Raw genomic sequence first — 72,089 nt, 5'->3', positions numbered from 1 at the left:
TGGTATAGGTGATGTTTCCGCTAGTCAGAAAGATCCGTTAGGCTTGAACCCCGAAAGTCCTGTTTTCAAACCCTGTTCTGAGCTCAAGTTTAACTCACGGCCTGTTGACTATGTTCCTTTCAGTTCTGAACCTTGCATCGAACAAGCAAACGTGAAGCCTGTGCAACCTGCACAGCAACCCATTGCTAACCATAGCCTTTCTGTGTCACAACCTGTAGTAAAACCCCCTTGTAGTACGTGTCCTAGATCAGGTACACCCTCCAATTATGTTGATATCACTAAGTTCCTCATGCGGAAGGAATTATTTCTTAGCAGACTGTCTAAGTTTGATGATACGGCTAAGAATTATGCTGTCTGGTGAGAGTGTTTCGGTGAAGTGCAAGAGTTAGATATCTCACGCAAGGAGGAAATAGATCTGTTAATTAAGCACCTAGGTCATGAATCTAAAAAATGGACCCTTACGATCAGATCCTCCAATGCTAATGATCCAAACATAGCGTGCAGTAGAATCTGGGAACGCTTGAATGACAGGTTTGCTGCCCCTGAGATCGTTGAGACTTCGATTAAAAGGAAGTTAGATAGTTTTCCAAGGTTAACACCTAAAGATACATTGAAGCTATTTGACCTGTGTGACATCCTGTCCCAGATAGAAGCTTTGAAAGCTAACCCTGTCTACAGTACTCTCTTTGCCTATTATGACGCCTCTTCAGGTATCAATCCTATTGTCGCTAAACTTCCATTCTATGTACAGGAAAAGTGGATTGGCAAGGCCATGAACTACAAGACCACCTACGGTGTACCGTATCCACCTTTTTCCTTCTTTGTACAGTTTGTGAAGGAGATGGCATTCATAACCTCGGTGCTGACAGGTTTATGAAACCAGAGAAGCCACCTCCCTCCAAGCTTCCTCAAGTACGTGTGAAGAAGACTGACACCAAGTTGTCCGGTGGTAGTAAGACAACCACGGTTGCTGACATATCTGTTAACGCTGCTAGTTCCACTGATCAAGGTAAAGCAGGAAAAGTTTTTTTTTTTTTTTTTATCACAACTCTGATGTGCATTGTTTAAATTTCTGCAAGGCTTTCCGTACCTTGTCTGTAAGCGAAAGGAAGGATTTCCTAAGTGATAAAGGTATGTGTCATAAGTGTTGCCAAGATGACCATCCTTCTTCCAGCTGCAAAGAAAAAATGTTTTGTAAGCTCTGTAAGGCCTCCACTCATGTGGCTGCCTTACACTACGATGAACCCAGGGCAAAAAGAAGTCCTACTCAAGCTGTAACACAGCATGGAAGGGAGGTTGCTCAAGACAAGACACCCCACTTCCCTGTAGCCGACCAAGTGTCACTTCCTAACGTTCTTATTCCTGTAGTCAAGACTCATGGAGGGGAGGGTGCTGCGGTCAATTCAAAATGCACCTTGATCTGCAGTAATCCCACCTCCATGAGTAAGTCCTGTGCCAAGACCTTCTTGGTGAAAGTCTATCCTGAAAGTAAGCCAGAGCTCGGAGTGTGGTGTTATGCCATCCTAGACGATCAGTGCAATTGCTCTTTAGCAAGATCCGAGATTTTCGACTTGTTCGATAAAGAGAGCAAAAGGGTTTCATACCGTCTAGCTACCTGTGCAGGTGTAACGGGTGCTTCTGGGCGCACCACTAGAAATTACACCATCATGTCTTGGCATAACTCACATGAGGTACATGTCCCTCTGCTAGTAGAATGTGACAGCATTCCCAATGTGAGAGAAGAGATACCCACTCCTGCCATAGCTCGTGGCTATCCTCATCTGTCCGACCTTGCTGAGCATATTCCACCTTTAGTCCCTGAGGCCGAGATTCTACTCATCATTGGTCGAGATGTACCTTCAGCCCATTACATTTTTGACCAGAGAATCGGACCTGTCAACGCCCCCCTAGCTCAACAGACCAGCCTGGGATGGGCAATCATTGGAGAAGTGTGTCTCCACGGCACTTATGTGCCTCCTGTCATTAGCAGTTTTAAGACGTCTTTTGTACATGATAGACGTCCCTCTATAGTTGCACCATGTGATAACCAGATTCATGTCTCCGAAGTAAAGGATGATTTGTTCAAAGTAACCAAAGATGATGACAAGACTGCCCTGTCGATTGAAGACAGGAAGTTCCCAGATGTCATGAACACAGAATTCCGGAAGGATCAAAGTGGCCATTGGGTCACGCCACTGCCTTTCCGCCCTAATGTTGTAGCCACCAGTAATAATAGAGACTTTGTGTGGCACCGTACACTGTCTCTCCATCGTAGTCTCAGCACAAAGCCTGAAAAACGTAAGCATATGATGGCTTTCATGCAAAAGATGTTAGATCGTGGGCATGCTGAAGTTGCACCCCCATTGAAGTCTGATCAGAAGTGTTGGTATCTTCCTTTGTTTGGGGTATACCACCCCAAGAAACCTGACAAGATCAGAGTTGTGTTCGACTCTTCTGCCAAATCCAGAGAGTTCTCCCTAAATGACATGCTAATGTCAGGTCCTGATATGACAAACAGCATTCTTGGGATTCTTCTACGTTTCCGGCAAGATGCTGTAGCAGTAGCAGCTGATGTAGAACAAATGTTCTACAACTTCAAAGTGAAGACTGAGCAAAGAGATTACCTCAGATTCTTCTGGTACAAGGATAACGACCCTGACCAAAAGTTAATTGAGTATAGGATGACTGTACACGTCTTCGGAAATACTCCATCCCCGGCCATTGCCACCTATGGCCTGCGTAAGTCTGTAGAAAATGCCTCTCCTGAAGTTCATTTCATAGAGAACAATTTCTATGTGGATGATGAGTTAGCATCTCTGCCAGATGCGGAGACTGCTTACAAGTTAATCCAAGACTCTAAATCAGCACTCCAAGAAGGAGGACGCTTACGCCTGCACAAGATTACTTCCAACAGTAAGGAAGTACTGTCGAAGTTTACCACCAGTGAGCTGGCTGATAACCTTCAAGAGCTGAACCTAACTTCCGACTCCATGCCTATGCAATCTAGCCTAGGTCTCTTATGGGATATCCAAAAGGATGTTTTTGTGTATAAATTTATTGATTCAGACAAACCTGTAACCAAAAGAGGTATACTGTCTGTTGTAAATAGTCTGTTTGACCCCATGGGCTTCTTAGCTCCAGTAATAATAGTGGGAAAACTACTCCTGAGGGAGATAACTAACCTAAAGTGTGGTTGGGATGAACCCATACCAGCTAAGATCCACAACAAATGGTCCAGGTGGCTAACGTCCTTAAGGAACCTCGAGGACATAAGCGTAAATCGTCAGTTCGCTAGTATTTCTTTGTCTCAAGCTCATAGGATAGAGCTTCATACCTTTTCGGATGCCTCCAGAGTAGCAGTAGGAGCGGTATCATATCTTAAAGTTTTTAATGATACCAAAAGCTACCAAGTGTGTTTTGTGAGGGGACAGGCAAAAGTAGCTCCCAACCATGGTCATACTATCTCCAGGCTAGAGTTATGTGCTGCAGTAATGACAGTTAATCTCAGTAATTCCATCACAGATTCCTTAGACAAAAACGTAGATGCTAAGCATTTCTATTCTGACAGCATGATTGTCTTAGGCTATATTCATAATGAAAGGCGTAGATTTCATGTCTACGTGAGCAACATTGTAGACCACATTAGGTCGTCCACCAAACCTACCCAATGGCATTATGTACCTATGGATTGTAACCCAGCGGACCTGGCTACCCGTGGTCTTGAAATAACCGACCTAAATCAAAGTGATTGGTTGTCAGGTCCCTCATGCCTATTTGAGGATGTTATACCCATCTATGGAAGTTTTACTCTTGTAAGCCCTGAGACAAATAAAGAAGTGAAAGTACCAGACTATACAGCTGAGTCTGAACTTCTTGTCAGTGTAAACAAGAGCAATGTAGAGCCTGCAATTGTGTCATTAGCCCAGAGGTTCTCTAAATTCTCCTGTTGGAGAAGACTTGTAAGAGCGGTAGCTCTCCTTAAGCATATAGCCCGTTCCTTCAAACAAGGTAACAAGTGTTGTTCAGGTTGGCATATGTGCAACAAGCATAAGTCACCCAATCAGCTAGAAGATGCAGCTGATCTCATTGTTAAGATATATCAGAAAGATTATTTCTCATCTGCCATGACTAAGTTGCAAAGTAAAGTTTGTTTATCTCCTACCAGTCCCATTGCACCTCTGTCTCCCTATTTAGACCAGAAAGGCCTACTTCGTGTAGGAGGCAGATTGAGCCAAGGCAGCGATGTACTTGGCATGCTTGCAAGGCCTATTATCATTCCAAAGGAATCCCACTTAGGCTTATTGTTGATCCGCCACTACCATGAGACAGTGCACCACCAAGGTAGGGTGATTATAGAAGGAGCCATCCGTACAGGTGGTTTCTGGATTCTGGGAGGAAAACGTACCATCTCTAAGGTCATTTCTAGATGTGTTACCTGTAAAAGAGTAAGAGGTAGGGTATGTGTTCAGAAGATGGGAGACTTGCCCATTGACAGACTTACTCCCAACCCGCCATTTTCCTATGTAGGAGTTGACCTTTTTGGCCCCTGGCATATAAAAACACGGCGCACTAGAAGTTCCTTCCTCGAAAGCAAAAGATGGGGCGTTCTGTTCACATGTCTTGTATCCAGAGCTATCCATATAGAGACTGTAGAAGAATTGAGTACTTCTTCCTTCATTAACGCCTTAAAGAGATTCATCTCTATTCGTGGCCCAGTTAAACTGATGCGTTCTGACAGAGGTACGAACTTTGTAGGTGCCGTCAAAGCACTGAACTTGCTTGCCATCACCGATGAAGGTGGTGATGTCAATAGTTTCTTGTCAAGTCAAGGTTGTACTTGGTTGTTTAACCCTCCTCATGCTTCCCACATGGGCGGAGCATGGGAGCGTATGGTTGGAATAGTACGCAACATCATGAATGCAATACTGACTAACCACCAACCCAAAACATTGACACATGAGGTGTTAGTAACCTTCTTTGCGGAGGTATGTAAGATCGTGAATTCCAGACCTTTAGTTCCCGTTTCATCGGACCCTAGTAGTCCTTTCGTTTTGTCTCCATCTATCCTTCTCACTCAGAAAATTGATGTTCCTGTAACTCTCCCTAAAGAGATAAATATCAAGGAAATCTACAGGTCACAGTGGAAACATGTACATCACCTTGCTGAGGAATTCTGGAAGAGATGGAAGAAAGAGTATCTTTCCTCTTTGCAACCCAGAAGAAAGTGGGTTAATTCCTCTCCAAATGTAAAGGTGGATGATATAGTGCTTGTAAAAAATCAAGAGAGTCCCCAAGGTCAGAGGCCTTTGGGTATTGTAATTAAAGTATTTCCTAGCAAAGATGATTTAGTCAGGAAAGTCCAAGTAAGAGTTTTTGTAAACAATAAAGCACATGAATATATAAGACCCATTTCTGAGCTCGTGCTGTTGTGCCAATAGACCTTTGTAATTTCCTCCTAGAAAATTAGTAAGGGAGTGTGCCGTTACGAGCAGTAACGGGGCCTTTTTATAATTCTGTGTATCTCCATTTTTACATATATTTTGTCTTAAGCCCGTTTCCCCATGGAAAGGGTATCAGTTTTGTTTTCTGTAATGTTTTGATTTTAAGTGTATTTCGAACAGAGACCACTTCTGTTCGAATCTCTACCTTTGTAAGTTGTCTGCAAGATGTGTTGCAAGATAACATCCCATTATTTGTATGATGTTCGCTTTAAAATTAGGAATAAGCAAATTGTGTAAAGACCTGTTGCCGTTTGTGACGTCATGACTCACGTCTAGGCTTTAGTTTATGTCTGAAACCCAAGGTGCTAACACCCTCTTTTCGCGGCCAACTCAGTAAGTTTTTTGAGCCAAATTTAGTTTTAGAAAATCTGTTATATTACATTATCTGTATGTTCATAATGAATTAGTCTTAAGCTGCTCATATTTTATGTTCAGATTCTTTGTAATTTTTTATATTTTTACGTTTGGCTTGTAGCTGTTAGTAACTAGCGCCGTTCCATGTTTTGCAGTTTTCATCTCCTCCTATGTCCCTTCTGCCCCCAAAAGTTTCAATGGCAGCACCTCTAATGTGAAGAGGAAAATGCCTCTTGTAAAGGGGCAAACCCCCTCTCTTTTCCATCATCAAATAAATGTGGCACCGACCAACAGTGCATTCTTGCTCTCCCGTGTGAACAGTCTTACGTAATTCCTTAACAGGGCAACCTGTGCCACGTTTCCAGTGTATATATATATATAATATATATATATATATATATATATATATATATATATATATGTGTGTGTGTGTGTGTGTGTGTGTGTGTGTGTGTGTGTGTGTGTGTGTGTGTGTGTGTGTGTGTGTGTGATATATATATATATATATATATATATATATATATATATATGTGTGTGTGTGTGTGTGTGTGTGTGTGTGTGTGTGTGTGTGTGTGTGTGTGTGTGTGTGTGTGTGTGTGTGTGTGTGTGTGTGTGTGTGTGTGTGTGTACACAACACTGAATGGGTCCCAGTAATTAGAGATACATTTTAACAACCACAATGCACTTTAATTCTAAGCCATCAACATCGGGAGACCCAATGGAGGCCACATGCAGAAATTGAAATGCGGTACTGCCGAGAACTCGAACTCAGCGATCACATGACAAGTGCCGTAGTAACTTACCAACTACGCTATCATCCATGTTTCTATTTTCTCTGATCTCTGCCTTTTGTTGATAAGCTTGTTTAGTTTTACTCTTTCTATTTCGTCTCTCCTGCTTTTAATCTGCATGACCCTTCTTTTTTTAATTAGCTTATTTGTAGCTTTGGATTATTTCTTTTCTCTAATGTTTTTTGTACTTCCTACTTTCTCTGCCGATTCCCTAAAGATATTCACTAAATTCAAATTAATATCATCGACGGTGTCCTCGTTAGTTCTTGGAGCTTCGAATCTATTTTTAATTTCTAACTGAAGTTTCTTATTGTTATCCTTAACCTTTGCAAGGCTTATTTTCTTGTTTAAAACTAGTTTATTTCTCTCGGCTCTGAAAATGAATTGAGCTGTACCTATGTTGACCTTATTTATCACCTTAACATTGTTAACGCTTTTGCTCTCATCTCCTAACATGAAGTCTATTTCGTTTTTTTGTTGTTCCATTTGGACTTCTCCACGTCCATTTACGACCTACACGCTTTAGGAAGAAAGTGTTCATTACCCTCATATTGTAGTTATCTGCAAGATTTGCTAACATCTCGCCTCTGTCAGTTCTTTCACCTACTTCCCAATGCACGTCTCATCTCCCATCTTCATCCCTACTTTATCATTAAAGTTGCCTATTACCAACGTATACTTGTCTTTTCTCGATCCATTACCTGACTTAAATCATCATAGAACGACTCGATTTCATCGTCTGAACTCTGTGAAGTTGGTGCATAAACCTGAACTATTTTTAGAGAGTATCTTTTGCACAGCCTAATTACAATCCCCAGCTACCCTGTCCGATAAACTACTGAATGTATCTACGTTACCAGCAACCTCTCCGTTTATCAAGAATCCTACTCCACTAGATCTTTCTTTGCCCTTACCTCTATAGTAGAACAAGTGCTGACCATCTTGTAATTGTATCAGCTTTTCTTCAGTTCTTCGGACTTCGCTCAGTCCTACGATGTCCCACTTGATGTTATCTAGTTATTCCATTAAACTCTCCAGTCTGTGGTCTTCTGAGAGACTTCTTACGTTGTAAATATAGATCTTCATTTTCTTCATGTTGTTTAATGTCCAAGACTTGGATCTGCATGGACAGTGCTTACTCACATTAGGTGGCACACTGCCTAAGAACACGAGGCAATGCGGTTGGACTTATAGGAGACGATAATCCAACAGGAACGCCTGGTTTTGTTTTGGTTATATACATACATACATACATACATACATATATATATATGTTTATATATATATATATATATATATATATATATATATATATATATATATATGTACATGTATATATATAGATATATATATATATATATATGAGTGGCAGGGTGGTGAAATAAACACCGAGAACCGTTGAATTTTTATTAACTGACGATTCGATCTTAACAGAGATCTGTTAAGAGCGAAACGTCAGTTAATAAAACTTCAACGGTTATCGGTGTTTATCTCACCACCCTGCCACTCATTTTGTCGTCCATTCCTCAATATATATATATATATATATATATATATATATATATATATATACATATATATATGTATATGTACATGTATATATATACATACACACACACACACACTTTTGTCGGATGGACGGCGAAGATTAGAGTTCTGAAGAAAAAGTGAAATATTCGTGGACCTCAACGCAAAGGAAGTACCTATTGTATTTACAGGGAAGGGGATAACTCGTGGTGTCGTAGGAAAGTGAGGAAAAAGGAGAAGGGGAGTGATTACTGAGGGAAATGGAAGGAAATGAGGAAGGGCAGGACTTGGCCCAAGAGGCCAGACGTCTTGTAAACAAACGAAGGACCGATGATTCTGGTGATGGGATTAACAAAATTGTAAAGATTAGAAATATAGATAAGAGCAGCACAATGGAAGGTGAGGATAATAATTTCCAGGGATTTAATGAGGGTGGGGGGGATACCAACCTCCCCCGATTGACAAGACTAGAGGAGAAACTTGATATGATCGAACACTGGGAAGACAGGTTCGGTAACGTAACCAACATTGCGCAGAGAGTTGAAAGATTGGAAGAACTAGAGAAGGCGAACAAAAAGTTAATGAAATAGAAGAATTAAAAAGACAGTTAAAAGAAGTAAAAGAGGAGAATGAAGAATTAAACAGGAACAATAAAGACAATAAAGAGGCCATAGCAAAAGAAGCACAGGGTTGGAGAAAAATCCAGGAAAACAGTAAAGTTGCATTTACTGATATAATTAAACAACCAATGAAAGAACAAACTGAAGACTCAGTTATCAAAGTGATGAGACAGAAGGAGAATATAGTAAGAGACTTAGCAGATAAAAAGAAATGTATAATTATATTGGGAATGGAAGAGAAACATAATCTAGATAGAACTTCAAGAATCAGTGAGGAAAAAGATTTCCCAACTAAAGTTCCTAATGTCTACTGGAAATCTATTATTCCGTCTGTCCTGTGAAAGCCAGAAATCCACGTTAAGAAGACTTGAAAATCTACTTAAGAAGTTTTGTAGCGCCGAATGCGCAGTTGTTTTTAACAAAACATATATATATATATAAGACAGTGAAGAGACATCACGTTGAGAGTCCCCATGTAGGTGCACTGCTCCGCAAAATTGATAAATGTTACCAATCCTTTAGCGGCATCCTTCCACGTTACTCTTGGCTCTGGGTCATCTTCCTTTTCACTATCGGCCTCTGTTTCCTTACCATGCTTCTCCTCAATCACTGCCTGAATGATTTCGTCGTCAGTTAGTGTGGGGGTGATAGCTTCGTCATTGTCGACCTCCATCCACTCCTGAAGAGCTTCATCAGTGACGCTAAGTTTAGCACTACCACGTATATCCTTCAACTCAGCCATCATTGCAGCGAGTTCCTGGAAGTGCGCTCCTTTGTTTGCTGTCGGTATGTGTTTTTGTGTTGAGAAAGTTGCTAATAGACAGTCGCACGCTTAACATCAGGCGTCTTATTACAGTGGGCACTGGGACTGACGGAGCGGCGGGATTTGTGGGAGATGGCGGGAAAGATGCGCGCTACTTCTGGCGACGGCGGGAGTGGCGCGGGAATTTTAAATTTTATTTTTTCGAATTTTTACATTTTTATACAAAATTGTTATTTCCTCATGAATAATATGGCGGTTGTAAGAAGGAGCCAGATACGAGAATAACGGATAAAAGAGCTTTTACTGTATATATATATACATATATATATATATATATATATATACATATATATATATATATATTACATATATATATATATATATATCCATATACACACACACATATATATATACAATATATATATATATATATACATATATACACACACACACATATATATATATATATATATATATATACATATATATATTTATATATATTTATATATATATATTATGTATATATATATATATATATATATATATATATATATATATACATATACCAAAGGCTTTTTCCCCCTTACACGGGGGTAACCAAAAATAAAAAGGCATAGAAATCACTCCCAACTCATTTCATTTTCCATATATTCCACTCCCCTCCCTCTCTCCTATCTTAGCACCTCCTGGATGACGGGTCATCCCTGCATCCTGCCCACTGCCCTGGCTCAGAAGCAGTGTCTCAAGACACAGCACATCCACAGCAAGGCCACTTCATAAATTCGGCGACCCCCCCCCCCCCCCTCTCCGTCCCCTCATGCAGAAAATGAGAAGACAGAGAGAAATCCCTTCGGGCTGCGTCAAATTTTTTCCCATACATACTTCCTCACCTCCCATCCCCCACCCACTCACCCTCATGCATCACAGCTTCATCTATACACAACCCTTCTCCATTCACCCCTATCTTCTGTCCTCTCCCGTCCTTCCTCAACAGACATTCCTCTCTTTTGTAAAGCCCCTTTCACCCCATCCATCCATCTCATCCTAGGACGCCCCCTTATATTCACTCCTCCCACCTCTGCCTTCCACACTTCTTTTACTAATCTTTCTTCACTCATTCTTTCCATGTGTCCAAACCATCCCAATACTCTTTCATCAACCCTATCTCCCAGCTCCCTTTCCACCCCTGTTCACCTCCTCACCTCCTCATTTCTCACTCTATCTATCCTAGTAACCCCTATCACACTTCTCAGACATTTCATCTCAAACACATTCAAACTCCTTCTCTCTTCCTCTCTCATGTTCCATGTTTCTGCCCCGTACAAAGCTGTTGGCACAATCACTCCTTCATATAACCTCCTCTTAGCATCCATGCCCAGATGTCTATTTCTCATTACACTTTTTAATCCACCAAGGCATTTACTCGCTTCTCTCAATCTACATTCTACCTCCACCTCCACTCCTCCCTTTCCTGTCACATTCACACCCAAGTATCTGAAACTATCCATATCCTCCAGTTTCTCACCCTTAATGTTCACTTCCAGCCTACTGTCACTCTCTCCCCTTGTACATCTCACCACCTTACTTTTACCCACATTTATCTTCAGCTTCCTTCTTTCACACAGCTTCTCAAACTCTGTCACTAACTTCCTCAATCCCTCCTCTGATCCTGCTACAAGCGCAGTGTCGTCAGCAAATAACAGCTAGCTCACCTCCCACTTTTCTCCATTTTCTTTAATCATCTCCAACCCCTGACCCACTACCCTTGCATTCACCTCTCACACCACCCCATCCATGTAAAGATTGAACAGCCAGGGCGACATAACACATCCCTCACGAAGTCACACCTTTACCTCAAATCATTCACTCTCTCCATTTCTAATCCTAACACAAGCTCTACTACTCTCATAAAAACTAATGACTGCTCTTAACAGCTTTCCTCCTATCCCATATATCTGCAGTACCTCCCATAATGCCTTCCTGTCTACCCTGTCGTAAGCCTTTTCCAGATCCATAAATACCCAAAAAACATCCTTACCTTTTCCTATAGCTCTCACACATATCTGTCTTATCACAAAAATCTTATCTACACATCCCCTACCTGCCCTAAAACCACACTGTTCCTCACCAATTACTCCATCTGCTCCTCTCCTAATCCTCTCAATCAAGACCCTCCCATAAGCCTTCCCAGCTACACCCAACAAGCTGATCCCTCTGTAACTACTACACTCACACTTGTCTCTCTTTCCTTTGTAAAGCGGAACTATACAGGCACTCCTCCAGTCCTCCGGCACTCTACCCTCTCTTAAACAAACATTAAATAACCTCACCAGCCAGCCCACCAAAACTGTACCTCCTTTCTTCAGACATTCTTCATGGCATCTATCCAATCCAGGTGCCTTACCTACTCTCATCATCTTAACAGCTGCTTTCACTTCATCCTTCCCTATTTCTCCTCCATTTTCCTCTCATCACTCTCATTTTCTTAGCGCTTCCCACTGCCACTACCTTTCCCTCCCTATCCTCCTTCATATTTAGCAACTCCCTAAAATACTCTGCCCACCTTCCTCTCACAAAGGATTACAAAGGAGGAGCATGCCGACAGGAGACCTTTTGGTCCATAACTAGGCCGGATGCGAAAAATTATAATAATGATAAATAGATAAATAAATAAATAAAATTTATAATAATATAAACAATAATAAGCATGAATAATAATAAATAATAATAAATACAAACAAATAGGTAAATTTAAATAATAAACAAACAGGCAAAGAGTAAATCTCCAAATGTTAAATTATCTTTCCATTATCATCTCTCCATCTGCACCTTTTACCTTATCTTCTCTACTTGATTCGCCTCCTCTTCCTCTTTTAATTTCCTTCCAAAATATCTTTTTACTTTCAAAATTTTCTGTCATACTCTTTCCCCATTTCACATCCGCTCTCCTCTTTGCTTCCTCTATCTTATACTTAACTTCCTTTCTCTTTACTTTGTAACTCTCATACGATTCCCTCGTCCTAATTTGTAGATATAAATGAGTGCAGAGGGATTAGGGAGAAATGTCAATGTAGTTGTATTGGGAGACCTAAATGCTAGGGTAGGAAATGAACCAATTGATGGAGTGATTGGGAAGTATGTAGTTCCAGGTAAAGATCGTAGTGGAGAGTTGATGGTGGAGATGTGTCTTGAGAGTTGATTATAGCAAATACAGTGTTTAGGAAGAAAGTCAAGCATAAGTATACATGGGAGAGGGTGGTGGATGGAAGGTTGGGAGATAGAGCGTTAATGGACTATATAGTGGTGACCAGGAGTATGGTAGGAAGAGTTAAGGATGTACATGTGCTAAGGGGAGAGAGTGGGGGAATATCAGATCATTTTCTGGAGGAAAGTAAGTTGAGAGTGGAGAATTGGTGGAGAAAGAGGAAAAGGGCAGAAGGTAGGGAGGTACTTAGAGTGAACTGCTTAAATGAGGAAAAAAAGGAGAATGAGTATAAGAGGATGAGAGAGGAGTGGGAGGGAGTAAAAGATAGAGTAGAACTAGGAGTGGAGGAGGAATGGGGATGGTTCAAGGAGGGAGTCATAAGGTGTACAAAGATATATATATATACTTATATATATATACAGACGCTCCTCAACTTACGTTTTAGTTACGTTCCGAACGGCCGAACGTAAGTTGAAAATGAACGTAAGTTGTTACTGCACTATACATCCGTAAATTCTATTACCGTATCTTATAAAACACCCCTAAATCATTAATTATACACATAACATTGTAAAATAATAACATTAATTTCAAATAAATTAAATTCAAGCACCATAAATTGAGATGGTGGAGGAGGAGAGGGAGGAGGAGGAGGAGGCAAGGCATGTTCAGTTTGTCGTTTATGCAATGTAAACAATGGACGCAGCGTCATGCGCAAGTATCGTTTGAACTACGGAGAGCGCTCTAAACTAAAAAATTCATTCATTTTTTTTTTTTTTTTTTTTTACAATATTTTTTTTACAGTCAGTTAAAACGTAAAATCGAAAAAACGTAAAACGAATGAACGTAAGTAGAGGAGCGTCTGTATATATACATATACCTGCCCAAAATTAGAATCAGAATAAAATGCACAATACCCGGATGGAGCAGGAGGAACAGAGTTTCCAACAATTGTCTTCTGGAGACAGATGTACACTGGAGAAAAACGTCATAGGAGACTCACTCCTCCTGGGAGGCATGCAGACTGTGACAATTCCATTGAAGGAATCTGAACAGAGTAATTTTGAAGGGGTTTTCAGGGGAGCTCCAGGCAAGCTATTTTGCTCAACTGGTAAGTTGTCTCAAATTGCTTGTAGAGACAACCTAAGATTGGGGACCTGATCCAGTCATAGGAATCTGCACCCAGATTTTAATATCCGGCCCAAGGTCGTCTAATGCTCCTATAGGAATCTTTCTTGGGGGAACATCTGATGAGTCAAGGGACTCCACAGATCCTTGAGAATATTTCTAGTAGGAGATTCTTTTGTTGAAGAATCTGTCAGTTTTGGTTTTAACATCCTTGTTTGGGAATCCTTGGTAGTATGAACTTCGGTATCTGTGATGCTGTTGCTCAAGATACATTGGAGGCCTTTGTTGATGATGATGCAGTAGAGGGCTTTGCTGAAGATGCAGTGGAAGGTTTATCAGTGTAATTCTCAAAAACAGAGATCTTGTTGCAGATGGTAACAGCAGAGGCAGCATTCTCATATGAGTGGGAGGGAACAGTTGGTGGTTGAGAAAGGCAGGAAGGTGCCATAACTGTATTAGATGGAATGGAAGAACTGGAGTGGAATGTGGTACTCGCCTAGGTGACCGAAGCCCCTACTGGGGATAGGTGCCACCTGCGTAGCACCAGGGGCCAGGGATGTTTGCTGCTGTTTGGCCCCCAACTCTTGGGGTTGGGTAGTGGTCCCATGATGAAGACGCTGCAGCTCCAGGACCACAGAAATCCAATCTATCCTAATCCATACAGGCAACAAATCAACACTGACAATAGTTTATATATACATTCCCCCCTCAATCATCTCCCACAGTTCCAAACACCTTCAGGCCTCAACTCAATCAACTGGCCACAATCCCAAACCTTATCATGGGTGGTGACTTCAACGCCAAGTCGTTGGCCTGGTTTGTCAACAACCCAGACACAGACAAAGGGCTTGATATGTAGACTCAAATTGACTCAGTTACCATCATGAACAACACACATAATCTAAACATATCCCACACCAAGCCCTCTACACCCCCTCCTCTCCTGATATAACCTTCTGTTCTTCCTGCCTAACCCCAACAACTTCATGGAGAGTGGTCAGATCCCTTGGATCTGACCACCTTCCAATCATCATCACCACCAAAACAAGATGCACCCCAGTTGGCCACAGACACACATACACCAATTACAAGAGAGCAAACTGGGAAGCTTTTACTGAAGAGACAGAACAACATTTTGAGACACTTAACAGTAAATCAAACATAAACAATGCTGTACACACTTTTAATACAATCATACAAAATGCAGACAAGAGATATACCTACATGCAACAGAAAATCCCAGAACCCCAATTTCATACCAGAAATCCAAGGCCTCATCAGACGAGATAAACTTGAACACAATACCCCCACACCTATCCCCCAAAACATTGCAGACCAAATACAAACACTAAACACAGAGATTACCAATACAATACATAAACAAAAAACACAAAATTGCAAAAGTTTGTCAATACACTTAATCACAAAACAAACACCAGCATTACACTATCCAACAGTAACACAATGCTCTCATGCAGCAATAACCACAACAGATAATTTACCCTCAAACAGACAATAAGCAAACACACTCATAAATCATTTTGCACAGACAAGCCATCTCACTTCTCACCCTGATGACTGATGCTCCATTTGACACAAGAAAGACTTTCCCACAGACTCAGACTATACACCCTTCATAGACAGTCAGACAAAACACATAATACATGACCTCAGCACTCATCCGCCTGTGGCCCTGACAACATAAGTAACATCCACCTAAAACACATTGGACCACAAGGTATACATGCATTCAAAAACATTGCAAACTACAGCTATTCACACAACACTATACCTGACATCTGAAAGCATGGGAAAATAATCACAATCCCAAAACCCAATAAAGACCCACAATCCCAACATCACACTTCTCTGCACACCCTCCAAAGTCATCGAATGCCTCATACTTCAACTCATCACACCACATATTCCCCTAGCTGAATCACAAAATGGTTTGAGGCCACTACACTCTACAAACACTCTTCTAATAAACCTCACACAAAGAATATTAGATGGCATCAATTCAGATAAGCCCCATCACACAAGACTTCTTATAACATTAGATGTTAGTAAAGCTTTTGATGCTATTCACCACCACAAACTAACAAAGAAAATATATAACACAGACATGCACAATAACACCAAAAGATGGCTGGCCAATTATCTGGCAGGCAAAAATGCTTATGTGTCATATAATGGCTAATCATTGCACATCAGAAACATTAAGAATGGAGTACCACAGGGCTCTGTTCTATCCCCCACACTCTTTAATCTATACATGCATGATATACCCACACCAGACACCTCAGAAATACAAATCTCTTCCTACACATACGACATAATCACATGTACACATCATAACACAGACAAACCCGCAGAAATAATAGTCATACCTTGATACATTCAACACATGGTTTATTACAAACAGACTCAAAATAGCCCCAGCCAAATCTACAGCAACACTTCTCACCAACTGGACAAAAGAACACAAATACATTCCTCATCTCTACATCAACAACACTTTAATACCACACACACACACACACACCCCGAAAATTCTTGGTGTAACATACGATACATCCATGTCATTTAAACAACACATTACAAACAAAAAAAATGCACACCAAAACTCAATGCTCTTAAATCGATCACTGGAACAACATTTGGACAAAACAAAGAAACTAATACTACAATATACAAGCAATGCAAATGCTCAGTGATGAATTATGAGAGTTCGGCATGGGTACCTAATCTCAGTAAGACACCCCTCAACACCCTTCAGACCATACAAAACAAAGCATTAAAAACAATTACAGGCTGCACATATACAACACCTGCAGACTACCTACACTATGAAACAAAAGTCCTCAAAGTCAAAGATCACTTTGACATGAGAGGCACACAAACACTTGCTGCAGCCTCCACAAACACAGCGCACCCACTGCACTACATAGCAGAACACCCACACACACCAAGATATATAAAAAACATCTAAATATCTATATCACACACAAATACTCTCTTCTCTTCCTCCAAAGCCACCAAATACCAGCCTCCGGAAACATATTCATAATCACATCACTCACTGCTCCATTAACACACTAAATGACAACACACTACTGCATGCCAGACCCCCTGATATCCATCCCTCTGAATCCTCTCTCCCACGAAAGGACAGAGTCCATCTGGCCAGACTGTGATGTGGCCACCACCCAGCCCTTCTAAGTACCAGAAAAGACTGGATGACCGCATTGTAGACAAATGCCCAGGATGTAACACTTCACCCCATACTATTCAACACACAAACATACACTCCATAAAGGATTTGTGGAAAAACCTGTTTCGTCTGTGGCATTCCTTGGGAAGACAGGACTGCTCGGACAGTCTAGGGAACAAGAACAACAACTGGAGTGGAGGGAGGAGGTGTACGTCTTTGTCCCACCATCCTTCTGTCTAAAATGAGTTTCACACCTGGCACTACCAAACTGCTCAGTTTATTCAACTGAGAATTAGCCAGTCAAGGAATGTCCAATTCAAGATGGTGTCTCCTACATTACTAAAATTTTAATGGGCAAGTTTTCCCGCAGTGAAAGCAATAAGGTTCAAATTCAAATAAAAGAATAAGGTGCGAGTCAAAGGCAGAGCAGTGACTGTATCAGGGACTATTTGTACAGATCTTCCTTATGTGGCCGAACTCATAACAGTAGTAACACTGTAAAGGACAGCCAATAAAAGCCTTTACTGGGAAAGAGAACCAATCTTTAAAGGCTCAGGGTGATAAGAACCATAAAACTTGAGCAAAATCATGTTACTATTTCCTTTAGTTTTTGTTGCTTGTTGAACATTATTTGGGAATAATTGAAGGCTATCACCTTTTGAGAATTCATACAAGTCCTGGTTGCAGTAATTAAATATATGGTGTGGTTTGATGGATAACAAAAATTCATCTCAATGGCATGCTTGGACCAACACATTTTTACCATACTTCTTTAGGTTATCTGTAGGGAGCACTCCACTCACTCTTTCTAGATATTTAAACAGCATGATTAGAGTTATCTCAATGTCAAGCTTGGACCAACACATTATTACCATACTTCTTGTGGTTATCTGTAGGGAGCACTCCACTCACTCTTTCTAGATATTTAAACGGCATGAATAGAGTTACCTCAGTTTTCTCAATATATCAGAAACCAGTAAGGTGTAGGGATGTGGCAAACTTTGGAAGCATATTTTTCAGCACCATTAAAGAGGTTGGGCAATAATCATTCTCGTCATCGGCTACATTGATTGAATGATCTTGGCAATGAAGCTCTTGTCCCCTAGACTTAGATAGAAAACTTATTGCCTTAAGGGCAGTTTTGGCAGCATTATCAGATGTGACTGTCACATTGCATCAATTAGGAAGATGGTCATTGTCATATTTAAGATCATTGTGAAGAATTTTTCCAAAAGGCTTGAAAGCTGAGTGGATGGCATGGAAAGATAGGGATTCATAGACAATGCTTAACTTTACTGTGCTAAAACAGCTCTCAACTGCAGGATTTTTCAGGATAAGAGATAGCAGCAGAGAAGTGAAAGTTCCAGCCTGCACACGTGTAATAGCTTCATTAAGACCTGAGGGTAACATCCAAAGGGCCTGGTCGATCTCCCTCAAGGACTGGGGTTTCTATTAGCACCTACACAGATATGAAAAGTTAAATGGCTCCAGGGGCCAATGGTAACTGCCTACAGCGATTGTAAGGGGAGAGATTGCGGGCCCCCACAGACTGGGTAAATCATCTCTATGGGGGCCAATAGTTTTATAAAGTGGCTCCTCTTTATTTTCGAGAGTTTGTCCATAATAGATCTAAGACCTTCCCCCCCCAACTCATCCCATCCCAGCCCACAACCATCCAACACAGGACAACCTCAAATGGTGCTCCTTCTGGTATGCAGTACCGGTGGCCTGGCTCTGGGAACCTTTTTGTCCAGTCCTTTACAGGTGACCTTGCCAGCATGGGTAGCCCTCAAGTAGGGCAGAGCAGGGGCCAAAGCCACCTCTAGCTTGGCTCCTCTGGTCATGAAGACAAGTGAACCTCCCCACCACAAGGTGGTGGTTCCTACTAGGAGGGTTTTAGGCAATGTGAATCATTGAGATACTGATATTGTATCAACATTGCTCTTTTTGTGAGTCAATATAATTTGTCTTAATTCCACTATCACAGATAAAATTTTACTTGAAAAAAATAATAAACATCAAAATAATGTGATTCTTTTTAATTCTGTCACTACAACCTTTACATGAAAAATGTTACAAAAATTTATTTCAACATCTTTGTGCTTCATTTGTAGACCTGAAAAAGGTGTTCATCTGTGAGAGATTGACAATCTTTTATAATGTAGAAAAATCTTACATCATAGGGGAATTCAGCTTTCACTGAAGAACCCATAATTTACAAAAATTTTAATTATATTAACAATGGGTCACATCATCTGATATTGTGCTCTTCATGGGATGAATAGTCCTGTGAAATGCCTATGTATCTATTTGTCAACCAATCATCCAATCTGATACCCGAAGTCTCTCTTGCAAGAGACCATGGCTCCCAGGTAACCAGCAACATTCACTAAATTGGCCCATAATTCACTCAAAGATATATTGTGTTATCTGAGGCTAAGGAGAAACATAGAATGTGTTTGGAGTCTTGTGTGTGGTGACTGCACCTGAGGTCAATGTGACCAGGCCTATTCTGTGTTGGTATTATTTTAGAGTTGGAAGGTAACATCAATGCAGTCATGTTAATGTGGTTTTCTGCTTGTCATAGGAGGGATTTCTCTGATGGATTAATGTCTGGTGGAGTTTGGTGGAGTAGGGAGTTTGGCAATTGGTCTTATTCTACGAGCTGAATGTGTGTATATTTTCATATGGATGTGGTCAAGGATGCAGGTTGCAGATGTTTGAGTACTATGATGCCAATATGTACCTAGTTGTGTGCGTGGTTAGAGCAATGCTCAAGGGGTCCCAATTAAAGATGGGAGGGCCTGAAGAGGTCGTGGGAGTAAATTAAGAAAAAACACATAATATTTAAAGGATATGAAGAAACACATTTTTCCATATAAATGCAAATTTGAAATAGCTTGGGTGATATAGCCCAAGCTCAAAGAATACACAAGTTTAAATATAAATATGGTAATTGGAAATCAAGTATTTAGATTAAGTTGGAACCACACATGAATTTGAGGCTAGGTATGATAAAAATTTAAAATTAGGAGATGGGACCCAACGTATATTATATTCACCTCCGTGTGATGTATGAGAAAAGAGCTATAATTGTGAGGTTCCATCTCCTGAGCTCCATTTATCATGCTTCAACTATACTTTTAGGCTATTCCATTTGTCTATGCGTCTGTTTGGGAAATTGTATTTCATGACCGGCTTGGGACTTGTATTTTATTTTTTATTTTAGTTTGAAATTAAGACCTTTTGAGCTTCTCCTGCCCCATACCAAGAGAATCTGGCTTGACAACCCCCCCCCCCTGTTTTTTTTTTTTTTTTTTCTCTCTCTCTCTCTAAAAATGGCAACTTTGTTCCTTCTTTTTCTTTGGTCTTCCAGAGTTGGTAGCCCCATTTTTTCTCGTCTTTCAGTGCATGATTTACCTGCCAATTTTGGGACCATGAGGAGGCAAAATGAAAAGGAGGGAGAGGTAGTGGATGGGATTGGAATGGGTGGGGATGAAATAGATGGGAGTGGCATTATGCCCATTGACTTTAGCCCAGGTAAGGGGGAAAGAGCCCGTGGTATATGTCACTATTCCACATATTTAAGCTACTATATAGAAAAATATATTTATTCACATCCTTTAGACATGTAGTCTTAATTTGTTCTCATGACTGAGCCCTCCTACCCCAAATTGTGACCTGAATACTGTAATCATATCAAATGTATCATATGTGTATGTGTGTGTATTTACCTAATCATAGTATACAAGAAAGGAACAACACTTGTTAGATCTCGTCTCCTACTCTTCAATTTATCATACCTATCCTCAAATTCATATACAGTTCCAAATTAATCTATACCCTTGATTTCCAATTATAATGTTGATCTAAATTCATGTATTGTTTGACCTTGGGCTATATCACCTTTTAAGAAATTCCAAATACACATCTATATGGAAAACTATGCTTTTTCATATCCTTTAGACATGTGTATGTGTATATTTACCTAATTGTTGTATAGAGGAAAGAAGCAACGCTCGTTGGGTCCCATCTATTGTGTGTGTGTGTATTTACCTAATCGTAGTATACAAGAAAAGAGCTATGCTTATTGGGTCCTGTCACCTACTTTTCAATTTTTTCATACCTGGCCTCAAATTCATATGCAGTTCCAACTTAAACCTATATCCTTGATTTCCAATTATCGTATTTAGATTTGAATTCATGTATTGAGTTTGGGTGACATCACCGAAGCTATTCCAAGTATTAATGGATCTATATGGAAAACCATATTTCTTCACATCCTTTAGTTACGTGGGCTTTCTAGATTCGTTTCCATGACCTCTTAAAGCCTTCCCGTCCTTAATCACGGAATTTCTTGTCAATGGAATCTATCCTCTTTAGTGACCTGAATACTGTAATCATATCACATGTTTCTTTTCAATCTTTCAAGATTGACACACTAAGGACCAGTCTGGTTACTGACAGACAGGGGACCAGTTTGTATTCTCTTCATCTCGATTATATCCTCCATTCTGAGTGGGGACCATACTACTGACATATAGTCCAGTCTTGGACAAAACAGGGTTTCAATGAGTTTTTTCATCATCTCTTCACCTATATAATGGAATGCCACTTTAATCTTCTGCAGTAGTCCATACGTCTCTCTCAAAATCCTGCTGATATTTCTGTCTGGTCACAGGTTCTCTTTTATTAACACTACTAAGTCTTTTTTCTCTTTTACTTTTATAATGGGTTCACTTCCCAAGAAATAGTTTAAGGATGGCCTTTTGTTGTTATTTCTCATTTCCAGTACTTTTTTTGTTTTTTTTGGTATTGAACTTTTTCCCATCCTTGGTTCCATGCAAAACTAGTCATTCATGCATGCACGTGTGTCTGTGCTTTAGTGTATCTACCTATATGTAAATACAATTTGGTAAATATGTGTGTGTGTGTGTGTGTGTGTTCACCTTGGTCTTTGGATCACGTGTTGGACTCGTGATCGACAGCTATTTCCCTCCCGGAAGAGAGCTCAGAGCTCGTATGACCGATCTATGGGTAATGCTATGACCTTACACGTACATACACCCCCATCTCCCCGCCCACGAGAGTTGGAGTAACGACCCGAAGCGCAGCGATACCGAAATAATTTCGGCCCTGGGCAGGATTCGAACTAGGTGCTGATGCACCTCCGTGCTGACAGTCCAGTACTCTATCAACTGTGCCACCGAGTGTGTGTGTGTTTTTACCTAATTGTAGAACAAGGGAAAGAAGCAATGCTCATTGGGTCTCATCTCCTATAATTTTTTTATCATACCTAGCCTCAAATTCATGTACAGATCCAACTTAATTTATATCCTTGTTTTCCAATTATATCTAAATTTGAACTGGCATACTGTTTGAGCTTCTAAGCTATTCCAAGTACTTATGCATCTATATGGAAAACTATTTCTTCATATCCTTTAGATATGTGGTCTTTCTTAATTTACTCCCATAGAATGAAGAAAATATCAGAGACAAAGCTTTCAAATGGTGTTTGTGAAAATGTACGAGTATTGAGGTCTTTCTAAAAGACAGCAGATGAAATAAAGGAAAAGGTAAAGTTTTCTGATTCTGGACATGACTTAAATATACAATTCTAAGTGATACATCATAATAAGTTCCTCCCTTGTACTCCCAAATGAAAAACTGGAAATAAACTATTTGCTTTCATATTTTTTCAGGCAATTTAGTACAGTTAATTCCTCTGCTATGCAACAATAAGTTTAGTTTTTGAGCACTACAAGCAAAAAGCTTAGCCAGGACCCAGGTGCTTTGGCTCTTGTGACAACTGAGCAGTTATGACATGCTAATTTCATGTACCCAGAATGTTGCCTAATGCAAGAGGAGATGGCTAAACTACATCCATCATGGAATTATTTTGTCTAAAGAGACATGTGAAAGCAGTTTGGGGGAAAAAATATATGTCTATATATACATATATATATATTCTAGTAATGAAAAGCTTTGATAGGATATAATTTGCTAATTATTGTGACAATGGTTATTTACTGCACAAAGAAACTCAAAAAGAAAGTTGCCATGAACATGTCACACCAATGACTTTGAAATGGTTCAAGGAAGTGAGGCAATGTGACCTGGGGATGAAGATGGCACCCATGACTATGTAGAGCACCAATGGACGGCAAAACCTGACTCTGAATCTTGTAACATTCTCTCTATTCTTCAACCTACATGACTGACATTCCTCCTATAGGTATATAACTGCCCTCATTGTTGCTGTCATTTCCAACTTCAGTTGCTTCTTCAGCACTTAAGTTTCAACACATATAAAAGTCATCAATGAATGTCCTCTTCCTGAGAATCCTTGTGCTAGAAGTTGGGATCCGTTCTGCGTTTTGAGTAAGTGGCAGAAGAACCATAGGGACCAGACCAATCTGTTCTCCATGAGTCGTAGATATTGATATTGTATTCAGAGTTGTAGCCTTTGCCACGACTTGAAGGACCCTGTAACATAAAGATAGAGATAGTAAATTTAGAGAGAAAAAAAGTTTACTGTTTGTTACAGCAAATACTTTATAGTTCTGTCTACCTACAAACAGGCTTTTTCCCCCCTTATGGGAGAGGTAGCCAGCCAAGGGTTGCACCCACCCCCATCCATCCCAATCCCATTTCCCTTTTATTTTAGCTCTTTGTGTATGAAGGGTCATCCCTGTCCCCTGACCATTGGCTGAGTCAGAAGCAAGGCAGTAGGACACAGCACATCCATAGCAGGGCCAGGTGCTTCATTTACAGGGTGTTCGGGATAAATTTGACAATTTTTTTTATCATCTGTCATTTTAGAACCAATTGAAGGATTCAATAGCAGTAAAGTGCAACAGATAGCCGATTTTGTGTACTATTGGAGGGTGTGAGAGCTAGAGAGCATGGATGACTGGAAAGTACCAGAATATTGGAAGAGAGTGACCTACATCATGATGATTCACACTGGATTAAGAAATTTGTAAATCTGAGCAGCAGCTCAGTGCTCCTTGAATACAGTGAAGGCTGAGATGTGAGCTGGAGAACTGTGACAGAGATATGGAAGCAGTGGCTAGCAGGATGGATCATAGCAGACGTTCTGACTCTGTCCACACAACAAAATTCGTCAAACTGGGGGTGGGGGAATCCAGGCAAGGCAATGCATTTTCATGGCGGCCTACATAGAAGCGGGTACTGCGCATGAAGATGATGTAGGCCTGGCAGTGGAGGAACAATGAAACCGTTTTTCACTGCGACCTATATATGCTGGTATTACGCATGAAGATACTTAAAGGTCGGCAACGGAGAAGTACGATATCAGGGCCTTTTGCCAGCAGAGGTCAAAGGGCACATAAATCAAATGAGGCAAAGAAGTAGAAACCCCCCCACTTCCTTGCCATACTAACTTTTAGGATAAGATATACAATAGTGACTATATTGTAAGCCCTCTTAACACAAGAATAAAGATACTAGTGAAATGTGTGGAACTGGGTAAATAGAAATAGGACTAATTACCTAGATGTATGTTGACACCTGTGCCATGCCACTGGTGTTGTGCAGCTGTTGCATAAAAAAGGAGGGCAGGTACTTTTTGAGGAGATTACCGTGCCCACACTCTGTTCCCACCAATTAATTAGTAAGATTAACTCGTATAATTATATAGACAGTAAATTTAGTGATTGCACTCCACCGTCTTTCTTTATCCCAGTGAAGTTAAATTGTTCACATGAGGCTAATTGTCAACCTAGGAATCTGGATTGCAGGAACTACTCAAATCCTGGGTTATGATTCGATGTATCAACTCAAATACAGGGCGTAGGATATGACGCATATTTTCCAATTATAGGTAGAAAAGGAAGTTGCATTTTATAACAGTTGAAGACTGTATATACCAAGCATGTAATGACACCCATCTAATCCATGTGCCTTACCAGTTCTCATAATTTTCAAAGTACCTTGTCTTGTTTTACTTATATACATGTCTTTTTCTTCTCCCATCACAGTTATCTTCCTAGCTCCTCCCACTGCCATAATCAATCAATCCTAATCTCTTCACTTCCTTTCAAAATATAAGTTTATTCTTTTCAAAACTGTCACATTCTTGCCTCATTTGACATCTGCTCCTCTTTGCCTTCCTCACCTTACATTTTGTTTCTCCTTTCTTCTTGTATCATGTATGCTTCTCTAGTCCTACCTTGCAACCAATCCAAATATGCTTTCTTCTTCTCTTCTACTACTGTCTTCACCTCTTTATTCCTCCACTCACTACACTTCCTAGTACTCCCTCCCATTCACCTCATCCCACATATAATTTTTGCACATGGTCGTTTCCCCTTTAAAACATACCCAGTCTTTTTCTATTCCTATCTCCCTTCTCTCCCTCATCACCTCGGATAGTGGTATTCCTTTTCATTCAATTTCTTAAATCTGAGCGCCTCTCTACCTCCCACCCTTTTTCTTCTGTACTTTTATCCACTCAATTTTCCTTCTACAAAGAATTATCTGACAGTTCCCCACTCTCTCCTCTCAAAACATGAAAAAACATCCAGAACTTTTTTCTATCTTTACTTTATATACTAATACATCATTAATGCCCTACCACTCACCTTTTCCCATGTATACTTATATTTGGCTCTCTTCTTAAACATTATCATCAACTCCCTTTCTAAACACATCTCCAATATCATCTCTCCCTGCCTCCTAAAGGTCTCTAAACACTCATTTAAATTTATCCAGTCTCCCTTTCCTCTTCATTACCAGGTCCATATGTGCTCACAAAGATCCACATCCCAGTTTTACCTTCACCCACATTAACCTCTAAGATACTTCACTACACCATGCACTTTCCTATCTTTTCAGTTAACAACATGGTAACTCTTTCCATCCCTTGTCCCCTCCTCATTCCTGACACTCTCCCCACCTTATTCCCAAATTCAAAATCATCCCTTTCAATTTAAATATCATCTTATGCATTCACATCTTCCTTATCACGAACATACTGCCAATCTCTACTGTTTTTAGTCTCATCTGTGTCACAACCATGTACATTTGATGACCCAAATATTTGGGTTCTGGATGAAAATCTCCCAGACCCTCTTATGCCTGACTTCTTATTGGATGAGCATACAGGCAGCAGGATGCCTAGTCCTATCACTCTGTCCCACTTTGTTGCCTTCTTGCGAATCGCATGGGAATCATGGTGGCATAATACTTCCCATCACATGAGATACGAAATGGTACTCAACAGTTTCAAGGGAATGACAATGAGGTGGGCTAGTTGTACTAAAAAATAACATCTTTTGTCTAGAAGTTTTTAACTTAGGCAAATAATATGTGGCTCCACTATGTAGGGGTACCCCAAAACAATTCCTAAAACATTTGCTGCATGCTACTCTGCAATCTCTACTGCATGACAGCATGCAGCCAGTACCATAGCATGGGGTACAACTACATATTATTTTGATAAGTCTCTTTAAATTACATAATCTAATATTTTCATTTACTGAGTAACAACTTTGTTGTAAAACAAATAAGTATGCAGAGATCTTTAACCCTAAAAAAAATGCATATTTTCCAGTTACAGATAGAAAAGGAAGTTGCATTTTATAAGAGTTGAAGACTGGACATACCAAGCAAATAATGAAACTCGTTTACCTTTGATGGTTTCCTGCCATACATCTTCTCATTCCAGATGGCATCCATGTCATAGAGGCCATCCATCCCATAGTTGTCCACACCCTGCATCTGTGCCTTGTTCAGCTCATTAAGCATCTCCTCTGTGAGGGCTACATTCTGTCGTTTTTTCATGCGTGTTCGATTAACAGCCTATGTGGGGCAGAGATTTTGAAAACTATAATACAAAGATTAACTTTAACTGAGAAACTAAACAATATATTGTAGCAGTAGAATAACAAATTTATATAATATATATATATATATATTTTTTATATGTGGGGACATGATGAATAACATTATATCATATCCCTGTTATGTTAATAGGTCAAAGCATACTTTCACCACATTATCACATACTTTATTGTCAATGTGACATTGGCATTCCCTACTTTTTTAGTTTCTTTTTTATGAATGGAATAGCTCACACCAATCAGATAGTCATGGATCTTAGTCTTAAACACTCACACACGATGACATATGAAAAATTTTACGAGGTAATGCTTGTGATGTGATGAGCAGTGTGAATTGACCTAAAAATGCAAACCATTCCTTACAATAATGACAATGACTAACCACTGCTATGTCAATACTGACTTTTAAATGCAACCTACTCCTTCCAATAATGATACACAATGACCAACCACTACTATGCCAAGGGTAGTTTTCTTTTTTTTAACCATAACTAAAAAAGTTAACAAATCCGTGAGTTGAACCATTAAAATGAGCAGTTATTTTTGGTCCAGAATTTATTTCTCCACCTAATCAATCAGATCTAATTATCATTTACCATAAAAAAATTTACTGAATGATAGGTGGAATTAAAAATGTCTTTCCTCTCCAGATATTCACACTACACTGAAAACTGAACCTACATTAATGCTAGTATTCACAAGTTGTGTAGAATTTGAAGGACTTGACAATTATTATGATCAATTATTTATATACCTGAAAAGTACATTTACTGATGAGATGTTATAAAATATTCTTTTGGTCCTTATTTAAAAGAACCATGGGTGCTAATGGATTAATGGTGATCTTCTTCGCTGCTGCTGGACTGACTATTCTCTTTCTCACTGCTAATATCTCTCAATTCTATTTCTAGCTCTAGCTATCTTCTAGCTTTTCTCCCTTTTCATTTCTCTCCTTTATACCTTTTACTCCACACTCTCACAAGGCACTGATTCCTGCACCCACACTCCCCTCTGCCAATGCCACACCTGTGTTATTCTATAGGTGACCTTTGCATTGTGCTGGGGAGGCCAACCTTCCAAACATTCACACAACAGTCTCCACCAATCATGATGTACTGATTATTATTAAAGTTACAAAAGGGGCAGAGGCTGAGTGCCTAGTTGTAACAAACAATACAGTGGTACTGGTAGACTTTTGACAACCAATTTGGTGACACAGGTACTTACCACAGCAATACCAAAGATGATGATGAAGACAATGGAGGCCAGGCCAATTACAAAGACAGCAATGAGCCACTGAGGAATGTGGTCTTGATTATCTGCATTTTCGTCAATTTTATTCAGCTCTTGCATCACTGCAAGGGAAGATGAAGATAGTATGGTAGAAAAATAAGCAAGGCCAATCCAATTCTTCACGTATTTGGTGAAAGCTCAGCAATGGCCATGTGTTTTTTGAAGATCAGGAAAAGTTATGCAATATGTTTTTGAAAAAAGGATACTGCAGTTAAATAAGAAATTAAAGTTACATACTTTATAAAAATAAACAATAAAAATAGGTCATGCGAGTACAAAAGGCTTAACATGGTCATGTAAGGCTGATCAAAGTTAACATTTAATTTCATTTCATTCTCTGATGCCCTAACCTTATTATTCAATACTTTCAACATATCACAATTTATAGATTTTTGTTTCACCTAATTCCAAGCAATTCTGGTGACAGGGGGAACAAATGGGAATTTAATTCATCAAGATCTTTTCTGGTCACAAGCCCCACCCTTCAACTGAAAAGTCATCTGACAAGCCAAAACAAAATACTAGCAAGTATAAAGGGAGTTGATTACTACGAACATACTTTCAGCATGGTGATAAAGAGTTAAAATGATTGGGAGTTCCTGTACCTATGAATGACAGAATCAAAATTACTCATACATCTATACTAGGCAAATTAAAAAATTTTGTTCTGCTCATAGAAGACCAGCTATCAAAGCTTTCAGCAAAATGTGTAAAACACAGTGAGATAAGCAAACGATCAAATTTAGATATTCATCTTTACTACTTTATTCCTAATTGTTTCTATACTCACAAATGACAGTCACTTCAGTAAGCAAAGGAAAGAAGAAAAGCATAAAATATATTAAATGATAATATGGAGTCATATCTTACAGCATCTAAATCCAAATAAATTCTTATTTCTCTTTCTCTACAGTTCAAACCTATCCTAATGGTATGGCTTCAACTTCAATGGAGTGAAAAAATGCATGCATATATTTGTGATAAAATAAGATTTGGAAAGTTGATTTCACTGCAGTTCCCACTATTCCTCGTGTTAGCTATGAAACCCCGAAATTACTCTAATAATCCCCATGAGGCAACTCACCTATGAAGTCTGTGCCCTTAGGATCCACAGTGTAATTGCCAAGGGCATGGATGTCATCAATGATCAGATTCTTGTTTAAGATGTCCTTCAGGTCTTCAGTATCTAGGGGGACACTGATAGCATTCAACTGGAGGAAGTAATCAACCAGCACAGATCCAGGGTTGAAAGCTTCGACCTCAACACCTTCATACCATGGGGCTATGTCACTTTGCCGGAACATTTCGTCGAGCTTGACAAAAAATAAAATGGATTTACTATGTGTCACACATGTAATATATGAGAAATGGGAAGAGTGGGAAGCAATGGGCGAAAGAACCAAGATGACTGGTGAGGATACACCAGCAAAACTAGAGTTGATTATTTATTCATTATTATAAAGCCCTCTGTGAGGGGCACCATCCTAGCTTCCCAATTGGGGGGGGGGGTGATGTTAAACAATATCATTATATACATATACATATATATACATATATATATATATATATATATATATATATATATATAGTGTATATATATATATATATATATATATATATATATATATATATATATATATATATATTTTTTTTTTTTTCAATCTGACCTAGTTATGGACCAAAAGGTCTCCTGTTGGTATGCTTCTCCTATATAATCCTCTGAAGGGACTGGTTATGGACTGAGATTATGATGCTTCTATACTTGTGGACAATCTCATACAGATGCCATCTGCCTTTCCACCCTTCAACTTGTAGCTTCTTTGGCCTCTGTCAAAGAGGGCAGAGACTCATCTATCTATGAATCAGGAACTGCCATCTCATCAAGAGGATGTTGTCCACTTAGAGGGTCACCCATGAGCAACTGGTCAAAGTACTTGGTAATGGGGCTACTCCACACCTGACACTAAGCCTGTCATCAGCTGTTCAGATTGTGCTCTCTGGGTCACAGACTTGGAGTGCATTTTTTTCAGGGCTTGGTAAACAGGCCCGAGGGAATCTACATGGCCCTCGATATCCTCAGCTATTCCCCTCATGTACCTCTCCTTATCCAATCTCATGAATGCTCTAGTCCACCATTTATGAGTCCTGTATTGGTCCAGGTCCCCAACAATTTTGATAACATGGCCCAATTCTATAATCTCCACTGTATCCCGTGAAACCACACTTTTCGACCTTGGGTGCTCTCCAACACACTCCATGGCACCTTTCAGAGTTTTGCATTTAAAAGTCTCCCACAGATCTTCAGGGTCCTCAAAAGAACTAAGTACTTCAAATCGATTAGAAATTGCTACAACATAATTCTGGGCACACACATCAGCCCTGAGTTTCTCCAGGTGACATCCAGGTGGGTTACATCTCAAGATTCTCCTGGATTTGACACAGAGTCTGTGTGTTACAACCACAAGTCTATGATTGGTCCCAAAGATTTCAGCACTTCAGTAAACCTTGCAGTTCTGTAGAACCTTCCAACGAGTGCTCACAAGCATGTGGTTGATCTCTTTTGCCACTCCTTTGATATTACTATATCCAGTCCATCAGTGTAAATCGTCTCTGAAACCAAGAACTGCCAATCCTCAGCCTTCTAGAATTTGCAAAGATCAGGAGGAAAGAGTGGAATGAATGGATTGGGCGAGAGTGAAATGGACACGAGTGGGTACATACCTTTTGACTTAGCTACCTCCCATACAAGGGGAAAAGCCCTTGGTATACAGATTCAAGGAAAGAACTGTAGCTGTTCCTGGTTCCAGAACCATGGCAAGCCAATACATACTTCATAGCTGCTTCTGTCGGTGCCAGTAACTGCACTAAAGTTGCTCAAAATAAATGCCTCATGGTGGGCACTGGTCAACTATTGGTTCATGCTTGGCATAGAATATCTCCTTTTCCAGACTCAATAGGAGCATATACTGCAGTAGGAGAAATGAAGCATATTGTGTGTTTCAGCTTCACCAGCATCATACATTCATCAATCAAAATAACTTTTACAATGGCATGCTGTGGTTGGCTAGATATGCCTACAGCTACTCACACAAGCTGGGACCCATCAGTTTGGCTCAACCAGAACTAGGTGTAACCCTCACTAGTGATCTTGCCAAAGCCTGGTCTTCTCACCTCTGAGAAAGCCACTATATCCAATCTAGGCTTCCTGAGCTCCACTGATGACAATGACGAAAAAACACAGGGGGGGTTGATGTTCCAGGCACCCACATGGAGAGCCCACCACTCTTGGCATGGCTCATTGGTTGTGCCTGATTTGTAACACCCCAGCATCCTGCACAATGGGTTTGGTGATTTTGACAAGGATAGACTGCATGCCTGTCCTACCATATGTGTCCAGTATATTTGCCATGAACATATGCCTGTGATTTGCACTCCATGCCCCATCACCAAGTCCAACGAGGGGTGACCAGAATTTGGGTATACATTTTAACCCAATAGTCCCAGGGGTCATGCACCCACCATCTTAACATTAGAGGATGACATCCATGGACCCTGCAATGTCAGCCCGGATGGTAGTTGCTTGACTCAGGCCTGACCCATAGATTCAAGTCAAACAGCCCAGTCGATTTCCCTCTCCAAGCCAAGAGGGGCCACCTGACCTAGCCAAAATTGATGACCGGGCATGTCATGAGGTCATGGAATAAAACTGAAGAAACCAAACATCTAAAGAATGTCAAGAAATAGTTTTCCATACAGGTGCACCAACTTCTGGAATAGCTCAAAAGCGAATATGGTCAAGTGAATTAAAAAAAATAGTTATATGATAGTTGGAGAAAAAGTAACAGGATCTCATGAAAGTAGCTCCTTTTCCTGTATGTTACAAGTACATACAGTTAGCTTACTACACAAACATATCTATAATAACAATTATGCATTAATGCATGCATATACATTCATACATACTGGTCACTATGAGCATAGCTCTCTTCCTATATAATATAACTAGGTACAGTTACATATTGTAAAATGGGGTAAGAGTATGACAGAAAATTTTGAAAGTAATAAAAAGATGTTTTGGAAAGAAATTAAGAGAGGAAGAGGAGGCGAATCAAGTGGGGAAGAAAAGGTAAAAGGTGCAGATGGAGAGATGATAATGGAGGAGAAGGCAGTAAGGGGAAGATGGGCAGAATATTTTAGGGAGTTGCTTAATGTGAAGGAGGATAGGGAGGGAAAGATAGCTGCAGTGGGGAATGCTAAGAAAATGAGAGTGATGAGTGAGGAAAATGGAGGAGAAATAAGGAAGGATGAAGTGAAGGCAGCAGTTAAGATGATGAAAGCAGGTAAGGCACCTGGTCTGGATGGATGCCATGTAGAATGTCTTAAAAAAGGAGGTATAGTGATGGTGGACTGGTTGGTGAGGTTATTTAATGTTTGCTGGAGAGAAGGTAGAGTGCCAGAGGACTGGAGGAGTGCTTGTATAGTTCCACTTTACAAGGGAAAGGGGGACAAGTGTGAATGTAGTAGTTTCAGAGGGATTAGCTTGTTAAGTGTAGTTGGGAAGGCTTATGGGAGGATCTTGATTGAGAGGATTAGGAGAGGAACAGAGGGAGTAATTGGTGAGGAACAGTGTGGGTTTAGGACAGGTAGAGGTTGTGTAGATCAGATTTTTGTGGTAAGACAGATATGTGAGAAAGCTATAGGTAAGGGGAAGGATGTTTTCTGGGCCTTTATGTTTCTGGAAAAGGCTTACGACAGGGTAGACAGAAAGGCACTGTGGGAGGTTTGGAGGATGTACGGGATAGGAGGAAAGCTTCTGGGAGCTGTCAAGAGTTTTTATGAGAGTAGTAGAGCTTGTGTCAGGATTAGAAATGGAGAGAGTGAGTGGTTTGAGGTAAAGGTGGGACTTCGTCAGGGATGCGTTATGTCACCCTGGCTGTTCAACTTATACATGGATGGGGTGGTGCGAGAGGTGAATGCAAGGGTAGTGGGTCAGGGATTGGAGATGGTTAAGGAAAATGGAGAAAAGTGGGAGGTGACCCAGCTGTTGTTTGCGGACGACACTGCGCTTGTGGCAGGATCGGAGGAGGGATTGAGGAAGCTGGTGACAGAGTTTGGGAGAGTGTGTGATAGAAGAAAGCTGAAGATAAATGTGGGTAAAAGTAAGGTGATGAGATGTACAAGGGGTGAAAGTGGCAGTAATCTGGAAGTGAGCATTAAGGGAGAGCAACTGGAGGAAGTGGATAGTTTTAGATATTTGGGTGCAAATGTGGCAGGAAAGGGTGGAGTGAAGGTGGAGGTAGAATGTATATTGAGAGAAGCGAGTAAATGCCTTGGTGGTTTAAAAAGTGTAATGAGGAATAGGAATCTGGGAATGGATGCTGAGAGGAGACTGTATGAAGGAGTGATTGTGCCAACAGCACTGTATGGAGCAGAAACATGGAACATGAGAGAGGAAGAGAGAAGGAACTTGAATGTGTTTGAGATGAAGTGTCTGAGAAGTATGATGGGGGTTACTAGGCTGGATAGAGTGAGAAATGAGGAAGTGAGGAGGAGAACAGGGGTGGAAAGGGAGCTGGGAGATAGGGTGGATGAAAGAGTATTAGGATGGTTTGGACACATGGAAAGAATGAGTGAAGAAAGACTAGTAAAGGAGGTATGGAGGGCAGATGTGGAGGGAGTGAACATGAGGGGACGTCCTAGGATGAGATGGATGGATGGGGTGAAGGGGGCTTTGGGGAAGAGGGGAGTGTCGGTTGAGGAAGGACGGGAGAGGACAGAAGACAGGGGTGAATGGAGAATGGTTGTATATGGAAAATGTTGTGATGCATGAGGTGGATTGGACGGGGGAATGGGGGTGAGGTAGTGTGTGTGTGAGCAAAAAATTTTGATGCAGCCCGAAGGGATTTCTCCCCGTCCTCTCCTTTATATGGGGGGACGGAGAGGGGGGGGGGGTCGCCGATTTAATGAAGTGGCCTTGCTGTGTATGTGCTGTGTCCTGCGACACTGCTTCTGACCCAGGGCAGTGGACAGGGTGCAGGGATGACCCATCATCTAGGAGGTGCTAAGATGGGAGGGAGGGTGGAGGGGTGTGGAGTGTTTTCGGGGATGAAATGGGTGGGAATGTTTTTGTGCCTTGTCCTTTTTGGCTACCCCCCTGGTAAGGGGGAAAAAAGCCTTGGTATATGTATGTATGTATGTATGTACAATTACATAAATATACCAAATGCTTTTTCCTTCTTACAAGGGAGGTAGCCAAAAAAACACTCCCACCCATTCCATCCCCAACATACTCCACTTCCATCCACCCCCTTCCCTCCCTCTTATCTTGGCACCTCCTGGATGACGGGTCATCCCTGCATCTCACCCACTGCCCTGGGTCAGAAGCAGTGTCGCAAGACACAGCACATCCACAACAAGGCCACTTCATTAAATCGGTGACCCCACCCCCTCTGTTCCCTTGTGCAGAAAGGGAGATGGGGAGAAATCCCTTTGGGCTGTGTTAATTCATTTTTCACACATACTCCCTCACCCCCCATTCCCCACCCACTCCCCCTCATGCATCACAGCATCATCCATACACAACCATTCTCCATTCACCCCTATCTCCTTTCCACTCCCATCCTTCTTCAATAGACATTCTCCTCTTTCCCAAAGCCCCTTTTACCCCATCCATCCATCTCATCCTAGGTCACCCCCTACTGCTCACTCCTTCTATCTCTGCCTTCCACACCTCTTTTATTAATCTTTCTTCACTTGTGTCCAAACCATCACAATACTCTTATCAACCCGATCTCCCAACTCCCTTTCCACTTGTTCCCCTCCTCACCTTCTCGTTTCTCACTCTATCCAGCTTAGTAACCCTTATCATACTTCTCAGACACCTCATCTCAAACATATTCAAACTCCTCCTCTTTTCCTCTCTTATGTTCCATGTTTCTGCCCCATACAGTCCTGTTACTTTTTAATCCCCCAAGCATTTACTCACTTCTCTCAATCTACATTTTACCTCCACCTCCACTCCTCCCTTTCCTGCCACATTCACACCCAAATATCTAAAATTATTGACTTCCTCCAATCTCTCTCCCTTAATACTCACTTCCAGTCTGCTGCCACTTTCTCCCCTTGTACATCTCAGCACCTTACTTTTACCCACATTTATCTTCAACTTCTTTCGCACACCTCCCCACACTCTGTCACTAAATTCCTCAATCCTTCCTCTGATCCTCCTACAAGTGCAGAGTCATCACATCACCAAACAACAACTGGCTTATCTCCCACTTTTCTCCATTTTCTTTAACCATCTCCAATCCCCTACCCACTACCCTTGCATCTGCCTCTCGCACCACCCCATCTATGTATAAATTGAACAGCCAGTGCAACATAACACATCCCTGGCGAAGTCTCTCCTTTACCTCAAACCATGCAGTTGGATAAAATGTCATATCTAGCCTTATAAGGGTAACCCACCTCAATCTCCACACTGTTGGCCAGGTTCTGCCATTCCACTGTGTCTTTGTTAGCCAGTTCAGGCCTCCACTTTGTTCCCTCAATAATACGAAGAGTTCCAGCTAACCTGCAATTCATACCACAAGTACCTGGAACAACAAAGGAAAAATAGTAAATAATTGGGGGAGGTTGGCATCCCCTCCCTCATTGAATCCATGGAAATTATTATCTCCACTTTTTATTGTGTTGTTCTTACTTATATTTCTAATTTTTGTGCCTTTACTGATATTTTCGATTTCACCTGTGTCGTCTGCAGCCCTTGTGTTGACATTTCTTCTGACGTCCGGGGGAGCCCGTTCGTCTCCTTCCTCATTTCCTTCCATTTTCCTCAGTAATCCCTCCCTTTCTCCTTTTTCTTCACCTTCCCTCTACACCACAAGCTTTCCCCTTCCCCTACTAATACAGCAAAGGTACTCCCTCGTCATTGAGATCGACGAAACTTGAAGTTTTCCTAGAGTTCCAAACTTCGCTGTCACTTCGACCAACATACATGTGTGTGTGTGCATAAAGTCACAGCCTTACCCATTGATCTGGCCATATATGAACTCTGAGCTCTCATCTGGGAGGGTTATAACTGATGATGACAAGTCCAACACATGATCCAAAACTATAGTGAATCACTTGCATACAAGCATAGCTTGACTTCTTTCTTTCACTACTATGGCTCTGATATGAGCAGTTGATGTATAGCAGGAGTGGGAACCCTTTTTCCAACCTAGGGCCATATGAATGTTTAAATCATTTGCAGGCTGTGCAAAATTATCTATTTAAAAGATGGCCGACAGCTCTTTTATTTTTTAGTTTATCAAATAACTTTTACATAACATAAAGTTTACACATTATTATTATGCAGTTATTACTACATAGATTATATTTTGGGAGAGAGGAAAAAAAACAAAATCCAAGGACATAGATTGAATTTCAAGTCATGCCTGTGTTTGTTTATTAATTTAAAAGACAGCTAACTGTTCTTTTGATTGTTAGTTTCTCATACATTTAACTTACCCTATATGTAAAATTTATGCATTATTATTATGATGCAGTTATTACAATGACAGTTTATAGTTATATAAAACTTCTATGTCCCTGATTTATTGAATTTGGAGTTGATCCTGTACTTGCAATAGTAAGCCTGACCAAACAATTTCATGGGCTGGCTGTTCCCCACCCCTGGTGTACAATATTAAATCTAAACGATATTACAACATTATTAACTTGTTAGAATCATAACCAGGATTAAAATTAGAAGAAAACAAAACTATACCTAGAAATAGTCAGGTTAAGGCACATATTTTCAATTAGTTTCAACATACAAGAAGTTAAGAAAAAATATAGTAATCAGCTTTCAAAATGTTAAACTCATTCAAGCTTACCTGGAGTGGTTGGTCGTGGTCGTGTGGTGGTAGTAGTAGTAGTGGTAGTTGTGGTAGTGGTTGTAGTTGTGGTTGTTGTAGTGGTCTTCTCAGGGCGACCACCAAGCTCCCCTGACTTCTTTTTCTGCACTTGTGGTGGATCAGTAGGTCGTGGCCTGGAAAGAAGTCCAGTTACAGAAAGCAACCAAAGTAAGGATATCAAGACAGTACTTCTAGGTATGACTAACCACAAAAGTGGTGTAATAATGATCCAAATGTAAACATTCAGCCTATCTTATTACCATGAACTAAAGTGATAATTCAGTCGCAAGGTTTTGTGTGTATATATATGATTTATTGGTCACCAAGTATTCCATGACATATTATGTAATTTTCAACATATAGTCAATTCCTGATAATAAAGGATTACAAAGAAAGAGCATGCTAACATGAGACCTTTTGGTCCATAACTAGGTCAGATGGGAAAAAATTTATAATAATAATAATAATAATAATAAATGAATATATAAGTAAATAAATCAATGATTATTAAGATTAATAATAATAGGTTAATAAATAAAATAAAATAAAATAAATGGCTAGCATTACAGCATATTGCTTAGATGTTTATCTAAATGAATCTTAAAACTTGTACTACACTGCACTGCCTCTGCAAGAACTTTATTCCATACATTCACTACACGGTTGGCAAAGTTGATCTACCCACTTCCAAAATAAATCCACTTCCTCACAGTTTGAGACCATCATTTCTTACCTAATTCACATTCTGTGTGAAAATTTCATCAATTTTGATGTTGTCAATTCCCTTTTGAATCTTAAAGACCTGTATCAAATCACCCCCTAGTCTACGCTTTTTTAGGGAAAATAGATTCACATGTGTTGACTTTTGTATGATTTCTTTCTGTTATTTGGAATCAGTTTTGTGGCTCACTGTTGTACTTTTTCCAATATGTTAATGTCATTAATGAGATTTGATGACCATACGGATACAGCATATTCCAAATGTGGACAAAATAAAAATGTATATAGATTGTTAATGATAGATGGGCTTTTAAAATCAAAAGATTGCACAATCAGTCCTAGAATCTTATTTGCTTTCTATGAGATAGATGGGCTTTTAAAATCAAAAGATTGCACAATCAGTCCTAGAATCTTTTTGCTTTCTATGAGGCAGTTTTACACCACTTAGATGATTTGAGATCATTACTGATAATTCTGCCAAGATCCTTTTCACTATCCATTTTTGTTAATGAACCTCTAAATAACTTTTTTACCTATGTGCATAATCTTACATTTACTTGTGTTAAATTTCATTAGCCACTTTTCAGATCATTGCTATAGTGTATCTAAATCTTCTTGAATATCTAATTGGTTAAATGATCATTTGCCATTCTCCAGTTTTGTATCATCAGCAAATTTGGAGACAGTGGATTTCAGTCCATGTCTATATAATTTATAAATACTATGAATTGAGGTGGCCCAAGAATGGAATCCTGAGGAACTCCACTTTTAAAAAATTTCCATCTAGAAGTTTTGCTATTTAGAACAACTCTGTTTACAATTGTTTAACCAATTACTAGTCCAACTAAATAGGCTACCACTAATTCCACATGAAGCTAATATAGCAAGTGACCCATACATTTCTATGGCTGACTTACAGCACAATCATTTTGGACCAAAACATTACTACTAACCTGTTCCAGTTGAATGGCCTGATCTTGGGGGCGAGTGCAGGAATAAACTCAGTGGGCTTAGAAGTTGTGCTAGTTGTCATGTATGATGGTCTCTCAGGTCTTCGTGGGAACACAAGACCCTTAGGACCCACACGACGAGTTGTTGATTCTGGTTTTGCTGTGGTGATGTTAGTGGTCTCTTCAGTTTTGTTCAGTTTAAAACCTGGTGGAAGGAAACTACTAATATCTACCACACTAATGATGGGAGCATCTGACTTGGCACCTGGAGAATCAATCTCAGGTTCTTCATAACCATCTGGAAGGAATTTTGAGCCATTTTCCTTATTGTTATTATCAAGAAGCTTCTCACTACTGTCAGCAGTATTTACTTCTGTTTTGTTTTCTGTTTTTTTGTGACTTGGTGGGAGTATGGTAGATATGTTGTCTTTACCTGAACTTTCACTTATGGCCTCAAAGAGGTTGTGTGTTTCTGTTGTTGATTCCTGATTTAGTTTGTAGCCTGGAGGAAGGAACTGTGAGAGATCAACAGTTTTTAGGATTGGTAGATCTCTTGATATTTCTGTCTCTGATTCTTGAGTTGGTTTGACTCCTGATGGCAGGATTTTTGAGGCATCAACAGGTTTGGTGGTTTGATCAAGCAGCTCAACCAATTCCGTTGTGGACTCTTGAGCTGGTTTGTAACCCGGAGGAAGGAATTTTGAAACATCAACTGTGCTTCCCAGTGATGTAGTTGTTATTTCCTGAGCTGGTTTATAACCTGAAGGAAGGAATTTGTTAGCATCTATGGCTTCAATAAAGCCAAGTATGTCTTCTGATGCTTCAGTTGTTGTTTTATACCCTGGGGGAAGGAACATCGAACTGTCAACAGTTTTCATACCATCAGTGGCTTCTTCTGGTGATTTAGTTGTAATTGTTTTTGTTTTGTAATCTGGTGGCAAGAAGTCTGAGGAATCCACCTCTGTTACTATTTTCGAAAGACTCTCTTCAGGTTTTGACGTCTTTTCTGTGGTACTTGAGAACAAATCAAACAAGTTTATTCCCTTTGTTGTTGTCTCTGGAGAAGTCTTAGTTGTGCCGGTTTCAAAGTCCACTGGACCCAAGTTTGATGGTCCTTCAAATGAAACATTTGCAAATACATCTGCCATTACACTTTTTGTACTTTGTTTTCCAATTGTTGTGGGAGTTGTTGATTCTGTAGTTGTGGTTGTCATTGTTGTTGTCGATCTTTCAGTTGTGGTGGATGTTGTCACTGGTTCAGTTGTCATGGTTGCTACTGTGGTTGTTGAAGTAGCATTCATAAATGTGGTGGGCAGAGGGGAAATAGGTACATCAGAGGAATCTGAATCCCTTCTGTTACCTTCCAGATTGATTTCAAGTGACTTAACAGTTGTACTTGAGGCAGTGGGAGTATTTGGAGTCTTCTCTGCTTCTTCAGTGACCAAGGTTTTCGTCTTCTCTGCTTCTTCAGTGACCAAGGTTTTCGTGACGGTAATGCTATCTTTATATGCGACATCCAAAAGCTTTTCCTCTCGTCCAGCTGATTCAGGGACAGGTGTTGGCAGAGGGGCTGGGGCACTGTCTACTGCTGGTTTGCTGTTTCCTGTACTTAATGGTGATTCAAAAAGATCCTCCAGTGGAAGTCTCAGAGGAGGTACAGTTGTAACATTGTTCTGTGATGCAGAAATTATGGAGGGGTCTACATCAATCATCTCACCTATGTCCGAGAGTGACTGGCGGGAGGTTATTTCCACAGAAATGGCACTAGTTACATCTTCTGGAGTACTACTAGTCACTTCAATGGGAGAACTGCTTATAATTTCAGTCGCACCTTTAGTAAATCCTTCACCAAAAACTCTGCTAGTTGTTTCAATGGAACTCTTACTAGTTGTCTCGAATGAACCCGTGTTGATATCGCTGTATTCAATGGGATCTTTATGCACTTCTTCAATGGAAAACTTTATTGGTGTTTTAGTAGATGATGTGGTAACTGTTTTGCTGGTAATATCCTCTAATACATAATCAGATGGTGTGGAATGTTCAGGTTTCTCAGTTTGCTGAGGAACTTTAATGCTGTGTGAAGTCTGTACAGATGCCACCACAACAGAACTTTCAGTGCTGTTGGTGATTCTAACTTCCACAAACTGTGACAGTGGCACTTTAGGAGGAGTGGTGGTGGTGGTGGTGGTGGTGGTGGTGGTGGTAGTGGAGGTAGAAGGAGTAGTGGATGGTGGGTACCTTCTGCTAGGTGTTGGTGTGGTAAAAGAAAATGCTTTGGTTGATGTGTGTGTGGCGATGGTGCTACTGGGCTCTGTATTCCTGCCAAAGTTTAAGAATTTTGACTCCCTGTTGTTCAAATGACTGCCCAGGAAGTTTGAGGGTGATTCAGACTTTGAGTCATTGATTTTGTTTTTGAGCTGTGCTATGAGGGCATGGAGTGACCTATGTCTACCTACAACAGAGCTCCTTTCAGTGGTGGAAGGCAACAAAGATGGACGGTGTGTACTGGAGAAACGGAATGGCACCATGGTTGTGGTGGTCGAGAAGTCAGGCAAAGTGGAGCGCAAAGTGAAGGGTTCTGGAGGATCAAGGGGCCCCAAGTCATGAAGAGAGTGACCTTTTTCCCCATCAGTGTCATTCACTGGGGGATAGTCTTCATAGTAATTGTAGTCATCATAATAGTAGTAATCTACATATTCAGGTTCTTTCTCTATGGCATCAGATTCCCTGGCACTAGGGATCTTTGTAGTTAAAGAGAATGGAGGCTGTTGTGATACAGGGGGGCTCTTGTCTTTACTGTGGCTGGAAGAGGCAATGGCTGCTGCCTGATGGGGTAGCAAGGGCCTGTCGAACCTCTCCCCACGATCATCAGGCAAAAATGATCTTCTCGGGGAAGAAGAAAAAGGAGAACCAGAGGAAGAAAAAGAAGAAGAAGATGAAGATGAAGATGAAGGTGCAGGAGAGAGAGATTGTGAGTTGGGTTTCAGAGTTTCAAACCTGAACCTTGAAGGGGGTTTGATGGAGAGAGGACTAGGTTCAGGCTCATCTGACAGTTGCAAGGCTCGAACGAATGCATGGAGTGTGTCTGTTCCAACTGCCAAGGGATCTGTAAGAATAAAAATAAAGATAAAACATTAAAATCTTGATAGTGAATACATAAATATATAGTTGTCCCTCACTATATCAAGTTTCACTCATCATGGCTTCACTACATCACATTTTTGTGGAATGTAATTATTCATCTATCATGGAAAATTTCACTATCATAGTAATCAGCAATATAGCAGCAGCATTCAGCTTTCATTTTTTGTGCTTATACAGCTTTTTATATTGAAATAAGCATTAAAAATTCAATATGTATATAAAATAATTTTCTTGAAAAAATAAGACTCAAACAACTTATAAATCACAATACTACAATAAGTACTTCTGCTACATGTGAAGACAAAGATTCTCACAGATGAAACTTCAAATGTGAAATATTCTCCATGAACAGAATGGGGGGGGAGGTCTCCCACAAACACCACCCTCCCCAATCTAAGCTTAGCTATGGCAATTACCATAGACCTATACAAGTGACCTTTAAGTTTTATTTTCATGAATATCAACTTTGTTAATCACAATGATGTTTTGTAAAATTTTAATCTAAATATTAAGGAAATTATGTTTGGTAATTAGGAAAAAATATATATAATTTATAACATTTTCCATATTCTTACATAAATTATTCATATATGAAACCAATTTGAATGAACAAGACAAAAGATGGATAAGTTCAGTAACTGTTGTGCTCCAATAATTCCAGTTGAAACATGAATTGACTTGTCAATGGGATGCCCAGGATAGTAAACTTTAGTCTACAGCTCTATTCTTTCTCAGTCATAAACATAAATAATAATAAACAAAAAAATAAATGCATAGGTATAGTTAAATAATAAACAGGAAAACAGTCAATAATAAACGAAAATCAAGCAAATAATAATAAACAATATAAAATAAATGGCAAGTATTACAGCATCTTGCTTAGGTGTTTATCTAAATGAATCTTAAAGCTTCAAACATTGCACTGCATCTGCAGGAAGTTTATTCCATTCACTAACTACATGGTTGGCAAAATTGTTTCTACCCACTTCCAAATTATATCTATTTCCTGACAGTTTGAGACCATTATTTCTTGTCTCTCATTCAGTGTAAAAATGTTCACTTTTGATGTCAATTCCCTTTAAAATCTTAAAGACCTGTATCACGTCACCTCTGAGTCTACACTTTTTAGGGAAAAGCAGATTCAAATGTTTTAGTTGATTTTCATATGATTTATTTTTTATATTTGGAAATTTTGTGGCTTCCTGTTGTACTTTTTCCAATCTTCAATGTCTTTAATCAGATTTGGTGACCATACGGAAACAGCATATTCCAAATGTGGATGAACTAACATACTCTTACCCCATTTCACATCTGCTCTCCTCTTTGCTTCCTTTATCTTATGCTTTACTTCACTTCTCTTTTCTTTGTACCATATGTACACATTGAAAGTGGTGGCTAGTTGTGAGCTTGTTATTTTCTTAAAGGTATTAAAAAAAATAATAATAATAAATAAATAAGCTCACAACTAGCCATCACTTACAATGTGTACATATATCATTAGCACCAATCCAGTCTTTGCTCCAACCCTACTCCAGTCACCTCTTCCTTTACACTGGGGACAGCACTCCACATAGCAGCTCAACAATACTACCACCTGGTGTCTATTCACTGAACCACACAAAAATCCAATATGGCTGCCCTCAGCCAAATGACAACAAATGAACACTCCAACAATGCAGTCTTTTATTTTTTTTTCAACTTGCGATAAAACTGAAGGTCTATAAGATTCATGGCCAAGGCCACTTAATTGATACAGAGTACTGCTCGCAAACGCTGGGCCAAGCCCCCCACCCCCCTCTTAGTAAGACAGTTGGAAAGTTGCTCGGAGGTTTCGACCCAAGAAACAGAGTTAACCCCTTCCATACGGTGCCGCACACGTAGGCGTCATGGGGAGCGAGTGTATTCGCGAGGCTGCCATATCGGCGTCTTGATTATATTTATTGTAGTCGCCCCTCCATAATGACATTCTTTCTAATTCTTTTGTAATCGCATTTTCTATGGTTACCAAAATTCACGGGTGAAGAGAGAACGATCGATATAAGCGGTGACTATATTTTATGATGCGAGTATTATTACGACACGTCGTACGGCTGGCATTGGCTGCTGCCACCGAGATCTAAGTCCATGACGCCTACGTGTGCGGCACCGTATGGAAGGGGTTAATCTTACCATATATATATATATATATATATATATATATATATATATATTATATATACACACACACACACACACACCAAGGACTACTATTACACAGGACATGCGCACCCAGATCCCTGGGTCCGCTAGCGGAGGCCATTGCTTTCTTTGTAACCTTACATTTTATATTGGACAAATTTATCAAAACTAGAAACCTAACATTGTATATAGAACAAATATATCAACTATTGACTTATTCAATGCAGTATAAGTTAATATAAACTTTTAAGTTAAATAATAAACTATTTTTAAGGCACTGTTATGCTTTGAAATGCCAATTTTAGCCGGACTTAACAGATATTATTGTATGAGGTTAGTGGACACCAGGGTTGGCGATTTTTTTATCTTTTAGAAAGTATAAAAATTGATTTTTTTCTATTCAAATCAGATTTATTTTATCTAAATAGATTTTTTTTTATAGATTCTAAATATTGTGGGATTGCTATCTGATATGTGATGTGATTGCTAAAGGACATTTTTAGCATATCAATATAAGGGGCAGTGTTATATAGACTTGCCACAAGTATACAAGGATATATCACTGTGCAGCTGACAAGTTTCAACAAGATTCTTGTTGAAACTTGTTCTAGGTAAGCACTTGCTGCTTTGGAATCAACCAGGAAAGATGTCTTCTGGACCTGGCAGAGTGGTTCCTTCAGGCAGAAAAAATTATCCTGTCTGGATTATTTTGAAAAACTACCAACAACTTCTGGCAAAGGGTACCAAGCTAAATGCAAAGACTGCAGCCAGGAACTACAGGGCATTGTGTCAAGATTAAAATCTCCCAGAGATAAATGCCAAGGTCAGCCACAGCATACAGAAGAAATTGATGACCCAGGTAAATAATTTTACTTATATTGTGTGCATTTCTCCCTTTTCATAAGCAACTATATAAATTTGGTGAACAATGGAGAGCATGTGCAATAAAAATGTGAAGGCCTAAAGAGATGATACTTCAACTTCATTACTTCTAAATTTGGGTAATGTCTATATCACTATTATATACTGTATCCACTCAACTTTGGGGCCTAGATGATTGTTATTCATTTCACTCAACATTGTGTAATATATTTCATAGAATCCATTGGAATTCAGCCCACATGGGATTCAGCCCAAAGGGATTTAGCCTAACCCAACTAACCCATTATTTTTAGTGAATTTAAAAGTGGACTGAATCCTGTGTGGGCTGAATTCCAAGCCCACCTATTTCATATCCTGTTAATTATTTCCAAATAATTTAGTGGCTTGTGTGAATGTGATCATTATCTAAAAAAAATAACTACTGTACTCAAAAGTAGCCTAAATCACACTGTATTCATTCATTTATAAATTATGCAATATGCTCAAATTTTCTGTTTCCATTTCAGGATCTGTATCAACAGCTTCAATCCCTTCATCATCGGCTCCACTTGAATTATCTGCAAACCTGACTCCACCATTAAAAAGGTCACTATCAGACTCTTCCACAGGCGCCACTTCTGCTAAATAATTTTTATCTAAAAGAAAGTCATCAACATCTCTGGACAGATTTATCATAAAAACTTCAGCCTCTCAAAAGGAAAATCTCGACAAAGAAGTTGCAAGAATTATATTTGCTATAAGTTCACCATTTCGTCTTGTTCAGCATCCTCAGTTTCTCAAGATGGTTCAGAACCTGAGGCCAGGTTATATTCCTCCATCCAGAAAAGATATTGCTGATAAGTACTTAGATCTTGTGTATGAAAAGGAATATAAAAAGTGTGCAGATGACCTGAATAATGAAACTGTATGTCTTTCAATTGATGGGTGGTCTAACATCCATAATGAGCCCATAATATGCGTCACTCTAACAACATCCACTGGTCAGATTTATTTAGTTGACACAATAGACACATCAAGGAAACCTCGGACTGCTGAATATCTTCTACAACTTGTACAAAATTCGATCAAGAAGGCTAAACAAGATTTTGGTTGTCACATTGGAAGTGTTGTGACAGACAATGCAGCAAATGTCACCAAGATGAGAAAACTCTTGGAGGAATCGAGCGAACCTGAGCATACCGTCCTCACATACGGCTTATACCGTTCCTTGTATACTTGTGGCAAGTCTCTATAACACTGCTCCTTATATTGATATGCAAAAAATATCCTTTAGCAATCAGGTCGCATATCAGATAGCAATCACACAATATTTAAAATCTATATATAAAAAAAAAATAAAAAAAAAAATCTATTTAAATCAAATAAATCTGATAAAAAAAATAAAAAAAAAAAAAATAGAAAAAAATCGCCAACCCTTGTGTCCACTAACCTCATACAATAATACCTGTTAAGTCCGGCTAAAATTGGCATATCAAAGCATAACAGTGCCTTAAAAAGCTTATTTGACTATAAAAGTTTATATTAACTTATACTGCATTGAATAAGTCAATAGTTGATATATTTGTTCTATATACAATGTTAGGTTTCTAGTTTTGATATATTTGTCCAATATAAAATGTTAGGTTACAAAGAAAGCAATGGCCTCCGCTAGCGGACCCAGGGATCTGGGTGCGCACGTCCTGTGTAATAGTAGTCCTTGACAGACACACACACACACTTCAGTGAACGGACGGCGTAGAGGACGTTCTGAAGAAAGTGAAAAATAGAGGATTCCAAAGCAAAGTACCTATTGTATTTGTAGGGTGGGGGGAAATTGCTCGTGGGGTAGTGGGAAAGTAGGGAAAGAGGAGAAGGGGAGGGATTGCTGAGGGAAATGGAAGGAAATGAGGAAGAAGACTTGGCCCAGGCAGACAGACGAAATGTAAACATCAAAAAACGGCCCCCCGACCAACTGAGTGACGACGAAATGTCTAATAAAAATGTAAAGATCAGAAACATAGATAAGAGCAGTACAATGGAAGGTGAGGATGATAATTTCAAAGGATTTAATGAAAGGGCGGCGGATACCAACCTCCCCCGACTGACAAAACTGGAGGAAAAAATTCAACAAATGTCTGACAACTGGGAAGTTAGGTTTGGCAAGATGACAAAAATCGCCGAGAGGTTTGAAAAATTGGAAGAACTAGAGAAGGCGAACAAAAACTTAACTGATGAAATAGAAGACCTAAAAAGACAGTTAAGAGAAGTAAAGGTGAAGAATGAGGAATTGAAGAGGAATAGTAAAGAAAACAGAGAGGCCATAACTAAAGAAGCTAAGAATTGGAAAGCAACCCAAGAAGACAATAAAGTTTCATTCACTGACATAGTCAAACAACAATTGAAAGAACATACTGAAGACTCGGTTATTAAAGTGATGAGACAAAAGGAGAATATAGTAAGAGATTTAGCAGACAAGAAGAAATGTATAATTATATTAGGAATGGAAGAAAAACACAACCCAGATAAAACCACAAGAATCAAAGAGGAAAATGAAAAAGTAAGCCAATTACTAGAATCAGTTCAGGAAGATGAACCAGAAATTATGAAGCAAATCGAAGAGAAATTTAGACTTGGAAAGTATAGCACAGATAAGACCAGACCAATTAAGATTAAATTCAAGTCACAAATGACGGCAGAGAATATCTTATCCAAAACAGGGAAACTAGCAACAAGTGAACAATATAAAAAGGTATGGATAAAAAAGGAAATGAATAAAGAGGAAAGAGAGGAAGAAAAACAGAAAAGACTTGAAGCTAAGGAAAAAAACGAGAGAAGAACGGAGTCAGAAAAAGAGAGATTCTATTGGAGAGTAGTGAATATGAAACTAAAGAAAGTCGACATACAAGAGAAAAACAAAAGGGAAACAGAGAACACAATGGAAGTGGCAGAAAACTAAGAGTGTCTTACACAAATATAGATGGATTAATAACAGGATTGAATGAGCTGAATGATTATTTGAAGGAAAAAGAACCAGACATAATGGGAATTGTAGAAACAAAATTAAAAGGTCCACTACCACCCAACAGTGTAGGACATGATGCATATAATTATTGGATTAGAAACAGAGTGAAAAAGGAAGGGGGTGGAGTTATGTTCCTGACTAAGAAGGATATAAACGTGAAGTGTGTCACATATGGAAAGAATACAGTAGAGATGATAATGATGGAAGTAGAAGACAGAGATAAGAAGAGCAGAAAGTTTGTGATAAATTATGTGCCCCCGAAAACAGCCTCATGGGAAGAGAGTGAACATAAAAGTATGTTAGAGGACACAAAGATAGCATTAAACAAGATAATGGAAGAGGGAGGAAGAATAGTTATGATGGTCGACTATAATTGTAAAGAAATCTGCTGGGAAGAAATGACAGTAAAGGGTGGAGACGGCTCATGGGGAAACGCTCTACTTGAGATGGTTACTGACCATACAATGACACAATGGATACAGGAGAACACTAGGTATAGAAATGAAGAAGAGCCATCGAGACTAGACCTAATAATTACATCTGAACCTAGAATAGTGGACAAAATTGAATATAAAACACCAATAAGTAAAAGTGACCACATATTGATTGAACTGGAACTTAATGAAGAAAAATATATGAAAAGAAATGAACAATATAGAAAAGGAAGAATGATGTATGAAAAAACAAACTTTGATAAAATAAGAGAATTCTTTCAAAAGGAAAACTGGGAAGAAATATACAAAGAAGAAACAACAGTAGAAGAGAAATGGAATATTTTGACAAAAATTTACAAAAAAAGGAGTGGAAAAGTATGTCCCAAGACAAAAACAAGGAAAAGAATATGTAAAATGCTGGTACAACAAAAGTTGTAGGGAGTTAAAAGACAAAAGAGACAAAGCCTGGACCAGATGGAAAAAAGACAGAAGACCTGAAAAATTGAAAATATATACCTGTTATAGAAATGAATATGTACAAATGTGCAGAGAGGAAAAGAGAAAATATGAAAAAGATGTCATAGAAAGGTGTAAAGATCAACCAAAACTATTCTACAGATTTGTAAACAATAAACTGAAAAACAAACAAGACTTGGAGAAATTAAGACAAGAGGGAGTTGAATACACTGAGGAAATGGAAATAGCGGAAATTGTGAACAAACATTTTAAATCAGTGTTTACAAGGGAGAACATACAACCTGAAGAGAACGAATGGAAAGAGAAAGTCCCCCCTATGGAAGAAATAGAAGTAACAAAGAATGAAATATTAACACACTTGAGTAATCTTGATGTCAGAAAATCGCATGGACCAGATGAAATAGCAAACTGGATACTGAAAGAATGCAGGAATGAACTGGCAGACAAAATACATAGCATACTAAACAGTTCCTTGAAAGAAGGAAAAGTTCCAGAAGATTGGAAAAAAGCAAATATAGTACCTATATATAAAGGAGGAAATAAAGAAGAACCTACCAACTATAGACCAGTCTCTCTAACAAGTACAATAGCAAAAATTTGTGAAAGAATTATCAAAAGTAGATGGGTAAAATATTTAGAAAAAACAAAGTGTTAAATCCAAGGCAATTTGGATTCAGACAAGGACGATCATGCGTCACCAATTTAATATGTTTCTATTCAAGGCTAATAGATATAATACAAGAAAGAGATGGATGGGCGGACTGTGTATTTCTAGACCTAAAGAAAGCTTTTGACAAAGTACCACATAAGAAGTTGCTTAAGAAATTAGAAACTGAAGGAGGAATACAGGGCAAACTACTATATTGGATGGAAGACTTTTTGCAAGAAAGAAAAATGAGAGTAGTGATAAGAGACCAGCACTCAAAATGGGATGAAGTAATAAGCGGTGTTCCGCAGGGAACAGTTCTGGCCCCAATAATGTTTGCTATATATATTAATGATATGGATGAAGGAATTGAAAGCTATATGAGCTTCTTTGCAGATGATGCAAAACTACTGAAAAGAGTGAAAACTGAAGAAGATTGTGAATCACTACAGAGAGATCTAAATAAAGTACAGGAATGGAGTAGGAAGTGGGAGATGGAGTTCAATACAAAAAAGTGTAGTATAATGGAATTTGGAAAAAGCAAAAACAGAATAACAGGAGCATATAAATTGGGAGAAGGAATAAAAAAAAGTAGAAAATGAGAAGGACCTGGGAGTCATTGTTATGAATAATATGTCACCTGAGAAACATATAAATAAGATTTTTGGAGAAACTTATAATTTAATAAGAACAATCAAAGTGGCATTTACATACCTGGATGAAGAAATGGTGAAGAAAATCCTAATCACCCTGATAAGACCAAGATTGGAATATGCAGCAACGATATGGTCACCAAGTACAAAAAAATGTATAAAAAAAACTTGAAAGAATACAAAGAGCAATTACAAAATTGGCACCAACACTCTCAAAACTATCATATGAAGAGAGACTAGAAAAACTTGAACTACAGACACTAGAGCAAAGAAGAGAGAGAGGAGATTTGATAGCTATTTACAGAATCATGAAAGGCATATAAATTACTGATAGAGAGAATCTGATAAAATGGGATGACAGAAATACAAGAGGACACGGAAAGAAAATAAAAAAAGACAGCTATAGAAGAGATCTGAAAAAGAACAGCTTTCCTCACAGAGTAATAGACAGTTGGAACAAGTTAGATGAGAAAGTGGTGTGTGCAAAAACAATACATGAATTTAAAAATATTTTAGATAAAATGAGATATGAAGACCCCCACGAGCATAGCTCCCCTTCCCGTAAAATACAACTAGGTAAATACATATATACATATATATATATTACAAAGGATTACAAAGGCGGAGCATGCCGACAGGAGACCTTTTGGCCCATATCTAGGTCGGATGCTAAAAAAAATCATAATAATAATAAAATAATAAATAAAAACTATAATAATGTAAATAACAAATAAAATACATAAATAAATGCATAGGCATAGTTAAATAATAAACAAACAGGTAAATAGTAAATAATAATAAATTGACATATAACTAATAAATAAAAATCAAACAGACAAATAACAAAATAAAAACAAATAATATAAAATAAATTATAATCGTTACAGCATCTTGCTTAGGTGTTTATCTAAATGATTCTTAAAGCTTCGAACTGAACTACATTGCACTACCTGTGCAGGAAGTTTATTCCATTCATTCACTACACGGTTGGCAAAGTTGTTTCTACCTACTTCCAAATTGAATCTATTTCCAGACAGTTTGAGACCATTGTTTCTTGTCTGATTCTCATTCAATGTGAAAATTTTGTCACTTTTGATGTTGTCAATTCCCTTTAGAATTCTAAAGACCTGTATCAAGTCACCTCTGAGTCTACGCTTTTTTAGGGAAAACAGATTCATATGTTTTAGTCAATTTCTGTATGATTTATTTTTTATATTTGGAATCAGTTTTGTGGCTCACCGTTGTACTTTTTCCAGTCTGTCAATGTCTTTAATGAGATTCGGTGACCATACGGAAACAGCATATTCCAAATGTGGATGAACTAATGATTTATATAGCTTGTTAATGAGTGATGGACTTTTGAAATCAAAAGATCGCACAATCAGTCCTAGAATCTTATTTGCTTTCTCAGAGGCTGAAATACACTGCTTGGATGATTTGAGGTCGTTACTGATAATTACACAGAGATCTTTTTCACTATCGACTTTTGTTAACAAATTTCCAAATAACTTGTAATTGTACTTACTGTTATTTTTACCTATGTGCATTACCTTGCATTTTCTAGTATTAAATTTCATTAGCCACTTTTCAGACCACTGCTATAATTTATCTAAATCTTCTTGAATATCTAATTGGTTTAAGTGATCATTTGCCATTCCACACAGTTTTGTATCATCAGCAAATTTGGAAACAGTAGATTTTAGTCCATGGTCTATATCATCTATATATACTATGAATAGAAGTGGCCCAAGAACGGAACCCTGTGGAATTCCACTTGTAACATTTTTCCATCTAGAAGTTTTTCCATTTAAAACAACTCTCTGTTTTCGATCATTCAACCAATTACTAGTCCAACCTAATAGGCTACCACTTATTCCGTGTAAGGCTAATTTAGTAAGTAGTCTTTCGTGTAGGACGGTATCAAAAGCTTTTGCAAAGTCTAGATATTATTGATCTATATTGTTTCTCTTGTCATAATTCGAGATAACTGTGTTGTAGAATTCGAGTAAGTTAGTCACGCAAGAACGTTTCCGTCTGAAACCATGCTGGCCATCATTTATCAAACAGTTACTTTCTAAATGATGTTCGATAGCAACTCTGATGATAGTTTCCATTATTTTTCCTACGATTGAAGTCAAACTTATAAGCCTATAGTTATTTGGTTTCTTTTTGTCACCTTTTTTTAATATGGGAGCAATGTTAACTAGCTTCCATTCTGTTGGGACATCTCTGGATATGATGGATTTCTTGAAAATAATTTCTAATGGAACAACAATCTCATTTTTCATTTCCTTTAAGATTCTTGGATGCCAACCTTCAGGCCCTGGTGTTTTATTAACTTTGAGTTTACCTATACACCTTTTAATTTTTTCTTTTGTTATATTTACTGTAGTGAGTAAGTTTACCCTAGACTTTTCACAGGTTTCAGTTTGGAGTTCACTTTGAGGTGTTTCGTTTACGAATACCGAGCTAAAATAATTGTTTAAGATATTACACATTACTTCATTTGAATATTCAAGCTGACCGTCAGCAGATAATAGTGGACCAATGTGATTTCTAACAATCTTTTTATCTCTAATGTAACTATAGAATTCTTTGGGATTCTCTTTGGATTTATCAGCGATGTTCATTTCGTATTGTTGTATTCTTTTTCTTATTGTCTTTTTTAAATCTCTCTGTATTGATACATAACTTTCATAGTCATTAGATGTACCCGAGCACTTATATTTCTTATAAGCCTCTCTTTTTTTTGGGGGGTATACATATATATATACATACATATATATACATATATATATATATATATATATATATATACATATATATATATATATACATACATACATATACATATATATATATATATATACATAACCTTACCGCATATTGAAATTACCGTATACCGAAGCCATTATAACATGTAATAATAGGATATGGCATATGTATCGTCTCCCTGCTCTTTCCTCTTCAAAATATCTAGCGGATATCGCATCTGTGAATTTTTCTTACCGTAAATAGAATTGAGGGTAGTAATTACTGTAACTGTGAATTTACCGGATAAAGAATTACCATATAAGGAGGACTCACTGTACATATTTTTTTGTAGTTGTACACAAGTTACCCCAGATTCTGTGAACTGGTTTGATTATGTTTTCTGTGTTTATTATTACTCAGAGTAAAAGAGAGCAAGTAATACAGAAGTGACTTTATATTTTATAATGCAAATAGTGTGATGCATTGTACATATGGCAGTCAATGCTGCGCATGAGAATTTGACTCGTACTGAAGAGGTTAAAGGGAGATGAGAAAGGAGGGTGTGGAGAGAATGAAGGGAGAGAGAGAAGCGATATGGAGGAAGAAAAGTGAAAAGAAAAAGGGCTAGATAAGATAGGTAGAGCATGCAAAAATAGGTATAGGGAGGAGAGAGAGAGAGAGAGAGAGAGAGAGAGAGAGAGAGAGAGAGAGAGAGAGAGAGAGAGAGAGAGAGAGAGAGAGAAATGGTCAAAGAATGAGAAGCAAAGAGAAAAAAGATATACACAAAAGAGGGGAGATAGGGGGGTGAGAGATACAAAGGAAAGAAGTTGAGAGACAGAAAGAACAATGAGAGTGAATGAAAAAAAAAAAGATAAACGAGAAAATGTGGGGCAAAGAGAAAGAGAGGAACATGAAAAAAGAAAAAGGAGAGAAAAAATATAGAGAAAAAAAAAGATAGAAAGCAAAAATAGGCAAAGTGAGCAAGGACAGGTTGAGATAGGTAGAGGAAAGGTGACATGATTACAGTATTTAGGTCACTAAAGGTGATAGATTGCAATGACAGAAGAGATCTCTTGATTAAAGATGAGAGGGAGGTCTTTAAGAGCTCATGGAAGTAAATTCAAAAAGACCACATGTCGAAAGGATGCGAGGAAATACAGTTTTCCATGTAGATGCATAAACAAGTGGAATAGCTTAGGTGATATAGCCCAAACTACCTCCTTATTGGCCACCTCCTCTTGTAAGGGAGAAAAAGCTCTTGGCATATTGATAGATATGAAATAAAAGATAAGAGATTAAGTTTTAACCATACATAAATTTGAGTCTAGGCATGTCAGAAAATTAGAACTAGCATAGCTCCTTTCCTGAGAGAGAGAGAGAGAGAGAGAGAGAGAGAGAGCGCGCGTGCGCAGAGGGAGGTAAAGAGAGACAGAGTGAGAGGGAGACAGAAAAATATAGAGGGAGATTGAATGAGATAGAAAGAGTGACAGGAAGTGAGAAACGGGAGACACACACACAGATACAAGAGACACAAACATACATGCAGATGGAGATGAAGACAAACAGATAGAGAGAAGGCAATGATAGTGAGAAATGGTGAGAAAGAGAAAGAAATCAAAGAGGAAAAGGGGAGGGAGGGAGGTAGGGAGGTAGGGAGGAAGGGAGAGTGTTACAAGGAATTTCAGTGCCTCAAAAGGTTTTGTAACCCATACCTCCACCTCCAATCCTCCCTTTCCTTCTCTCTTCCTCTCTTATGTTCCATGTTTCTGCCCCATACAGTGCTGTCAGCACAATCACTCCTTCATATAATCTCCTCTTAGCATCCATTCCCAAATATCTATTTCTCATTACACTTTTTAATCCACCAAGGCATTTACTCACTTCTCTCAATCTCCACCTCCAATCTTCCCTTTCCTTCTCTCTTCCTCTCTTATGTTCCATGTTTCTGCCCCATACAGTGCTGTCAGCACAATCACTCCTTTATATAATCTCCTCTTAGCATCCATTCCCAAATGTCTATTTCTCATTACACTTTTTAATCCACGAAGACATTTACTCGCTTCTCTCAATCTCCACCTCCAATCTTCCCTTTCCTTCTCGCTTCCTCCCTTATGTTCCATGTTTATGCCCCATACAGTGCTGTCAGCACAATCACTCCTTTATATAACCTCCTCTTAGCATCCATTCCCAAATGTCTATTTCTCATTACACTTTTTAATCCACCAAGGCATTTACTCGCTTCTCTCAATCTCCATTCTACCTCCACCTCCAATCTTCCCTTTCCTTCTCTCTTCCTTTCTTATGTTCCATGTTTCTGCCCCATACAGTGCTGTCAGCACAATCACTCCTTCATATAATCTCCTCTAAGCATCCATTCCCAAATGTCTATTTCTCATTACACTTTTTAATCCACCAAGACATTTACTCGCTTCTCTCAATCTCCATTCTACCTCCACCTCCAATCCTCCCTTTCCTGCCATGTTCGCACCCAAGTATCTAAAACTATCAGCTTCCTCCAGTCTCTCTCCCTAATACTCACTTCTAGTCTGCTGCCACTTTCACCCCTTGTACATCTCATCACCTTACTTTTACCCACATTCATCTTTAGCTTCCTTTTTTCACACACTTTCCCGAACTCTGTCACTAACTTCTTCACTCCTTCCTCTGATCCTGCCATAAGTGCAGTGTTGTCCACAAACAACAGCTGGTTTATCTCCCATTTTTCTCCATTTTCTTTAACCATCTCCAATCCCTGACCCATCACCCTTGCATTTACCTCTCACATCACCCCATCCACATGTAAATTGAACAGCCAGGGCGACATAACACATCCCTCACGAAGTCACGCCTTTACTTCAAACCACTCACTTTCTCCATTTCTAATCCTAACACAAGCTCTACTACTCTTGTAAAAACTCTTGACAGCTCCTAAAAGCTTTCCTCCTATCCCGTATATATGCAATACCTCCCACAGTGCCTTCCTGTCTGCCCTGTCATAAGCCTTTTCCAAATCCATAAAAGCCCAAAATACATCCTTACCTTTTTCTATAGCTTTCTCACACATCTGTCTTACGACAAAAATCTGATCTACGCAACCTCTACCTGTCCTAAACCCACACTGTTCCTCACCAATTACTCCCTCTGCTCCTCTCCTAATCCTCTCAATCAAGACCCTCCCATAAGCCTTCCCAACTACACTTAACAAGCCAATCCCTCTCAAACTACTACACTCACACTTGTTGCCTTTTCCCTTGTAAAGTGGAACTATACAAGCACTCCTCCAGCCCACCATCACTGTACCTTCTTTTTTCAGACATTCTGCATGACATCCATCCAGACCAGATGCCTTACCTGCTCTCATCATCTTAACAACTGCCTTCACTTCATCCTTCCTTATTTCTCCTCCATTTTTCTCATTCATCACGGTCATTTTCATAGCACTTCCCACTGCCAATACCTTTCCCTCCCTATCCTCCTTCACATTTAGCAACTCCCTAAAATACTTTGCCCATCTTCCTCTTAACCACTTCACTCTGGGGCACATCGCACGTCTGGCAGCATTTGCTGCCCAACGTGGGATGTTGCGTCATAATAATCGCATTATAAAAAATAAAGTCAGTGCTCAATCGTTCGTTCTCTTTCACCCGTGAATTTTGATAACCATAGAAAAATTGATGAAGCCAGTTTAGAGAGAATGGAGGTTACATAGGTACGAATACAATAAATATAATCAAGATGCCGACGTCGGCATCATTGTGTACCCACTTGCTCCTCATGACGCCTACGTAGGCATCACCGTATGGAAGTGGTTAATGCCTTCTCTTCCAACATAGTCTCTCCATCTGCACCTTTTACCTTTTCTTCTCTACTTGATTCACCTCCTCTTCCTCTATTAATTTCTTTAAAAAAAAATATATTTTTATTTTCAAAAAAAATTGTCTTATTAGTGTGACTAATATATCTTTTTAATGATTTCTTCATCCAAATAGGTAAATGCCACTTTTATTGATCTTAGCAAGTTATAGGATTCTTTGATAATGTTGTTTATTTATCAGGGAACAAGTCGTCTGAGATTACTCCCAGATCTTTTTCAGATCCAATTTTCTTTACCTCCTTAATTCCAATTTTATATTGTTACATTGTTTTCCCACCTTTGAGTTGATTTTGGGGTGTCATTTAAACAAGTCCTCTTTGGTATCACTCCTAATGGTGATTCGACTCTGCTCATGTCCACTCTCTTCATCAGTTCATCATTCCTTTTTTCTCCTTTACCTTCCTCCATTTAATACATTAATACACTAACAAACTGGATACTTTTACACCATAGTGGTAACTTGAAAGCCATAACTTCTTTGTATGAACCTAATTGTTTCCTTGATCCAAGCACAAAAGCACTGGTTTGGAGCCCTTCTGCTAGCCTTCCATTCGCTCCGACAACATGCGAGTGTGTATTTACTTAGTTGTATTTCACGGGAAAGGGAGCTATGCTCGTGGTGTCCCATCTTCATACCTCATTTTATCTACACTGTTTTTAAATTCATGTATCGTTTTTGCACACCACATTTTCATCTAACTTGTTCCAAATGTCAATTATTCTGTAGGAAAAGCTGTTCCTTTTCAAGCCTCTTCTATAATTGTCTTTTTTAATTTTCTTTCTGTGTCCTCTCGTACCTCTAATATCACATTTTATTAGACCCTATCAATAATTTCTATGCCTTTCATGAGTCTATAAATGGTTATCAAGTCTCCTCTCTTCTTTGCTCTAATGTCTGTAGCTGAAGTTTTGCCAGTCTCTCCACATATGATAGTTCTGAGAGCGTTAGTGTCAATTTCGTAATTGCTCTTTGTATTCTTTCAAGTTTTGTTATATATATATATTTTTTGTACTTGGTGACCACGTTGTCACTGCATACTCCAATCTTGTCTTACCAAAGTGACTAGTATTTTCTTCACCATTTCTTCATCTAGGTATGTAAATGCCACTTTGATTATTCTTATTAAATTATAAGGTTCTCCAATTTTTTTTTTTTTATATTTTTCAGGGGCCACATTATTCATAATAATGACTCCCAGGTCCTTCTCATTTTCCACTTTTTTAATTTCTTACTCTCCCAATGTATATGATCTATTCTTTTTTTGTTTCTTCCAAATTTCATTATGCTACACTTCTTAATATTGAATTCCATCTCCCACTTCCTACTCCATTCCCATACTTTATTGAAATCACTCTGCAGTGACTCACATTCTTCAACAGTGTTCACTTTTTTCAACAGTTTTGCATCATCCACAAAGCTCATATAACTTTCCATTCCTTTTTCCATATCATTAACATATATTTATAGCAAACATTATTGGGGCCAGAACTGTTCCTTGGTGAACACCACTAATCACTTCATCCCAATTAGAATGTTTGTGTCTTATCACCACTCTCATTTTTTTTTCATGCAAGAAGTCTTCCATCCACTTCAGCAGTTTTCCCTGTATTCCTCCTGCAGTTTCTAATTTCTTTAGCAATTTCTTATGCGGCACCTTATCAAAATCTTTTTTCAGGTCTAGAAATGCACAATCAGCCCATCCATCTTTCTTGTATTACATCTATTAGCCTTGAATAGAAACACATTAAGTTTGTGACACATGATCTTCCTTGTCTAAATCCAAATTGCCTTGTATTTACATTGTTTTTTTCCAAATGCCTTACCCATCCAATTTTGATAAATCACAAATTTTAGCTACTGTGCTTGTATGAGGGACCGGACTATAGTTAGTAGGATCTTTCTTGTTTCCCTCTTTATATATTGGCACTATATTTGCTCTTTTCCAATCTTCTGAAACTGTTCCTTCTTTCAATGAACTGCTTATAAGACTATGTATTTTGTTTGTTAGTTCATTCCTGCATTCTCTCAAAATCCAGTTTGCCATTTCATCTGGTCCATGCAACTTTCTGACAAGATTACTCAAGTGATTCATTATTTCTTTCCTTGTTACTTCTCTTTCATAGAGGGGACTTTCTCCTCCCACTGGAGTGTTGGTGTCATCTTTGTCGTTGCTCTTTGTATTCTAATTTCTTTATATCCTTTTTAGTACTGGGTATCCATAGTGTCACAGCATACTCAAATCTTGGTGTTATCAGTGTAACTAATATTTTCTTTACCATTTCCTCATCCAAGTAACCAAAGGCCACTTTCATTGATCTTAGTAAATTGAAGATTTCTCCAACAGTTTTCTTGACATGCTTGTCTGGTGACTTCTTTGCTGATAATTACTCCTAGGTCGCTTTCTGAGCTAGCTTTTTTAACTTCTTTTGAACCAATTTTATATTGCCCTGATATTCTGTTTTTGCTTTTTCCAAACTCCTTTATACTACATTTCACTTCCCAGTTTTGACTCAATTCCCAGACTTTATCCAGGTCTTTCTGTAGTGATTCAGTCTTCCTCTGTACTTATTTTCTTTAGTAGTTTTGCATCATCTGCAAAGAAATTCATATAACATTCCACACCTTCATCCATGTAGCTTAGATATATGGCAAACATAATCGGAGCCAATACAGAACCTTGTGGGACGCCACTTATCATTACTTCCCAGGTCAAGTATTTCTCTCTAAAGGTACTACCCTCATTTTTCTCCTGTTCAAGAAATCTTTCATCCATTCCAAAAACTTTCCTTGAACACCGCCTATTGATTTAGTTTTTCTTAATAGCTTTCTAGGAAAGCACAATCCAGCCAACTGTCCCTTTCTTGCATTATTTCTATAAGTCTCAAGTAAAAACAAATCAGGTTAGTTGCACATGATCTTCCATGTCTAAATCCAAATTCTTTTGGATTCAGTATATTATTTTCTTCCAGATATTTAATCCATCTACTTTCGATAACTTTACATATTTTTGCTATTGTGTTTATGAGGGAGACCAGTCTATAGTTAGTTGGGTTTTCCTTGTCCCCTCCTTTTTATATTGGTACAATATTTGCTGGCTGAGTGGGTTAGGGCATCGTTAATTGTGGTGAAGGTTGAGGGGATGGCAGTTCGAATCCTGCCACTGGCAAAATTGAACCAAGGGCATGGTTCATTAAATGTAACACTACAAAGTCCTCTGTGAGGGGCACCATCCCAGCCTTCCGATAGGGGGGAGTTTGTGACATTAAACCATATCACAATCATCATGATATTTGCATTTTTCCAATCCTGTGGTACCTTTCCTTCTTTGAATGAGCAATCAATTATCTTGTATATTTTGCCCATTAGTTCATATATATATTCTTTCAATATCCAGTTTGTAATTCGATCCAGTCCATGTGATTTTCTGATGTCAAGACTTTTTATTTAGTCTCTAATTTCCTTCTATGTCACAGCTATTTCTTTCATTGGGGGAATCTTCCTGTATTTCCTCCCAATTTTGTGTACTTTCAATTGTGAATACAGATTTAAAATGTTCACGATTTCAGCCATTTCTACATCTATATATTCATTATTCCCTTGGCACAGTTTTACTACTTCTTGTTTATCTTTCAGTTAACCATTCACATACCTGAAAAATAGTTTAGGTTGGTCCTTGTATTTGTCTTTTGTGTCTTTTCACAGTTTCTCTTTTATTCCCTGCATATCTTTACATATTAATTTCTTCGTTATATATTTGCCACTTATTCTTTTTTTTTTAATATAGGTAACTTCACAAGCACACAACCAAGTTAACACAAGACATTAAAAAAAAAGACATAACCATCATTATATGGTGACACTGGGTCAACACCGTAAGCATTAAAATGAAAGTACATCCTTCCCTCTTTCCTGTCTGCTGCTGAAGTCTAGTCATCCCACATTTCTTCATATTGCATGTCACCCCTTTCCAAATACTATAGGATGATGTGCAGGTCTTCCTAACATTTGTAACTATCTTGTTATGTTTGAATATTGATGATACTAACTTTTGCAACAAGATTCAACTTATTTTATTCAGCATCAGATTGACCATGTTACACTCATTACTTGTGGTTCTTTATCTGCTCCCACTCCATAAATGGTGCTCTGCAGGACCCTCACATCAATAAAGATCTACTTCAACTTTATATTCTGTACTCCTCTTTGATGGTGAGGTCTTCCATATCGTAACATTCAGAGAACAGGAATGTCTTGAGTTATTCCTTGAAACCTTGGATACTGACAATATGTCATAGATTGAGTTGAAGATTATTATAAAAATTTGAGGAGGCTGACTTAAAAGAGCGAAAACCAACACATGATACAACTTAGGGTTCAAATAGGGTCAGACCTGAGTCAGCTTGACAGGTGTATCCCTTCTTCAGAAGGGTGGACCACCTCTGTAAATATGATGGTTTTCCAGTTTGTAGAAGTTGACAACTCATCACACCTAATCTAGCTTTTATGGGCAGCCAGTGCAAATCAATACAGGTGTAATCCTATCACAACAAGATACACCCTATCTTGCAGCTCTAATCTAAACATTTTGTAACTTCTTAAGTTGAATATTTGGTAGATTACAGTATATAGAATTACAATAATCAACTCTAGTAATAACACAATTAATTACAATCTTTTTCAGAGAACTTACATCAATATATTTCTTAATAAATGTAATATTTCTTAAACTGTAACTAGCAATTCTAACCACATTATTTATTTGATCATTGAAAGACAAACTGCTATCAATTAAGATACCCAAATCGCATACTTTCTGAATAGTGTCAACTGAAATACCATTATCAACCATATTTGTATCACCTAAATTACTAATTTTAGCTTTACTTCCAATAATCATATATTCTATTTTTCTTTCATTTAATTTTAATTGTTTAAGTGCCATCCATTCCCCAACAGATAACAAAATACTATTCATTAAAACATCTGTATCATTAATGTTATATATTGAAATATAAAACTTGAGCGTCACCAGCAATTGGTTTAACCTTCACTCCAAACTTAAGACTTTTGATAAACCCATTGTATATATACTAAACATTGGCCCTAAAACACTCCCCTGTGGTACACCTCTGGGCAAAGTCTCAGATGATGAAAAGGAGTCCCTAATTTGTACATTATTTTCAATCCACTAAGTAGTTTTTCAAATATATCCAAGCATCATCTACAACTCCAATAGATTTCAAATCATCTAAAAGGACTTCATGGACCACAGTATCAAAAGCAGTACTAAGATCTAGCAAAACTAACACTGCCCATGAGGGGGCATCCTTGGATGAGATGGATGGATGGGGTGAAGGGGGCTTGGGGAAGAGAGGAATGTCCGTTGAGGAAGGGCGGGAGAGGACAGAAGACAGGGGTGAATGGAGAATGGATGTATATGAATGATGCTGTGATACATGAGGTGGAATGGGTGGGTGAATGGGGGGTGAGGTAGTGTGAAAAAATTTGACACAGCCCGAAGGGATTTCTCCCCCATCTTCTCCTTTTCTGCATGGGGGGACGGGGAGGGGGGATCGTTGATTTAATGAAGCGGCCTTGATGTGGAATGGGTGGGAATGATTTTATGCCTTTTTCTTTTTGGCTACCTCCCTTGTAAGGGGGAAAAAGCTTTGGTATATGTAAATGTATGTTTTAAGTCAGCATCCCCCAAGATTTTAAAATAGTCTTCCACTCGATCTACGACGTATTGTAAGTATTTAAGGTTTCAAGGATACACTTGAGAAGTTCCTGTTCTCTGAATGTTAAGATATTGAAAACCTCACCATCAAAGAGGAACACAGATTTTAATGTAGAGCACCACTGGTGGAATGGGACCAGATAAAGAACTACAAGTAACATTATCATATATCAAATTAGTGGTTAGGTCACCAATAACCAAATCCAATATATGACCAGTACATGAAGTCACTGCATTGACGAAATTAGACAACTGATAAGATTCCAATAAATCACTAAACCTATCTTTTAATATTATCAGTATCTTCCATCCAAATATCAAAATCACCTACACAAAATACACTGAAGGAGATCATGGCAATCTGCTCAATCAGGGTACTAGATTAATCAGAAAACATGTTAAAGCTCGATGATGGAGGTCTGTAAACGACTATACATATTTCTCATTTGTTATGACCTTTAAAATTAATCTTTATATTATGTATACTAAAAAACAGTAGCCTCAATCAGTCTTTAAACCATAATATGTGACAGAGCATGATACAAGCAGACCAACTGCTCCTCCAACTCCCCCCATCTCTAGGGATATGAAGAAAGGAGTGGGAGGAGTCATTTCATTAAGTTTAGCACATAGTTATTCAACCAGGTCTTAGATAAGGCAAATATATCAAAATTTCCTTCACTTAATAACCCCCTAATATGAAGTGTTTTGTTGGCCACAGATTGACAAAACCATAGTTTAACCTGGTACTGGTATCCCTAATATCCATGATAAGTAACTGCTGCAGTTCTCATAGTTTCAGCATTGAAGGCCTTCCAGCACTTAGAAACACAATGATTTGTCTCTGATTACCTGTGTCTAACACAATTAATACATCTTTCAGAAGATGAGCAAGAATGTCATGGTTCTCTGAACAGATCCCACAAAATTGGTTTTCATCTTTAAATTTACAATCATCCTTCATATGCCAATACCTTTGACAGCGAAAACAAGTCATTGCATGATATCTATATCTTACTAAATAACCCCATAGTAACATGACCTTATCACCATTCAAATTAATTATTTTCTTAATCTCAGGAGTACATTTACAGATATAATGCTCTGTCCCACAATTTTTTTTTCAATACAAATTTAACCTTGCTTGCAATGTCAGACACAGATTTTAAATAAGGATTTTGCTCAATTGATGTTCCTACTACATCACCTTCATCACTACGAGTGTTTTAGATCATAATCTCAGGATGTAATTTACCAACTTTCTTGGTAGCTACATCCTTAACTTTACTTTCTACTACCATAGCAGCAGCATTACCCTCAGATAAAAATCTAGTATCAATAATAGGCATGCCCTTCAAAGCATTTGCATGGATCTTCCATCGATGACTTCCTGGAAGAAGCTTATGCCTGTGACTCTCTACATTGTCAACTCAACTTGTGGTGGCTTATCTGTTTTATAATTGTACTTTAATTTTTTATTAAACCAGAATTTATCAAGTCTGACCTCAAACTGATTGACAGATGTTGCTGTGATCACTCACTCAGACAACATATTCCAGTTATTTATCACCCTACATGGGAAAGCATACTTCCTTATATCCAACTGTGACCCTGTCCTTGTCTTAAAAAGCTTCAGTGAATTCCCCCTACTGTTTCAATATGCCTTGACTACATTCCCCATCACATTTTCCAGCAAGTATCTTGTATGTTTCTATTAAGTCTCTCCATGCTCTTCTGCATGCCAACATTGGTAGGTTCAGCTTCCTTAGTCTCTCCTCATAATTAAATCCTTGAGTTCCAGCACCATCCTTGTAGCCCTTCGCTGCACATTTTCCACCATCTCAATGTCTTTAACCAGGTGAAGACTCCATACCTGGTTAGCATACTCCAAATGCGGTCTTACCAGTGCTACAAACAGCACTTTAAATATTGCTGCATCCAACATAACAAAGGTCCTTCTGATTATTCTCACTATTTTGTTGACTTTGTTTACTTTCTCTGCCAGGTGATCCACACAACATAATTTCTATCCCCAATCTTACTGGCTCCATCATTACTTTTTTCACAACCGTTTGCTGATTAACATACATGATAACACTTTGCAGATTAGCTTTCTTAGTGATAACATCTAATTTAGCATCACTACACTGACCAGCATAATAATTTTTACCTCACGATTCTTATTATCATTCTAGACATCCTGTATCACCATTTTCATTGTAGATATCTCTTCACTCACAAATTTATCCATGGCAGTAACAGTCTTTTTCATATCCTCCACAGCTTTCAGTAAACCAGCTTCTGAGCTTGATGCGCCTTAAACTTCCCAGAACTATGAGAATATATTGTCATGCTCCTTTTCCTTGCAGGACTCAACCAAAATGTAACGAAGCTCTGCCATCATGCTCAGCTATAAAATCATTATCTGCAGTTGGAATACTAGCACAAATGCATGAAACCATACGTTGCAATGCTCATTCGTGTTTATTCTAAGTTTTAACAAGTTGTTTACACCCCCACAAATAACTGGATACCCCCTCTAGATTGTTCATGAACGTATACGAAGACTAATCTTTCTTAAAAACTAATATATAATGCACAGTAAACGGCTAAACCCCGAGGAAATTGTCGAAACCACGTTGTACGTATTGCATCGACGGAGCTCGCCTGGACTCATCCATTCACTGTAGGAATTATTACTTTTTCTCTGTGGCCGCGCTGATTTTTCTTAAACCCGCTGATAACTCGCGAATAACACATCACTCGCATGCCTTTTTCATCTCAATATATTATTGTTTCAAAGAATAAATCAATGAACAAATAAAAATAAGGTAAAAAAAACAACATTATATTAGACCATCACACCCTCTCAGTGAACGGTGATTTCAAGGATTTTATGAACACGTCACTATTTGTATTCCGTGGGCTGCAAATCACATTACCACATGCATTTCAAGTAACGAACAGCATTTGGAGGAGGCCTCCAACACCAAGCAACAAGTATAAGAAACACTTTCACTTTGTGAAACTTACTCGCTGTACATGCAACTTCTTCTAGGCCTCTTCCCAGCACCAGCAGCAACACCACCACTCCAAATTTAACACCCGTACACATACTTCCTTTCCACCATTGCATTATATCAACTTTTTCGCTTCTTACGCATTCAAACAGCTCAGTTCTACGTCAAAGGCCTTCGATGCATCCGTGTGTCTTGTGCAGCAACTCCCAGCCTGCCTGGGGGACGGGCTATCTTGACATATTCACTTTCACAAGATCACTTCACCAAAATTTTACACTTATCACTTAAATTTCTGCTACCTTATCATCACTTCACGAAGAAATATAGTTTTCAAGTCTAAAAATGGTGGTACGAAGAGTCCATATGGCAAAAATCAGTTGGGTGTTAATGGTGGATGTGGTGGTGGCGATGAGAGCATGGAATGCCTCACACTCTCTGAAGGTCGTTCTTGCACTGGTGAGTTGCCTGGAACTGGTATGACAGGCTGCGGAAGGTGGAGGAGGTGACGAAGCGTAGGTGCAGAGGCGGTGGTGGCGAGCGCGATGCTGGTCGGAGTGGTGGTGGACTGGTGGTAGACGAGGTGGAATTTGTCTGGAACAAGTTGTTTTTAGGAGGTAGCAAAGTTCATGCCGTTATGGTATATAAAGTCGCAGTTGCGGCCGATGGCTAATGTCATGTTTAATGTTTAAGTGCAACCTACTTAATGGGAGGGAATATATAGGCGTTGGGGCACTTTCCACTTATGAAAATCTATGGTCGATGGTACGTGGTGAAGGTGCGCTAGCAACATTCAAGTAAAGGGTGTAGGTTTGGACGCCTGGGTGGAAGAGTGGAGGGTGAGGAGGCCGTGGGACGGAGGAGCCAGGAAGAAGGAAGAGAGATCTAATGTGGAGGTTACCGTCTGACTCCAATGCTGGGGGAGGGAGGAGGGAGAGAGGTGGAATATGAGGAAAGGTTGGTGTGGAGAAAATTGAATATAAGGACATTGTGTAGATATTCCTGTTAAGTTTGATTGCTGAGTTGTTTTGGTGCAGTTATGCTTTTAATGCCCTCTGAAGAGAGGGATGAGGGAAACTAGGAGGAAAGACACTTGAAATTGAGTGATCTTATGTTCAGAGACATAACGCCAGCCTCTCGAGGCTGCACCTCTAGATGGAGGTTGAGGGCTTTTATGGGATTTTAAGACGACTGGACCCACCCAGTGCAGATTCCCATCATTGGTCACTAGGAGAAGTAAACAAAGATGATGGATATGGGAGTGTAAAATTGGAGCGTAGCTACAAGTTGATATCGCAGACATATGTAATGTCAAGTAATAACAGAAAAATGAACTGCATTGTTTATTCAAATTCTATCCACATAAGCAAAACATTACTAAAACATGTCAATGCTAATTACCACAATATATTTGGCAGAGTTTCGTATTGGGGTTAATATCACAGATATGTATCTTGCGTTGCAACCACGGTCGACGGCATGTGGTAAAGGATTATCAGACCAAGGGTAACACACGCGGAAGCACTACAGTCTGTTAGATGAACCTTTCCCCACTAAATCCACTCAAACAACCACTCCTAAAGAGACCTTCGTCATGATACAAGAGGCCCTTTACATCCTTATTAACTGTCACAAGAACCCGCAATCCAACCTCTCACTATCACCCCATCTCCTATACATCCCTAGCCCTTCCAATCCAGCCCTTTACCCACAAACTCGTTCATCTCCTCTCACCCATTCCGACGACTACAGCCCTTCCACCCTGAGAAAAGAGCACAAGAATCACCTTTTCTAATCTGCTATAGCCCCCAACCACAAACTCATTCACCCCCCCCCTCCCTTCACTCACCCCAGGTATCCGATCGTTTCGCCCCCAGTCGGTTTGCTCCACATGCGGTTGTTTCGCCCCAAATGAGGCAAGTCGTTTCGCCCCTAACAGAAAAATGCAAACTCAAATTCGTTTACTGATCCTTATGAAAATACTGGATTTTAGAAATACAATGAACTTTGTGCAGATAGACAAAGAGGAGGTGGAGAGGAAAGGGATTATATATCTGTCTTTGAAATGTAATATAATCCCATGACCACTAGCGTGCAAGAAAAATGCCATTTGTGATAAAAGAAAAAAAAACAGCATTCAGCTCTCTTACCAAGATTAGGGCAACAAAAAAGAAAATAAATCAGAGTCGTTTAGGTTACACAATAATGGGTAATCAGACTTTAGACTTTCAAGGAGTTTATTTCTTGGGACGTTATATTTTCTGGATTTCATGGGAAAATGAAATTCATCATCTGACGAACAGTGCTTACAAAGTCGTTCATTTCACGGGGTTATGGGTTGCGTATATCTTCTTCCCCTTTTCAATCTGAAGGTTATGATTACTAATGCGAAATTCTGTTAATGAATGCCTATGTCTGTAGATCACTACTTCGTCAAGGTAACTTTCATACTTAAAACTATTTTTAAAATGTGCATATACATTATTAAATTTCATGTACTTATTTTTAAACTCTGACCTCCATAAATCTACACAATGTTTCTTCAGCTCATAAAAATAAATAAATAAATAAATAAATAAAGAGTGCTATGGTAGTTGAATTCGGGTATGCCTGTATATACTACATATACGAGAATTCCAGTACGTATCAGAATTCTAACATATCCCGAACTGATACAATGTATCCTTTTTTGAACTGTAGGCCTACGTTATTATTATTATTTTTTTTTGCCATGAGTCTACATACTTATTGTATGTGTACTGTACTGTATCCTGCTGTTATTTTCCTGACTAAAATCTTACTTTGCAATGTGTGTTCTTTAATTCTAAATCTATTTCAATTCTACCATGTTTTTATAATCTTTGTAATCTAGCGGGTTTTATACAAGAAGTTAAATTGAATTATTATTTCGTCTCTACCTGTTATGTTAATATTTTTTTAACGTCATGAGAGCTGGAACCGACTGATGAGATGATGAAAAATCCCTTATCAAAATGGTCAACACTGCTTGACACGGTAATTACATCATTCTACATTAATCTTTGACCCGATTATGATCAGAGGTGTGAATTTTCACACGCACCTTTGCCTCACAATAGAAAAACATGACGAAAGTATAAGCGGCATAATTCACACGTTCACGAGTACCGTTATTCAATAAATTTATATACGAAAATGATCGAAAAGCGTCTTTTACTCATGTTACTCCAAACACTCACGCGAATTAACCCGTTATCGAAATGACACTGAACAAGAATCATTACAGAAGGGTGAATACAGATCCTCTTTGGAATGCTCTATGTCCAGACTATCACACTTCAAAGACTGCATTAGGGGAAATTACTCACCCGGTTGGACAATAAATGCACCAGCCTCGGTCACGGGAATTCCTATAATACCAATTTATTCTCCAGTAAACGGACTTCAAGACCCAACGGTGAAATGCCTCGGAACAACGTTTATGCCAGGAAAATCGAATAGGAGAGGGTGCCGAAAGGCGAGGCAAACTTGCTTCTATTACGTCATCATAGTACTGTAGAGAGAACCTCATTTCTTATAATGCGTAGAACATGTAGAATCATAATCATCATGGTCAAAAGATAGAGGAATACATGAAATATTTTTTTAGAATAACAAATGTGTATATTTATATTACACTAAATGCCCTCCACAAAAAAAAAAAAAAAAAAAAAAAAAAAAATATATATATATATATATATATATATATACATATATATATATATATATATATATATATATATATATATATATATATATATATATATATATATATATGATAGAAACTAACGCCAACGGAATACAGGATGAAGGCATGAAATCCAAGATGCAACCACAGTCGAGATTACGCCAGTAGCCATGGTAACCTACTACGTTTAAACTTGCATCTCCAAGGGTTAAACATACTAAAGGCGGGATTCCACCGAGGCAACATGTAGCATACGACTTGACTGGCTTTCAACAATTATGTTGAATGCGGCTTTCATCCAGGAGACATGTTGCCTGCGACAATGCAACATCGTTGTTGCTTGTAGCATGCTACATGCTATGTTGACTGTTGAATGCCACAAAACTTTTTCCACCAATTCATCAAAAACTAAGCCAGTTGTCAACACTTGAGTCGTAAAAGGCGACAATAAATAAATAAATAGATAAATAAATAAATGCGACAATAAATAAATAAATAAATAAATAGATAAATAAATAATTAAATAAATAAATAAATAAATAAATAAATAAATAAACAAACAACAAACGAACAAACAAACAAATAAGTAGACAAATAAATAAAAATAAATAAATGAATAAATAAATAAATAAAAACCGGGACGGGGGTTAGAACTAGGAATCCTGCTACCTATAACCCCACAGGGGACATTCCAAAAAAAAAAAAAAAAAAAAAAAAGTAAAGGTATAAGAGGGTCTAGGAGTTTTCCAACCAGTACCCTAAGGTTTGGGTCTTTTAATATGCGTGGCTGTGGTACAGATGAGAGTAAGAGGGAAGAGATAGGCAGTATGTTTGTGAGAAGAAAGATGGATGTGTTGGCTTTGAGTGAAACTAAATTGAAAGGGAGGGGTGAGTGTGAGTTTGGTAGTGTAATTGGGAGGTTCTCAGGAGTGAAGAGAGGACGAGGGAGAGAAGGGGTGGTTATACTAGTAAGTGAAGAGATAGGTAAACGTGTAGTGGAGTGGAAGGAGATTTCTTCAAGGTTGGTGTGGATGAAGGTGAAGCTAGGAAGGGAGATGTGGGTTTTTGTAAGTGCGTATGGACCTGATAGTGAGAAGAGTGTAGAGGAAAGGGAGGCTTTTTGGGTAGATTTAAATGAGTGCATAGAGGGATTAGGGAGAAATGTCAATGCAGTTGTATTGGGAGACCTTAATGCTAGGGTAGGAAATGAACCAATAGACGGAGTGATTGGGAAGTATGGAGTTCCAGGTAAAAATCGTAGTGGAGAGTTGATGGTGGAGATGTGTCTAGAAAGAGAGTTGATGATAGCAAATACAGTATTTAGGAAGAAAGTCAAGCATAAAAACACATGGGAGAGGGTGGTGGATGGAATGGTGGCAGATAGAGCGTTAATAGACCATATAGTGGCGACCAGGAGTATGGTAGGAAGAGTTAAGGATGTACATGTTCTAAGGGGAGAGAGTGGGGGAATATCAGATAATTTTCTGGTGGAAGGTAAATGAGAGTGGAGAATAAGTGGAGAAAGAGGAAAAGGGTAGAAGGTAGGGAGGTACTTAGAGTGAACTGCTTAAATGAGAAAGAAAAGGAGAAGGGGTATAAGAAGAAGCTGAGAGAGGAGTGGGAGGGAGTGAAGGATAGAGTAGAGCTAGGAGTGGAGGAGGAATGGGGATGGTTCAAGGAGGGAGTCATAAGATGTGCAAAGATGGTATGTGGAACAAGGAGGGCGGGAGGAAATAGAAGGAAGAGTAGTGAATGGTGGGATGAGGAAACAAAGAAGGGTGTATAAGAGAAGAAGTTGGCTTTCATAGATTGGTTATAAATTAGGACGAGAGAATCATATGAGAGGTACAAAGTAAAAAGAAGGGAGGTCAAGCACAAGATAAAGGAAGCAAAGAGAAGAGCAGATGTGAAATGGGGTAAGAGTATGACAGAAAAAATTGAAAGTAATAAAGTAATAAAAATATGTTTTGGACAGAATTTAAAAGAGAAAGAGGAGGCGAATCAAGCAGAGAAGAAAGAGTAAAAGGTGCAGATGGAGAGATGATAATGGAAGAGAAGACAGTGAGAGGAAAGTGGGCTGAGTATTTTAGGGAGTTGCTACATGTGAAGAAGGATAGGGAGGAAAAGGTAGTTGCAGTGGGAAGCGCTAAGAAAATGACTATGATGAGTGAAGAAAATGGAGGAGAAATAGGGAAGGATGAAGTGAAAGCAGCTGTTAAGATGATGAAAGCAGGTAAGGCACCTGGGTTGGACGGATGCCATGCAGAATGTCTGAAAAAAGGAGGTACGGTGATGGTGGACTGGCTGGTGAGGCTATTTAATTTTTGTTTAAGAGAGGGTAGAGTGCCAGAGGACTGGAGGAGTGCCTGTACAGTTCCACTTTACAAGGGAAAGGGGGACAAGTGTGAGTGTAGTAGTTTCAGAGGGATCAGCTTGTTGAGTGTAGTTTAGTTGGGAAGGCTTTGGGAGGGTCTTGATTGAGAGGATTAGGAGAGGAACAGAGGGAGTAATTGGTGAGGAACAGTGTGGATTTAGGACAGGTTGGGTTTGCGTAGATTAGATTTTTGTGGTATGAGAGATATGTGAGAAAGCTATAGGAAAAGGTAAGGATTTTTTTTTTGGGGGGGGGCTTTTATGGATTTGGAAAATGCTTACGACAGGGTAGACAGGAAGGCACTGTGGGAGGTATTGCAGATATATGGGATAGGAGGATAGCTGTTAAGAGCAGTCAAGAGTTTTTAAAAGAGTAGTAG

At 38.8% G+C, this 72,089-nt stretch overlaps 1 protein-coding gene across 1 annotated transcript; it reads right to left on the bottom strand.

The window, feature by feature from the left end:
• Positions 1 to 19,127: 19,127 nt before the first annotated feature.
• LOC143039475 (uncharacterized) lies at positions 19,128 to 66,381 on the bottom strand. Its single transcript, XM_076209576.1, has 8 exons — positions 65,647 to 66,381; positions 38,836 to 41,938; positions 37,142 to 37,296; positions 35,730 to 35,857; positions 29,347 to 29,575; positions 28,197 to 28,324; positions 26,758 to 26,928; positions 19,128 to 23,589 (listed from the first exon to the last, which is right to left on the bottom strand). The coding sequence occupies exons 1-8, from the start codon at positions 65,747 to 65,749 to the stop codon at positions 23,455 to 23,457; spliced, it is 4,152 nt and encodes a 1,383-aa protein (XP_076065691.1). The 5' UTR covers positions 65,750 to 66,381; the 3' UTR covers positions 19,128 to 23,454.
• Positions 66,382 to 72,089: the final 5,708 nt, after the last annotated feature.

The sequence above is a fragment of the Oratosquilla oratoria genome, chromosome 26 (genome assembly GCF_046742065.1).
Source record: "Oratosquilla oratoria isolate Oo_2021 chromosome 26, ASM4674206v1, whole genome shotgun sequence".
NCBI lineage: Eukaryota > Metazoa > Arthropoda > Malacostraca > Stomatopoda > Squillidae > Oratosquilla > Oratosquilla oratoria.
Note: the sequence above shows the minus strand (reverse complement) of the source record. Positions and strands in the feature narration are given on the sequence as shown.

Coding starts and splice junctions, on each gene's coding strand:
- LOC143039475 (XM_076209576.1), bottom strand. CDS start 65,749: ATGCAATGGTGGAAAGGAAGTATGTGTACGGGTGTTAAATTTGGAGTG. Junction 37,297..38,835: donor AGGCCATTCAACTGGAACAG/GTTAGTAGTAAT, acceptor ACTTCTTTCCAG/GCCACGACCTACTGATCCAC. Junction 29,576..35,729: donor CCAACAGTGTGGAGATTGAG/GTGGGTTACCCT, acceptor TTTTTTGTCAAG/CTCGACGAAATGTTCCGGCA.